This window comes from Triticum aestivum, chromosome 7D, assembly GCF_018294505.1.
Source record: "Triticum aestivum cultivar Chinese Spring chromosome 7D, IWGSC CS RefSeq v2.1, whole genome shotgun sequence".
In the NCBI taxonomy this organism is placed as follows: Eukaryota; Viridiplantae; Streptophyta; class Magnoliopsida; order Poales; family Poaceae; genus Triticum; species Triticum aestivum.
The window spans coordinates 402,637,494-402,709,582 of record NC_057814.1 but is presented as its reverse complement, the minus strand read 5'-3'; positions in this window follow the sequence as shown (position 1 = coordinate 402,709,582).

Below are 72,089 nucleotides of genomic sequence, written 5' to 3'. Positions count from 1 at the left end.
GGGAGCAATCAATCAGATCGAGGTCGGGTGGCAGGAGGGTGGGCAAGCCACCACCCCCGAATGATTAGGGTTTGGTGGAGGCCCTACCCCGGGGCTCCGTCCAGAGAGGGGAGGGAAGAGAAGGGGGGGAGCAGGAAGGAGGAGACGACACGAGTGGGGGTGGGGTGGGGGAGGTGTGAGTGGTGGATTTAGTCGTGAAGGTTACTGAGGCAGTGGGAATGGACGTGTGCGGGTGCTGGGTGCGGTGCGGCGTGCAGCGGTACCTGTTTTGATTAGCGCTTTCACAATTGCAGTTGCTAAACAGGTGTTTTAATCAAACACGTATTAGTGAGCGATCTGGACCGTATAAAGATCAATAGACGCGTAAGATGCTGTTTTGGATCTCCGCACTTCGTCCTTTTATAGTTGTAGTAGATTCGGGATATCAAAGATGTTGCTAATTTTAATAAAACTATCATAATTTCAAAACAAATACTCATGATTACAGAAAAATGGTTTGGAATTCAAAAAATGTTCACGAATTTGTAAAAAAATGTTCACAAAACTAAAAATGTTCATAATTTTTAAAATAACTCACGATTTAGAAAAATGTCCGCTAATTCCAAAAAATGTTCACAAATTTAGAAAAAATGTTCACGACTCAAAAATATGTTCGCTAATTCAAAAAATGTTCACGAGCAAAAATATTCACGATTCGAAAAAATGTTCACTAATTCTAAAAATATTCACGAATTTGAAAAAAAGTTCATGATTTAGAAACAAAGTCTTTAATTTTAAAATGTTCATTATTTCAACAAAAATGTCGATGAGTTGAAAAACATGTTCATAACTTAAGGGAATGTTCACAAATTTCTAAAAAAAAATCACAAATGTAAGAAAATGTTCACGATTTCGGAAAAATGTTCGTGAGTTTTAAAAAATGTTCACAGTTTCAAAAAAATGTTCATGATTTAAGAGTAACGAATTAGTAAAAATAAAACCATGATTTTGGAAAAAATGTTCATCATTCCAAAAAGAGATTTTAAAAACAAAATCGCAAATTAATAGATTTTTGGAAATTAAAAAACAAGAATCAAAATGAAAACATAAAAGTAAAGATGAAAAGAAAACAGAAAAGGAAAAAACGAAAAGAAAAAAAAGAAAAATGAAAGAAAAAAAGAAAAACCCGGATCGGAGATGGTTCTAGAACCTTCCCAAAACAGGTTGGGGGTGAATCCCCGAAATGGGCCGGACCATAGAAACAGCAGCGAGCGAGGGGGGAGGGGGTACGCGCTACCTCGCTCGCCGGCGCGGTATGCGCTATATATGAACCCGCGGAAACAACCACATGGCTAGAGCTCTGCCTAGAGCTCTCCTGGCGCCCGCAGGCGACGTTAGCAGGCCGGCACAGCAACATCCTCCAAAAACGAGAGGCGAGAAGAGAAACACGGGAGAGCTGGGATTCAAGAAATGTCCTATTCGCCGCTCGTTGCGGCGAATTGTCGAGCAATCGCATAGAGCAGCGCAGTGAGCTACAGACATGGGCCAGCCCACTTATACATAGTGCGTCCAACCGGTTTTGGTAACCATCTAGAAGGTTCCTTGAACCGGTTCTTTTTGGCTTTCTATTTTCTTTATTTCTCTTTTTCTTTTTTCCCTTTTCTGTTTCTTTTATTTTTTAGTTTATTTTTCTTTTCTTTATGTTTTTTTTAATTTCACAACTTTGCAAAATTTGTTCGCATATTTAAGAAAAATGTTCATGTATTCAATTTTTGTTCGTGAGTTTCAATAAATGTTCCTATTTTCAAAATTTGTTCGCAATTTTCAAAAAACAAACCGTGTTTGAAATTTTTGTTCGTGAGTTTCGTAAAATGTTCCCATTTCAAAAATTTGTTCACACATTTCAAATTTTGTTCGGGATTGTAAAAAAGTTCATAATATTTTAAACAATGTTTTTGTTTTCAAAAATATTTCATGAGATTTAAAAATGTTCAACTTTTGTTCGGAGTTTTCAAAAAATGTTTTCAATATTTTAAACAATATTTGTGTTTTCAATTTTACGGGGAGGTTAAAAAATCTTCTTGTTTCCTAAAATTGTTTGCATTGTTCGAAATATTTCAGTATTTTCAAATTTTGTTCACAATTTTTAAAAGTGTTCATGGTTTCATAGAACATTAGGGTTTTTTCAAAATTGTTTTGAGATCAAAATTTAGAAAATGTTCAGATCTGCACTTGGTTTGGTTCTTAAGTTTCTGCGCAGCTTAGTGCACAATATAGCCCGCTAGCTCAACTGGTAAACACCACTTTGCCTGAATTACCTGCACTGCTCGCTAGCCTCCTGGGCCGGCCCAGTCAGGAAGCCGCCTATGCGTAGGGTCGATGTTCTGCCGCAGAGAGTGGCCCATAGGATCTCCCGGGATTCGAACCAGCATGGCACTGCTCGTCGGCCAAAGTCTCTGTGAAACAACCACTCCACCAAGAACTATTTCGATCCTTACCTGCTCTCTAGTTCGACCTTATCGAGCGAGCCTTTTTTTCGAGCGTTACAGTTTTCCGCTCTGCACTGCTTGCTAGCCTCCTGGGCCGGCCTAGTCAGGAAGCCGCCTATGCGTAGGGTCGACGTTCTACCGCAGAGAGCGGCACATAGGATCTCCCGGGATTCGAACCAGCATGGCACTGCTCGTCGGCCAAAGTCTCTGCGAAACAACCACTCCACCAAGAACTATTTGTTGTCTACAATACGCGAACATATGTATTTAATACATATTTAAGTACAACATTAATATACACATATAAACCACTTGAAAAAAGAAATCGTTTTTTTAAACATTATAGATTTGCAAATTTTTTTTGAAAGAATGGTAAAAAAAGTTTGAAATTTTGAAGAAGTTCATTGAATTATACAAAAGTTCATCAAATTTTGAAAAAAAATCAAGAATTTGGGAAAAAGTTCATAAATTTTATAAATGTTCAATGATTTTAAAAAAAGTTCATCGATTTTCAAAAAGTTCACGGATTTGACAAATAGTTCATCGATTTTGAAAAAAAGGTTCATTGATTTTGGAAAGAAGTTCATTGATTTTGAAAAAAGTTCATGCATTTTTAGAAAAGCTTCTAAATTTGAAAAGAGTAAACAAATTCCAATTTTTTTAAAGTTCACAATTATGAAAAGAGTTAATCGGTTTTTAAAAAAAGTTCACAGATTTGAAAAATAGTTCATTGATTTTTAAAAATAAATAACAAAATTGAAGAAGCTCACGCGCTTATCAAAAGAGTAAGAAAGAAAGAATAAAAAGTAAAAGGGAAGAAAAGGAAAAAAAGAACAAAGCCGTTCGAAAAAAACAATAAATAATTAAACGAAAGAAGTTGGCTGGGTGGTTATGTCGTCTTTGTTGGAACCAGAAAGTCTTTGGTTCAAATCCCACTAGCGCATACTGTTTTTGGCGATTTTACCGATCAGAGAAAAAAATAGATGGGTCGGCCAAGTCGCGGGAGGCGCTGCAGGCGCCAAATAGGGAATGCCGCTATATCTCACCTATGCCGATCCCTATTCGGCGTGTTTAGCCGCGGTGCTCTCGCGCGACAGGGTGCGCACCCCCACCTCAATCAATTCTCTGTGGGGTGGCCCAGTTCAAGGCACTCGAGTGGAGTTCGGTCACTGGTTTTGCCAAGCTTCCCGAAGATACCAGGCTGGTTTGGGAAGATTCTAAAAGTTCCAGCCGGTTTTCTTTTTCCCATTTTTTTTGGGACCAGTTTTGTTCGGTTTTCCAGTTTTTTTTCTGTTTGTTAAATATTTCCATTTTTTTCAAATTTGAAAATTTTCTTCAAATTTGTGAACTTTTTATCAAATTTTCGAAATAATTTTGATTTTTTGTGAACATTCTTCCTTAAATTTGTTACCTATTTTCATATTTGTTACATTTTCCATCAAATATGTGAACTTTTCAAAATCTCAGATTTGGTATGAATACACAATTTTTTTCTAAATGAATGATTTTTTAATTCCATGAGCTTTTTCCCAGATTTTATGATTTTTTAATATTAGTGAATTTTGTATTTCAAAAAGAATTTCAGATTCGTGATTTTTCTATTTTTTGTGAATTTTTTCTTGAATTTGTGAACTTTTTCCAGAATTATTAATTTTTCTAGTTTGGGAATTTTTTTAATTGCATTCAATTTTTTCAAATTCATGAACTTTATTATATACATGATTTTTTTATTTTTCTGAAATTTTCTAAAAAGTCAACGGTCAACCTGGCCCTGGTCAATGGTCAACAATGGCTGGTAACCTAGGAACCGACCAAACCGAGTGAACTAGGGAAATAAAAAACAAAGCGAACCAGGAACCTTTTTTTGAGTGAGCGACCTCAATCGAGCCAACGCCCGTAACGTTTATTGGGCCCGCCATGAGCAGGAGGTGTATGACTGCCAGTTCCCTAATTTTCGCATACGACGCCAATTAGGAGCTCTCCTCACGTATTGCGACATGTTATTGCAAGATGTTGTAACTATGGTTCGCCTCTAGAGTCTGCAGGTATGGGCCCATCCATTGACGTATTTTCTCGCTCGGTCGCTGGTTTCCTCGCTCATTGTTAATTCGCCCACTCGCTCGTTATTGTAGATTTTTCTTCTTCTTTCCTGTACATTGCTGGACTGATCCAGGTTTTTCTTTCTTTATTTTGTCTTTTTTTCCTTTGGTTTTTTCTCTTTTTTTTCATTGGTTTTCAAAGTGTTTCACCATTTTCCATTGATTTTTCTTATTTTTCTCTTTTTTAAATTTCTTACATTTTTTGTTTTTTCTTGGTTTTCATCTATTTTTATTCATTTTCTTTGTTTTTTGTATTTAGTTTCATTTTCCTTTTTTCTATTGTTTTCTTTGTTTCTTTTTTGGTTCTTATCAGGTTTTACCCTTCTTTTATTTATTTTCTTCAGCGGATGTCTACTTTTTTCATACACATTTTTACATTTTTGTATACAAGAGGAAATTTTTTGTACAAGATTTTTCTTTTTCCTTTTTCCCAGCACATGTCTACTTTTTTCACATACAATGTTCATTTTTCTGTATACATAAAATATATTTTTATTTATGTTTAACATTTATGAACACATGATTAATATTTTTATATATTATATATTCTGATGCCTACTTTTTTCATATATGTACAACATTTTTTTATACATATGCAACATTTCTATTAGACATGTTTAACATTTTAAAATACACAATTAATTTCTAAAAATATATGTTTTTTATGTTTACATTTTTGTATACATAAGAATATTTTTATATATGTTTATTAATTTTTAAATACAAGATTAAAATAAAGTTTTTTTAAATACATGTTTTCATGTCTACCTTTTTGTACACATTACCGTTTTTAGTATACATTGGGAACAATTTTTCCATACACATTTAACATTTTCTAAATACATTTTAATGCTTTTCAAACATATGTTTTGGTGCATACTTTTTTACATGTACATTTGTCATATACATTAGGAACTATTTTTGTACAATTTTAACATGTTTTATAATATCACATAGAGTTATCGAAATACGTGAATATTTTTTGTTACAACCACTGTAAGTGCATCTAGTGTCACCCCTAGTTGGTTTTGGAGTATTGACGACAAACTTAGTTGAGGGACTAATGTGTTTGTGAGAATTGCAGGATAACACAGCTGGTAGTCTCTCATTGATTCGGTTTACCTACCAGAGATGACCCATAAAAATGTATGAAGACATTGAAAACAATGGTGGTTCGTCAAGACATTCACGACGAAGATAATGACCTGTGAAGACATTCACTTGAAGACTATGGAGTGCGAATACATACTTCTTTCGTAGTTTCCTTTTCTTCTTTATTGAGTCATAGGAACCACCGTACTATTAAGTGGGGTCCAAGTGAACAAAGTCAGATGACTGATGTGAGGCTCAACCAAAATCCTATGTCTTCGAGCGAAGACAAAGAGAGCAAATCTTATCCAAAGTTGGATGAGTCAGCTTTGCTTGTAGCCCAAGACAAGTTGTCGCATGTGTTTGAAATCCGACTGTTGGACACGTGTCGGTTCTTTAGTGACCCAGGGTCATTTCGGACATATCATGTCGGGTTGCCTCCAGGCTATAAATAGCCCACCCCCTACACCATAAATTCGTGGCTGCTCAGAGTTAGTGCATGGATTTTGTCGTTTGAGAGCAACCGACCTCCGAAGTCTTTGAGAGAGGAGATCCTTGCGAGGACAAAGCCCAAAACACCCAGAGCCAAAGACTGTTAGGCATCACTGAAGTCTTTCTGTCCGCGTGACCTGAAGACTTGTTACGCTTGAGGACTGTGAATCCTCCAGCCGGTTAGGTGTCGCGTTCTTAGCATCCAAGAGCCATTGTGGATCGCCAGTGAACGAAGTCTGTGAAGGTTTGGAAGTCTACCTTGAAGACTTATCAAAGTGACTGGGCGAGGACTGGGTGTCCTTAGCTCAAGGGGAATAAGGTGAAGACGCGGTCTTCTGAGTTCAATCTCAGCCTCCCTAACCAGACGTATAGTTGTCACAGCAACTGGAACTGGTCTACCAAATCCTTGTCTTCACCAAGCATCTGGTTCTATCCCCTACTTCCTTTACTTTTCAGTTTGTCTCCGAGAAGTCATTGCCTGCTTGTCTGATCTGATTGACTTCACTGTGTGAAGACTATTACCTGTTTGGCTTCATACTGTCTTCATTCCGATCCACACTACCTAGCTGTTGATAGTTTTCGTACTTTCACAATACTACTTACTTGACTATGGCTTGTCTAGTGTAGTCTATCTTCCGCTGCATATCAATAGATTCATTTCATCTGTTTGTCTTCAAAGACCTCGTGTTTTGAAGACTTTCATAAAAATCGCCTGTTCACCCCCCTTCAAGTCGATAACTAGCACTTTCAATTGGTATCAGAGCAAGGTGCTCCCTTGTTCTGTGTGATTTGGTTTAACCACCTGGAGTTTTAGCTATGTCGACTGTAGGGATAATCAAGGTCTCCGTTGAGTCCCCAGTCTTTGATGGCATTGATTACCCCTACTGGAAGAATAAGATGCGCACGCATCTTGAAGCCATTGACGTAGACCTCTGGTATGTTGTCAAGACAGGTGTTCCCAAGGTCGGTGAAGGTGTCACCGCTGCTGATGTCAAGAGGTTCGCTCAACTGGACTCAACCGCCAAGAACATCATCTGTGGTCATCTGACCAAAGGACGGTATGGCCGTGTGAGTGCACTGGAAACTGTGAAGCTAGTCTGGGACTGGCTGTCCAAGGTCAACGAAGGCGTCTCAACTCAGAGAGACTCAAGGATTTATGTTCTTCGCAATCTCTTCATCCGCTTCAAGAGAAACGACAATGAGAATGTCCAGCTCACATTTGATCGCCTCACTGATATCACAAATGAGCTTCGTGTTCTTGGCGCCAGTGAGATCACCAAGCACGAAATCATGAAGAAGCTTCTGAGATCACTTGACAGCTCATTTGACACCCTAGCCCCGATGATACAAGAACGTCCCGACTTCAAAGATCTCGATCCGTCTGACATACTTGAGAGACTCAACACACATGAGGTCCAGCTATTTCAAAAGAGAGACATCTATGGCCCCCAACTATGGCCGAACCCGTGCTTTAAAGGCAAAGGCCGTTTCCTCATTTGAAGAAGAATCTGACTGCAGTTCTGAGGACCCTGAAGAAATTGGAAAGGAACTGGCTATGCTTGTGAAGAAGTTTCAGAAGTTCTCCAAAAAGAATCGCTTCGGAAAGTCTTCAAGATCCAGCTCAAGAAATGATGATGCTTCCTCTCGTGACCACAAGAAGATAACATGCCACAAATGCAAGAAGCCAGGCCACTACATCTCTGAGTGTCCTCAATGGGACAAGGAATCTAATAAGAAGAAGAAGAATAAGGGCAAGGAATATGATTCTGACGACAAGAAGAACAAGAAATCCTCAAAGTCTTCTTCAAAGTCTTCAACAAAGTCTTCATCTCACAAGAAGAGCTCATCTAGCAAGGCTCGTGCATTCCTTGGCAAGGAAATGGATTAGGAGGAGTCTGCTTCTGAGGAGGCGGAGGTGGAGTCTGAGGAGGAGTCTGATTCAGGCGTGGCAAGCCTGGCTCTAGCTTCGGCATTCATCGCCAAGTCCATCTTCAACCCTGAAGACAATGGTCACATCGCCGACACTGAAGCCGATGATGAGGACGACTCTGCTCCGACCTACTGCTTCGTGGCACGAGGTGCCAAGGGTACCGCTCTGAAGGCTACTGAATGGATTATGGACAGTGGATGCACTAACCACATGATTGGTGATCGAAGTCTTCTTATGGATTCAACCCTACGTCCGTCTGACAAGAGTCACATCACATTTGCTGACACTGGTAAAAGCAAGGTATTGGGCCTAGGTAGAGTTACAATCTCAAAGGATCAGCACATGGATAAAGTGATGCTTGTTGAATCCCTTGGTTTCAACTTAATGTTTGTCTCAATGCTTTGTGATCTGAACATGATTGTGATATTTGGAAAGTATCGTTGCCTTGTGCTTATGGAATCTGACAAATCTCTAGTCTTCGAAGGGTATCGAAGAGACGATCTGTATATGGTAGATTTCTCCGCAGGACCACAGCTTGCCGTATGTCTTCTAGCAAAAGCTTCAGAGTGCTGGCTCTGGCATCGGAGGCTAGGACACGCGGGCATGAGGAACTTGCACACTCTTGTGAAGAAGAAGCATATCATTGGCATCGAGGGCGTCAAGTTCAAGAAGGATAATTTATGTGGTGCTTGTGAAGCCGGGAAGATGACAAGGGCCAATCATCCCTCGAAGACAATCATGACTACAACAAGACCCTTCGAGCTGCTTCACATGGACTTATTTGGCCCTACTCATTACTCTACTCTTACTACCACTGGATGTCTCTATGGCTTCATCATTGTTGATGATTACTCAAGATACACATGGGTACACATAATTCTCTACAAGACTGAAGTGTAAGATGTCTTCAGACGGTTCACCAATTGTGCCATGACCAACTATGGCATCAAGATCAAGCACATCAGAAGTGACAACAACACAGAATTCAAGAACACCGGCCTCGACACTTATCTTGATACATTGGGCATCACACACGAGTTCTCCGCTCCATACACACCTCAGCAGAATGGCATCGTAGAGCGCAAGAACAAAACCCTCATTGAGATGGCACGTACTATGCTTGATGAGTACAAGACTCCAAGGAAGTTCTGGCCTGAAGCCATCGATACCGCTTGTCACATCATCAACCGTGTTTATCTTCACAAGTTCCTCAAGAAGACATCCTATGAGCTCCTGACTGGTAAGAAGCCAAATGTCAGCTATTTCAAGGTCTTTGGTGCTAGGTGCTTGATCAAGGATCCACATCACACTTCAGAATTTGCACCGAAAGCACATGAAGGTTTTATGCTTGGCTATGGAAAGGATTCGCACTCCTACAGAGTCTTCAACCTCTTTCACTATAAAGTGGTTGAAACTGTGGATGTGCGGTTCGATGAGACTAATGGCTCGCAAAGAGAGCACCTGCCAAATGTGCTAGATGAAGCTTCACCAAGTGAATCAATCAAGCTAATGGGTACTAGAGAAATCATACCTATAGAGGAACGGGCTGAAGAGGAAATCATCATTTCTGCACCTAACCAGCATGAAGACAATGCTCAGCCTGAAGCCAATGCTCAAGATGAAGACAATGATCAGCAAGGGCAAAATCTTAATCCAGTACATCCTCGGGTTGCAAATGAAGTCCAGATTAAGAAGATAATTGATAGTATCAATGCACCTATCCACTCACTCGTTCAAGAGCAACACAACTAGTAAACTTTTGTGGGCACTTTGCATTTGTGTCCATATCCGAACCCAAGAAAGTTGATGAAGCCTTCATGGAACCTGAATAGATTCAAGCTATGCAAGAAGAGCTTCAACAGTTTGAGCTGAATGATGTATGGGAGCTAGTAAAGCGTCCTGATTCTTGCAAGCACAATATCATCGGCACAAAATAGATCTATGGCAACAAACAAGATGAGCATGGTCAAGTTGTCAGAAACAAGGCTCGTCTCATTGCTCAAGGTTACACACAAGTGGAAGGGATTGACTTCGATGAAACCTTTACTCCTGTGTCTAGGCTTGAAGCCATTCGCATACTGCTAGCTTACGGCAACCATAACAACATTCTTATGTACCAAATGGATGTAAAGAGTGCCTTCCTCAATGGCAAAATTGAAGAAGAAGTGTATGTTGCACAACCACCTGGCTTTGAAGACCCAAAGTGTCCTGACATGGTGTACAAGCTCAACAAGGCACTGTATGGCCTCAAACAAGCACCTTGCGCTTGGTATGACACACTCAAAGACTTCCTGAAGAGCAAAGGCTTCAAACCTGGTTCTCTAGATACCACTCTCTTCACGAAGACATATGATGGTGAACTGTTTGTATGTCAAATCTATGTGGATGACATTATCTTCGGCTGCAGTGACAAGAGATACAGTGATGAATTTGGGCATATGATGCAAGAGCAATATCAAATGTCCATGATGGGTGAGCTGAAGTTCTTCCTTGGTCTTCAAATTCGTCAGCAAAGAAATGGCATCTTCATATCACAAGAGAAGTACCTCAAAGATTGCCTGAAGAAGTTTGGAATGCAAGACTGCAAAGGGTACACGACGCCAATGCCAACCAAAGGCCAATTGGGCCCCGACGACAATGGTAAAGAGTTCGATCAAAAGGTATACCGCTCCATGATTGGTTCTTTACTTTACTTATGTGCATCTAGGCCTGATATAATGCTTAGCGTTTGCATGTGTGCCCGATTCCAAGAGGCACCAAAGCAATCACATCACCTAGCAGTGAAGCGAATTCTTCGATATTTGGCTCACACCCCAACACTAGGATTATGGTATCCAAAGGGCTCAGAGTTTGATCTAGTTGGATTCTCAGATGCTGATTATGCTGGTGACAAGGTTGATCGCAAGTCCACATCAGGCACATGTCACTTTCTTGGACGATCTCTTGTCTGTTGGTCTTCAAAGAAGCAGAACTGTGTATCACTCTCCACTGCTGAATATGAATACATTGCTGTTGGATCTTGCTACACGCAGCTTCTCTGGATGAAGCAAACTCTCAAGTACTATGGCATCAACATGAAGCATGTGCCACTCTACTGCGACAATGGGAGCACCATCAGGATTGCTCACAATCCAGTTCAACACTTGAAGACAAAGCACATTCCAATCCGTCATCATTTTCTCAGGGATCATGTATTGAAGGAAGAAATTGATATTATTCACGTCAACACTGAAGAGCAATTGGCAGATATCTTCACAAAGCCCTTGGATTAGAAAAGGTTTTGCAAGCTGCGGTGTGAGCTAAACATCTTAGAATCCTCAAATGTCCTATAAATGGACACACATCCTAACGCTTATGCATATTGAGGACTTAGATGTGCAACACACGAAGTAACATATATCTTCAATTCATGAAGACTTACCCTATGAGTGTGAATACATTAATGTGGCATTTGACTTCAGAGCGCCACGATAATTGTGCGCCGTGTCTGGGTCTAATACTTCCTATACGGTGGGTAACACCACCAACAAACTTTCTCGAAGATTTTCGTTTGGCGTCATGATTGCATTATCTTCATATTTGGTTTGTCTTCAACATTGATTTGACTTCAAAATTTATCTTCACAATGTTGATTTGGTCCTTTATGATATATCTATATATATGTGTGTGTTCTGTCCTCTACAACATTCACTTATAGCTATGTCTTCAAACTTTCCATTTTCTAAATTAAGTGAATGTGATCAGACCCTAACCCCTTCTGTGCTTCTTCCTCAAATTCTTTCTGTCTAGTCATATGCATTCTGTTGACACATGTCGAATGTCTTCACTGTGTCCTTGTCAGCTAAAGATACAGACACACACATTTAAACTGTCTTTAACGCCTTATCTCTTTTGCCTAAAAACCGGAGAAGCCGGAACGACCACCCGACAAACCAGGCATGCGTGGGAACATGGCTCAACTCTCAATAAGTTGCATGCACGCCATGTGTCCACCAGATGTGAACCGCCAGGGGCACCCGCGTAATTGCGCTGCGCAGCCCTTCACCTTATAAATACTCACCCGCGCGGTCATTATCTCCTCTCCCACCTCGCCATCTCTCTCAAACCTTAGCACCACCGCTAGCTCCAGTCGACGCCGGAGACGAAGCGCTTAGCTGCCGCGACCTCTTCGACGCTGTCTTCACGCCGGCCGCGGACCTCGTCTTCTCCGCCGCCGCTGTAGGTGTCTTCCGCCACCAAGTTAGGGCGCGGGAGATCGGAATGCTCGGCCTCCGTTCCGCCCCGTCTAGCAATTCCTCGTGCGGTAAATAAACTTGCTTTTTACCGCTTTTTCGATCTATTGAATCCGTCCACTTCACCCAAAAGTGGTTTCTAAACTTCCAAATCAAAATCTTTCTATTTTCTGCATCTCATAACTTGCAAGTATATTCACTTATGCCTCACAACTAGTTAGATTCCTCACTTGTACTTTTTCATGGATTCGTACAAATCTGGAGCCAACTCACTTCAAATAAGTGAATGTCTTCACACTATGAGGTCAATGCCTTCAAACTGATTTATCTTCAAAATCTTCTGAGAATGCATATGACCTCTTCCCCTTCCCTCCCATATCTAATGCTGTCACAGGTACATGTCCGTGGGAGAATCCCTTGGTTCTCATAGTCTGCATTCATTTTTGCAGAATACTTACAGCATCACATTGAATCTCCTGAAGCTACTTCTTGTTTGACCAGTCGTCGGAAGCCATTCACTGTGTTGAAGCCTTTCCGTCTGAATATAATGGCAACTGACAAATCTGCAAGGAAGGGTGGCAGGCACCACCGTGGAAATACTGCTTTGGATCTGCCTCCAGATCCAAACAATACAAGTCTGATCCAGAGGAGACCTATGGAGAACGCAAGACTCGAGTCCAATGGATTTGTAGGTATTGGGTTGAGCAATGGTTTCTGTATAACTTCGTCACAGATGAATATGCAAAGAAGAATGTAGTAAGGCCACCCTGGGCCGATATTGTCTACAGGAAATTGCACCCCAAGACAAAGGCTGAAGCCATAGCTCAGGGATTCTATCCACGCATGGTCAGAGGACCTCAGCCTGCAGATGCCGACCCATCCAGTCTTAGATGGTGTCGCGATGATGACTTGTTTGAGCAGAATCTTCAGTTTGTTAGGGCTTCAGCTGTGCAGAACAAGAAGGAACTAGGGGTTAACTTCAATCCTGGCCCAGCAGCTCCAAGGCCGGATGGCAGCCGTGAAGCCAATCAAAATATAATTGGCCCCTTTGACAACTTCGATGGGCTTCTCTCCCACATTGCTACCCAATGGGCTACTGTTGATGAGGCTGCTGATGAAGAGGAACTTACTGAAGTACCAGAGCCTCCGAAGCCTGAGAAGTCAAAAGCTTCAAAGCCCTCTACTGTTTCAAAAGCTTCTAGAGTGAAGCCATTGAAAACTGCACCTCCTGAATCCAGTGTGCAGTCTGAAGATCACTCTCGCGTCTCCAAGAAGACCAAGAAAATTTCTGAGCATGACCTTACTCCTGCTGCCATTCTGCGCAATGAGCACAACACCATTGATCTGTCAAGTTATGAAGATCTCGCAGATGATGCTCTGGAGATGCTCATCAAGAGCAAACAGGAGGCTGAAATCTTCAAAGATTTGCCTCTATTTGATGCTGATATACTCAATAACTTCATAGATGAATGGTTTGAAGACCAAAGCTCAACATTGATGATCTACAGCTGCCCGTAGACACCAGCGTCACGTTTCAAGGAGCCATAGCCAACGAGCTTGCCATTGCACAAAAAATTGTTGAGCTGAAGAACAAGATCGACTATGAGAAGGCTCGGTTCAAGAAGCACGTGGCCAAGCTCAGTGTTGCTGATGTGCAAAACTTCAAGCAAATGATGAATGATCTCAAGGCCCAGTTCAACAAGAAGCGTGAAGAAGCCAAAGCTCACGTGAGCGCATGAAGTATTATGCGCAAAAGTGTGTGCAAGCACACAATGAGGCTGAGAAGAGAAAGACACCTGGGTGTCTTCGCATCGACCCCAAGCATGCTGCCACGAAGAGCAAGAAGTCTACTAAAGTTGTACCATAAGCTTCAAGACAGGACCAACCAAGCATAGTCTTCCCTGCTAGCATGACTGGCTCGAAGCCAAAGGTCTCGTCAGCAGCTTCAGAGCAGAAAAAGACTAGGCAAGCTGAGGCTGAAGCCCGAAAGAGGAAGCTCCATGATGCCCCTGATGCTGCTCCCTCCAAGAAAAAGCTGAAGACTAAGGCTTCAAAGTCTTCACGAAGAGAGTGTGTTGTTGCCCAAGAACCCCTGAATGTTGAACCCATCTCAGTTGCACTTCCTGCCTCCACCAACTGCGATTGCCGTATTGTTGTCCATGAACCTGCTCCCACAGAGGCTCTAGAAACTGAAGAGATTCCAGCTACTGACTCCAACATAGCCGAAGACATTGGTCATGAGGACCATGTTGAAGATGATGTAGTCCTTCCTCAGCTTGAACCCAATCTGGTATCATCGTCTGCTCCCACGAGCAGTGAACTCATAAGCATTGGCGGTCCCATGACGCCAATTGCTCAAGATGAATTTTGGGAAGATCAACACCCAAACACCCCCCCTTCATGAAGTTATTCCTCGTACTCCACCAGCTCAAGTCACCACTCCGGTGCTTGATGATGATTACATGGAACAGACCACTCCCTCACCGAAGGCGTCGCCCGTATTTCACAGTCTTCACAAAGGCCTTAGGCCCCAGGTCTCCATGTCGAGCATTCCAGAAGAGGATGTGCAACAAACCAGCTCAGTAGCATGTCAAGTGTTCCCTGAAGCCATCCCTTCTGCGTCTGCTCATGAGTCTGAAGCCAAAGTTGCTGAAGACAATCCGGCTGCATCAGCCGATGAAGAAAAAGAAGAAGAAAGAGAAGTCATTCCCCCTACCAGTGATCCAGTAATGCAAGAAGAGAATGTGATCGTGCCAGATCCTCCAGTCGTTGAAGCTATGGAGGTTGAATCCTATGTGGCTGCCACCACCATCACCACTGAAGCCAATGACGCTGTCATGGCTGAAGACAATGTGGAGCCCGAAGTCAATGCTGCCTCTGAAGATACTGTGCAGCCAATCACTTCGGATGTAGCCGTTCCTCCACCAATGCCACACACTATGGAACGTGCTTACAGTCATGGTGAGTTGGTGACTGTCAAATGGCCCATTATGGTACCGCCCACTGCTCTAGGCCCTCAATATGATTATCATGTGGAGCAAAGGCCTCAAACTCAGAAGCCAAGATTGCCAAGGCTTCCCAGTGCTGCAACTACCCAAGGCTCCTTCAGTGTGCTCAGCTTCCGAGAGCACAACACATTCTTCGACAGCGCCAAAAACCCATACAAGAAGCCCAAGATCTCCTCTGACAGGTTTTGGAGCCATCAGCAATGAAGCTACTACTCATGCATTATATACAGCCAAGACCGGATTTTTCCTCATAAGCGTCTGGATAGTGATGCTATTGCTGGGCTGCCACGCCTTGAAGAGGCTCTTGATTGCTTCAGAGATGTTGGACTGCTTCCATTTGTGACTGATAAGGAGCATTGGAACGAAGAGCTTCTACTACAGTTTTATGCCACACTTCACATCTGAGGCTACAACAGGGATCCGAAGACTTGGATCCTTGAGTGGATGACAGGCGATGTACATCACGAAGACAAAGCTCAAGACATCATCGAGCTTACTTCCTTGCCCACTCCTGGTGAGTTGTTTGAACTAGGTTGTCAGCTTCATCAAAATGAATTGCACAACATCTTTCATAAGCCAGAGCCCAATATGAGCCAGATGCTGAGTATGATGAAGCCTTTGCACCATGACGCTGAATATCCAAAGGAGTTCTTTGTCAAGGACCTCGAGTACTTGCCCCGCACAGTCTATCACATTCTAAGGCGTACTCTGATACGTCCATTTTTCATCATGTTTTCCTACTATTTTTTATGATGTTTTTATCCATAATAATGATTTTTGGAGTAATTCTAATGTCTTTTCTCTCATAATATGCAAGGTACACACAAAGAGGGAGAATTCCGGCAGCTGGAAATCTGGACCTGAAAAAGCCACGTCAGGCTACCTATTCTGCACAACTCCAAACAAGCTGAAACTTCACGGAGAATTTTCATCAAATATATGTTGAATATTGGAGCAAATAACTACCAAAGGGGGCCCACCAGGTGGGCACAACCCACCTGGGCGCGCCAGGCAGCCTAGGCGCGCCCTGGTGGGTTCTGCTCACCTAGGCCCACCTCCGGTGCCCATCTTCTGGTATATAGGTCATTTTGACCTAGAAAAAAATAAGGAGAGGACTTTCGGGACAGAGTGCCGCCGTCTCGAGGTGGAACTTGGGCAGGAGCACTTTTGCCCTCCGGCGGAGCGATTCCGTCGGTGGAACTTCCCTCCCTCAGGGGGAAATCATCGTCATCATCATCATCAACAACTCTCCCATCTTGGGGAGGGCAGTCTCCATCAACATCTTCAACAACACCATCTCATCTCAAACCCTAGTTCATCTCTTGTGTTCAATCTTGTTACCGGAACTATAGATTGGTGCTTGTGGGTGACTAGTAGTGTTGATCACATCTTGTAGTTGATTACTATATGGTTTATTTGGTGGAAGATTATATGTTCAGATCCAATATGCTATTTAATACCCCTCTGATCTTGAGCATGATTATCATTTGTGAGTAGTTACTTTTGTTATTAAGGTCACGGGAGAAATCGTGTTGCAAGTAATCATGTGAACTTGATGTGTGTTCGATATTTTGATAGTATGTATGTTGTGATTCCCTTAGCGGTGCCATGTGAACGTCGACTACATGACACTTCACCATATTTGGGTCTAAGGGAATGCATTGTGGAGTAGCAATTAGATGATGGGCTGCGAGAGTGATAGAAGCTTAAACCCCAGTTTATGCGCTATTCCGTAAGGGACCGATTGGATCCAAAAGTTTAATGCTATGGTTAGAATTTATTCTTAATACTTTTCTCATAGTTGAGGATGCTTGCGGGATGGTTAATCATAAGTAGGAGGTTTGTTCAAGTAAGAACAACACCTAAGCACCAGTCCACCCACATATCAAATTATCAAAGTAGCGAATACAAATCGAATCAACATGGTGAAAGTGACTAGATGAAAATCCTGTGTACCCTCAAGAATGCTTTGCCTATCAAAAGAGACCGTTTTGGCCTGTCCTTTTGATACGTCCATTTTGCATCATGTTTCCTTACTTTTATTTATGATGTTTTTATGCATAATAATGCTTTTTGGAGTAATTCTAATGCCTTTTCTCTCATAATTTACAAGGTACACTCAAAGGGAGAGAATTCTGGCAGCTGGAAATCTGGACCTGGAAAAGCTACGTCAGGCCACCTATTCTGCACAACTCCAAACAAGTTGAAACCTCACGGAGATTTTTTTATCAAATATTTGCAGAATATTGGAGCAAATAACTACCAGAGGGGGCCCACTATCGGTGTCAAAACCGGCAGATCTCGGGTAGGGGGTCCCACACTATGCATCTAAGGATCGAAGGTAACAGGAGGCAGGGACATGATGTTTACCCAGGTTCGGGCCCTCTTGATGGAGGTAATACCCTACTTCCTTCTTGATTATCTTGGATGAATATGGGGTTACAAGAATTGATCTACCTCGAGATCGTAATGGCTAAACCCTAGCTGTCTAGCCTATATGGTTATGATTGTCCTCTCTACGGACTAAACCCTCCGGTTTATATAGACACCGGAGGGACCTAGGGTTGTACAAAGTCGGTTTACAGAGAAAGGGATCTTCATATCCGAACGCCAACCTTGCCTTCCATGCAAAGGAGAGTCCCATCCGAACATGGGGGGAAGTCTTCTGTCTTGTATCTTCACGGCCCATCAGTCCGGCCCACGTCACATAGCCCGGACGCCCGAGGACCCCTTAATCCAGGAATCCCTCGGTAGCCCTTGAACCAGGCTTCAATGACGATGTGTCCGGCGCGTAGATTGTCTTCGGCATTGCAAGGCGGGTTCCTCCTCCGAATACCCCAAAGCAGTCCTCGAACACAGAAAACGTGTCCGGCTCTGCAAAACAAGTACCACACACAACCGCAGAGAGTATAATATTTCACAAGTCCCATCTACTGACAACTTTTGTAGCGAGACATTACGTCCCTGCCCGGTCATTATTTCGAACCGTTTTTTAGCCTCCCGCTCCATGTTTCGAGATGCGGTTTTCATTGGCACGTCTTGTCGAAGCAGAGATCGTGTCCCCTTATTGCGGGATTCTCATCAATACAGGCGTGGGTAATCCAACCGCGCCGTCTGCACGACCCTTGGGGAATAGGCGAGTTTTAAGGCGAATGGAAAGACGCTTGATATTCACTGCCTTTATAAAGAAATAAGGATTCACCCTTTCACCCATGCCTTCTTTCTCTCTGCTCATCCATTCTCGAGCTCCAGCGCCCAAGCTTCCATCCTTTCCGCCTCAAAAAAGCACTCCAACCATGTCCGGATCTAGAGCGCAGGGCAAGTGGATGGCCTCCTCCGTCACAGAGGAGAACATCACAGAGCTCCGGGAGGCGGGGTACTTGGCCCAGGAAATCGCCCACTAGCTTCCGGCCAAGGGGCAGATCGTCCCCACCCCGGAGCCCCACGAGAGGGTGGTATTCATCCCCCACTTCATCCGCGGGTTAGGTTTCCTCTCCACCCCTTCGTCCGCGGACTCATGTTCTACTATGGGCTAGATTTCCATGATCTAGCCCCAAACTCTTTCCTCAACATCTCGGCATTCATTGTCGTGTGCGAGGCCTTCCTCCGCATCCCCCCACTTTGGATTATGGTTGAAGATCTTCAATCTGAAGCCGAAGGTGGTGGATGGTCAGCACGCAGAGTGCGAAGGCGCTATGGTGAGCAAACTGTCCAACGTCACATGGCCCAAAGGCACGTTTGTGGAGACCGTCAAAGGGTGGCAACATCAGTGGTTCTACGTCACAGAGCCCCGCGACACCACCTGGGCCGCGGCTCCCGAATTCAAGTCCGGGCCCCCGATGCAGCTCACCTCCTGGCTAAAGAAGGGCCTGGACTAGGCTTCGTCGGACGAGGTGACAGCGCTGCAGATGCGCATCAAGAGCATCGTGGACAAGAACATTAATCTCGTCAACGTGATCCAGGTGATGCTTTTTCGTCGGATCCTTCCTTGCCAAAGATGGACTTGCAATTTGTGGGAGTTCGATCCGGCCAAGCACCAGACCTTGCAACAGTTCTTCGGCTCCACGCACGAAGGCATGTGGAAGGTGCTTTTCAAGGCCAATGAGACGTGGCCGAAGACGACCGAGGACCGTGGGTATAACCTGACCCATCCCGCCAGTCCGGTAAGTTTTTCGTATTTCCAGGTGTATACTCTACTTGTGCATTCAAGGAAGATGTCTAAGCTTCTCCATTTATCTTTTCAGGGTTGGACAAAGAAGGCGGAGCGGATCCAGTGTCCGGCTCCACTGCCTGAAAACCCAGCAATCCCACTTCTGATGAAGATGCTGGTTCCGGCGCCCTAACAGGCGCCGGAGAAGAAGGCCAAGAAGAAGGGCCAGGTGGCAAGAAGCGGCCTTTGCCGTAAAGGTACTTCGGACACAATGTCTGAAGACGCCAAAACCCACTCCTCCCCTGCCAAAGACGACGACAAGGAGGAGGAAAGCAATTCTCCCCCTGAGGGGGGAAGGAAGAAAAGGGCGGCCTCCACGGATCTAGAGGTAGAGGCGTCCAAGAAGGGAAGGGTCTCCCTCGTGGATAACTCCACGTTGGACACTGATTGCAGCTCCGAGTGGCGCCCCAGGGAGAAGCCCCTGGCCGAATTGTAAGTACTCAAAGGCACTTATACACATATATATTTAGCTTCTTTACTTCGTGGTTTTAATATATTGAATCATGCGCTGCAGTCTGGCTCATTCCCACCTCCCGCAGTCCTCATCTTCGGGGAATTCGCTGGATCCAAAGGTGATGGACAGTGGGTCGCCTCCTCCGGCCTCCTCCCCCAAGGCTATGGACGACACCGAGGTGTTGTCCCGAAGGACCTTCCTAGGCCGGGGAGAGGTACATGAGGCAGTCAGAGTGGGGCCAGAGGGTGATACCTCAGTCGCCGGACACATGGGGGAGCAGATCCCCCTGGAAACTGGCGATGGGGGTCATACTCAATTCGGCCCCTAGCCGAATACTATTCCGGAGGCCCATACGGCTCCGGAATCAGGTAAGCAGCCTCCTTCGAAAGAAGGAGGTGCACCTATTCCGCCGGTGACCTCTGTCCATCCAGAGGTACCGGATACTCTACTGGAAGCGCTGCGAGGTGCTTCCATTGTGGAGGAACACCGTATCCTTATGGGTACGGTGGTTGAGAGGGTTCAGTCTGCCAAGAGCGGACTGACCGAAGCCTGTGCCAGCCTTCTAACAGGCTTTGAGGTATGTGATGTAATTATGCAAAAACAATGCTGTGGTATAGGCAGTAGCCTCTGAGACTTTGTCCGGTGTTCGAAAAGAAAGGCCGGACAGAGGATCGAATAATTTTTGTAGGAGACTAATCATATGTGTTGAGGATATAGACCTTAGAGTCACCCTCCAGAAGAGGCCGGGTTACTCTGATGGTCATCGCCAGAAGCCCGACGACAAGCTTGAAGATGGTGGGCCAAAGATGGGCTTAAGACCCGGATATGGCTTAAGGCCCGTAGTTACAACCGTCATTGTAGTAAAACTTGTAGTGTAAGGCAAGAATAGTCGAGAGTCCGAGCCGGACACTCTTATGAGCCCGCCGGGACTCTGAGAGCTGCTGGGCGTCGGCCTCCCTATATAAGGGGACGACCCGGCAGCGGTTTAGGGACAAGAACAATCTCATCGAGAGCCGGGCATAGCGGTTTAGCTCCCTGGTTATCGAAACCCTAATCAATACCACCTCAAACTGGACATAGGCTTTTACCTTCACCGTAAGGGGCCGAACCAGTATAATCCCTCGTATTCCTTGTCCCGCTTAACCCCTTTAAGCTTCCTAGCTGCGATGGCTCCACGACTAAGTCCTAGCTCGAGGACATCTACCGTGACAATTCCACGACAGTTGGCGCCCACCGTGGGGCCAGTGCACGGTGGATTTGAGTTCTTGAAGGGCAGCTTCGAAGGGCTCAAGGGAGACGTTGTGGGCCGGATGACCAAGAGTCGTCGCGGCAAGCTCTACATCGACGATGCAAACTGGGGCCCCGACGCCGGCTCAATTGAGTACGGGTACCGGGTCCCCTTCGGTGGAATTCATGTTTTCATTGGCAAGATTGGTGAGCCGGGCCCTGAGCCGGATCTCTGCGCCGATCTCATCGAGACGGCCCAGCGTGCACGACCCGCCCGGGCCCGGCCTGCCTTAAGGCATGCTTTTGTGGGGTGTATCCATGGAGGACTCTCTGATCGATCTGGATCTGGTGATGAGATGGCCGCCGGCTCTGACGGCGAGTCGGCCACCGATGAGTCAAACTCGTTGTATCAACTTCAAGATAGCAGGCTCATGGGTTGTTCCGATGGGGACAGTATCCCGGACCTATTTGAGCCGCCAAGCCGGGTTGGAATCTTTATGGCCGGTGCGCAGCCTGTTCAGAACCCCGCTGCTGGAACGGGAAACCCGGTGCCTTCTTCGGCTCAGGTACTGATGGATCTCACGGACAAGATGACGGCCCTGTTAACCGCCACGGTTGACCCGGCAGATCAAGCTCAGCACGATGCGGAGGTGGCACAGTTAAAATTGGATCTAGTGAAAGCTAAGGAGGATCTTGCGGCGGAAGGGGTCAGGATGGCTGCGGAGAGGGCGGCTCTCGATGCCCAAACTCAGTTGATCCAGGCGCAGTCCTTCCAGCTCACAATGGATTAGAACGCGTCCAATGAGGTCATGAGAAGGAGGCATCAAAAGACCCAATCTCGACTCCCTCCGGTTTACGATCCACGCAACCTCTTCGACACGCCAGGTGCAGGGTCTAGTAACCCGCTAGGGGTCATAGTGCCCGGGTCCGGGACCCCTATTCAGCCACGAGTGATGGGGCCTCCCCAGGTGCCCCCTGCCCCGCCTCGGTACGTGCCAATACCCCCGGGTCATTATAATAACCCGCTGGAGAACATGGTCGCTGCGACAGCACGGCTGGCGGCTCTCCCAGTTGACGGCGACTCTTCGACGGCTATTGAAACCCGCCGGGTCAGGGAACTCCTTCAGACAGCACTGGCGCAGCAAGAGGCGTACTCCTACAGCCGGGACAGGATCCACTCGACCCCTCGTCCAGGACGGAGCCCGAGTTACAGCAGACACATGGTTTCAGCAACCGGCTCAAGTAACGTCTGACGCCATGACCCGCCTCCTGGCCATGGCCCGGCTCATAATGGAGCCTTTCACACAGCAGACCAGGACAGAGCGTGGCAAGAGGCGGAGCAAGTGCCTCAATTGACGGCTTACCAGACCCCCCGGCTTATCCGACGACCTCCGTCGACGTGGGTATCTCTACCAGAACTGGAGGTGTCCCTTGTTTAGTGCCAGCTATCCGTAATGAACGTCTACCCAAGGACTTCAAAGGCCCTAGGAAGGTGCCAAATTACACGGCCGACTTACAACCCGCAGCCTGGATCGAGAGTTACGAGATGGCCATGGAACTGCTGGAGGTCAGTGAGGCGGCAATGGCTAAGTACTTCACCATGATGTTAGACGGGACTGCCCGTACTTGGTTGAAAGGGCTACCACCGAATTCCATCGGGTCTTGGGCTGAGCTGAAAGCCCGGTTCATCCAAAACTTCAAAGATACCTGTAGGCAGTCTATGTCAATTGTGGATTTGACTAACTGTAAACAGCAGGAGGGTGAGTCTATGACACATTGGGTTCGCCGGGTCAAGGAAATAATACATTCATCTGATAAAATGGATGCCGGCTCTGCAGTCTTAATGTTGGAGCAGAATTGTCGCTTCGTGCCCCTGAAGATGAAACTCGGGCGGCTTAAGCGCGACTGCAATGATATGGGTACACTGATGGCGGCTCTCGTCAAATACGCCGATTCTGATGGTACCAAGGACCCCGCTTCAGATGATGAAAGGACAGGGAAGGGAAAGAAGAACGGCAATGGCAAGAGTCATCAACCTAACCCGGGGAACCAAGGTGGTGGCAAGCGTAAGGCGGATGGCAACCTAGAGTTCGTGGCCAACACCAGCTCACAAGGTAATAACCAGCGACGCAAAGGGAGGCCCCCTCCCCGAGGCGGCGGGTCAGGCCCGACGCTGGAGCAACTGTTGAATGAGCCTTGTCCAAGGCATGGCTCTAGAGAGAAGCCAGCGACTCATCTATGGAAGGACTGTGCAATCATGAAGGCCTTTAAGAATTACAATGGCCCGGGCGGCGGCTCAGGCGCCGGCGGTTTTCATGGCCCGGGCGGCGGCTCAAATTCTAATCCTCAGAACGGTCAAGGTGGCTTTAATCAACAGTCTGGCCAGGGTCACCAACATCAGCAGGGGGGTTATCAGACCAATCCAAAGCAGCTTAGCGGTGGACAGTATCATGTGTTTACCACCAGCCTGTGTAAGCGAGATCAGAAGCTTCATAAGAGGGCTGTGAATGCTATTGAGCCGGCGGTTCCACGCTACTTGCGGTGGTCTGAGCAGCCTATAGTGTGGAGTAGGGAGGATCACCCTCCCCGGGTGGATAACCCGGGCCACTTGGCCTTAGTGGTGGCTCCTCAAGTGGGAGGATATAAGTTCACTAAGGTGCTCATGGATGGAGGCAGCAGCATCAACATCCTCTATTATGAGACGTTCCGTCGTATGGGGTTGATTGATAAGAACCTCAGCCAGTCCAACACTATTTTCCACGGTGTGGTACCTGGTAAGTCGGCTTATCCAGTCGGCAGATCGAGTTGGAAGTGGCCTTTGGAGATGAGAACAACTACAGGGTGGAGAAATTGACCTTTGAGGTGGTTAAGATAAGAAGTCCGTACCATGCTATATTTGGGCGGCCGGCTTACGCCAAGTTCATGGCTCGGCCGTGTTATGTGTACTTACAACTCAAGATGCCGGGTCACAATGGGACCATTATGGTTCACGGCAGCCGGAAAGTGGCCCTGGAGTGTGAGGAAGGCGATGCAGCTTATGCAGAATCTGTTTGTGCAACAGAGGAGTTGAAGTTTTACAAGGACAATGTTGACCCAACTGATATGACCTCTCTGAAAAAGCCGACTACGGAGCATGAGCCAGCAATGAAATTTAAGTCAGCTGATGATACCAAACTTGTTGATTTCGTTCCAGGAGACTCATCTCAGCAATTTAGCATCAGTGCCAATCTGGATCCAAAATAGGAAGGCGCGCTCGTCGAGTTCATCCGTGAGAATAGGGACATCTTCGCATGGAAACCTTCTGACATGCCAGGTGTACCTAGAGAACTCGCTGAGCACACTCTCAATGTTGATCCGAAATTTAAGCCGGTCAGGCAGTTCCTTAGGCGGTTTAATGAAGAGAGGCGGAAAGCTATTGGCGAAGAGGTGGCCCGGCTTTTGGCGGCCGGGTTTATTGTTGAAGTCTTCCACCCGGAGTGGTTAGCTAACCCGGTGCTCGTACTCAAGAAGAACGGCACCTGGCGGATGTGTGTGGACTACACGGACTTGAATAAGGCGTGTCCGGCTGATCCTTTTGCCCTTCCCCGTATTGATCAAATTATTGATGCTACGGCCGGTTGTGCGCGCTTAAGTTTCCTGGATGCTTATTCCGGATATCATCAGATTAAAATGGCAGTTAAGGACCAGGAGAAGATGCCGTTCATCACTCCCTTTGGAGCCTTCTGCTATGTATCCATGCCCTTTGGACTCAAGTGTGCACAGGCGACTTATCAGCGTTGCGTGCAGAATTGTCTTCATAAACAGATTGGGCGTAATGTTCATGCTTATGTGGACGACATTGTGGTTAAATCCATAAAGGAGGAAACCCTGATAGATGATTTGAGAGAAACCTTTGATAATCTCCGGGTCTACAAGATGATGCTTAACCCAGCCAAGTGCATCTTTGGTGTTCCTGCAGGCAAACTCTTGGGTTTTTTGGTTTCTGACAGAGGCATTGAAGCTAACCCGGAGAAGATCAAGGCCATCACCTCCCTGGCTAAGCTGGCGTGTATAAATGACGTTCAGCGCTTGGCGGGTCGCATCGCTGCTTTAAGCCGGTTTATAAGCCGTTTGGGTGAGAAGGCCATGCCATTATATCAGTTGATGAAGAAAACTGATAACTTTGTCTGGAATGATGCAGCTAATACTGCCTTTGAGGATTTGAAGAAGCAGCTGACAGAGCCTCCAGTCCTTGCTGCTCCGGTTGATAAGGAGCCCTTATTATTATATGTGGCGGCGAACACACGAGCCGTCAGTGTGGTTGTGGTGGTGGAGCGCAAGGAGGAGGGTAAGGAGCATCCGGTTCAGCGGCCGGTTTATTATGTCAGCGAAGTGCTCATTGAGTCCAAGCAGCGGTATCCGCATTGGCAGAAGCTTGTTTATGGTGTGTTCATGGCGAGCCGGAAACTTAAGCATTATTTCCAGGGTCATCCCATCACTGTGGTCAGTTCTGCCCCTCTGGGTGATATCATTCAAAACAGAGAGGCCACAGGGAGAGTAGCTAAGTGGGCTATAGAGCTTGGACCTCATGGTCTCAAGTACGTGCCACGCACTGCTGTTAAATCTCAGGCCTTGGTGGATTTCATCAATGACTGGACAGAGTCACAAGTGCCCGAGCAGAAGCCGGATAACACATATTGGACTATCCACTTTGATGGGTCCAGGCAGTTGGAGGGCTCGGGGGCTGGAGTCGTGTTGGCTTCCCCTAAAGGTGACAAGTTCCATTATGTGCTACAGTTGCTGTTTCCTTGCACTAACAACGCGGCTGAGTACGAGGCCTTGCTCCATGGTCTTCGGATGGCTAAAGAGATGAGCTTAAGCCGGGTAAGGTGCTTCGGCGACTCAGACTTGGTGGCTCAACAAGTTTCAGGAAAGTGGGATTCCAAGGACCCTCTCATGGCGGCTTATCGCCGCGAGGTTGATGCCATTGCTGGGCACTTTCAGGGTTACCAAGTGGAACACATTGATCGCAGGAAGAACGAGGCGGCTGATGCTTTAAGCCGGCTGGGCTCTCAGCGAAAACCGGTGCCGCCTAACACTTTCCTGGACGTCCTGTATAGCCCTTCTGTTAAGTTGCCTACAGAGGAAGACTTGGCTGTCCCTGACCCGGAGGCACGACTGGTGGCGGCTCTCCATATCATACCAGACTGGACAATGCCATATCTGGCTTACATGACCCGGGGCGAGTTGCCTGAGGATGAAACTTTGGCCAGGCAAATAACCCGGCGGGCTAAGTCAATGATTGTTATCAATGGGGAGTTGCATCACCGCAGTGTTACGGGGGCGTTTCAGCGTTGTGTTTCCCCTGAGGAAGGTCAAGAGATCTTGCGTGAGATCCATGAAGGGGATTGTGGCCATCACGCCGGCTCCAAGTCTCTTGTGGCCAAGGCTTTTCGTCATGGTTTTTATTGGTTGACGGCTCATGCTGATGCAGAGGACTTGGTCAGTAAGTGTGATGGTTGCCAAAGGTTCTCGCGACGGGCTCATGTACCGGCTCAAGAGCTGAGGATGATCCCAATTACTTGGCCCTTTGCGGTCTGGGGGCTTGATATGGTTGGGCCTTTCAAAAGGTCCAAGGATAAGAAGACCCACCTTTTGGTGGCAGTTGACAAGTTTACCAAGTGGGTTGAAGCGGAGCCAGTTAGCAAGTGTGATGCAGCCACGGCGGTTCAGTTTATGAAAAAGGTGATCTTTCGCTTTGGTTTTCCGCACAGCATTATCACTGACAATGGCACCAATCTCTCCAAAGGCGCCATGGAAGAGTTTTGTCAACGAGAGCATATCCGACTTGATGTTTCCTCAGTGGCTCATCCTCAATCCAATGGTCAAGCTGAGAGAGCTAATCAGGAGATTCTGAAGGGCATCAAGCCCCGGCTTTTGGTCCCTTTGCAACGGACGCCGGGTTGTTGGGTGGAGGAGTTGCCCTCCGTGTTATGGAGCATCAACACTACTCCTAACAGGTCTACGGGTTTTACGCCTTTCTTCATGGTTTATGGGGCAGAAGCAGTCCTCCCCAGTGACATCCGTCATGACTCACCTCGAGTGGCGGCTTACGTTGAGGCGGATAATGAACAGGCGCGCCAAGATGCTCTTGACTTGTTGGACGAACAGCGTGATGTGGCAGCAGCCCGTTCAGCGATTTACCAACAAGACCTGCGCCGTTATCATAGCCGCCGGGTTAAATCCCGGGTCTTCCAGGAAGGCGATCTCGTGCTCCGGCTCATCCAGGATCAAACAGATGCACACAAGCTATCCCCGCCTTGGGAAGGGCCCTTTGTGGTCAGCAAGAATTTGCACAACGGGTCATATTACCTCATTGACATTCGGGAGCATAAAGATTCACGTAAGTCGGAGGAAGAGACCCGTCGGCCGTGGAACATAGTCAGCTTCGGCCGTACTACACTTGAGCCACCGGCTCTCATGATGTACATATTCCTCTAAGCCATGTATATATTATGATAAGCAATAAAGCAGGACCTCTTTTTTCTCCTCCAAATATGCACGTGTTGTTTTCATTGCAAGATTACATGCTAACTTGAAGGAGGATCCAGCTTATGATCGTATTCGAATCTAGCTGTAAGCAATAAGGTCACTTGGGGGCTTCCTGTTCAAACATGGGTCGTATTCGAACCAAAGAGAGCATAGCTGTCGATACCCATTTGATTGGCAAAGTGCCGAGCTCATTGGGAGGTTTTTCTTTGATCATATTTGAATCTTAGTTTAACCCCTTTGAGAACCGACGTGGGTCGTATTCGAATCAGCGTCGTAAAACAATTCTTAAAATCACTTGGGGGCTTCCTGTTCAAACATGGGTCGTATTCGAACCAAAGAGAACATAGCTGTCGGTACCCTCTTGATTGGCATCGCCACACCCGCTGGGGGCTATATGATCGCATTCGAATCCTAGCATAACCCCTTTGGGCCGGGTCTCTGGTCGTATTCGAACCGGAAGCTCCGAAGTTTTTCTGCTTTATAGTATGTTTTTTCTGGTTATGTCAAAGTGTGTACAGCCGGGTCTCACTTTGCCGATTTAAAACTTTGTTAGCAGTGTTAGTTGAACACAATGGGTATAATTAAGACAGGTACACCGGGGTTGAGGTACCAACCTTATTACCCGGGTTATCTAAACCGGAAATGTGCTTGCAGGCCGCTAAGTGTGTTATCACAACTATATTAAGGATATGACTGAGGGTCAATCTTTTTTGATTCATGTCCGGGTTATGTATCTCAAACCAATGAGTCTCAGTGCGGTAAGCCGCCTAAAGACTTGTGAGTTGTCCTTTATGCAGGATAGTTCAAGGCCACTATTTGAGACCAAGGAGAATGAATGACCCGGAGAAATATCAAAGAGACGACTTCAATAGACTTCAGCATTCAATACGTGCACGATGGCACGGCAAAGATAAAGTGTTGGACCTACTCTATTACAAGACTCATTGAGTCCAAAAGGGTGGAGCATTGTTTGGTAAGCCGCCTACAAAGTTACGACGCCTGCCGGGTTGGAGTCTCCGGTTCATTTCTCTCCTCTCCTCCGGCTGTTCCCAAGGCTTGGAAAGTCGACGACTTCCAGTCGATGCCGCTCAGAGCTTCGAATTGAGCCTCCTCGTCAATTAATCCCGCCGGGTCAATCTCCGGGGCGAAGGTGTGCTGACGAGCCGGCGGGATTAAGCTGAGGGCTTCATAGCGCGGGGTCGGGATCCTCTGATTTTCTGCGTTGTAACCCGGCTGATACTTGGTTAGATCTGTGTCGTCACCAATAAGGGTGGCTACCGGGCGTACAGCCTTCACGCACGCCATGAAGTCCTTCTGGTCAAAAGCGGTGCCATCTTCCTTCAGACTGGGATAGCCCAGAGCGATGTCCACCGGGTCTAGCTCTGGAAGGAACGCCTTAGCCCGGCTTAATGCTGATATGGCTCCGGATCTCGCAGAGGCCCGTCGCAGCTCTTGGATACGTTGAGGCAGCACGGCGAGCCGGCGAAGGACTTCCGCCAGGTGAGTCGGCACCTCATTGGATAGGGCTACCACAGCCAAGGCGCGCTGTGACCCGGTGTAGAGTTGCTCCACCAGGGTGTACACGGCCTTCAGTTTGGTTACCACGCTTTGATTGAGGTTGGCGCTTCTGGGACCTGCATAACAGATTAAGCTGGGCCGCCGGCAATGATGGATTATGAGACAGTAAAATTTTAAGCTGGATGAAAGCTGGTGGATGATTTACCGAAGATCACAGCAACCATCTGGGACACTTGGCGCTTTAAGCCGGCAAGCTCGGCTGTCTTCTCTGACAAGGCCTTCTCCGTCTGCTCGGCCCGGTTCACTAGAGCGGCCTTCTCTTCGGCCCAGGCTTTTCGCTCAGCATCAAATTCCGTCTTCAGCTTTTCTTGAGCGGCAATGCTGGACACGAATTTGGCATTGGCCTTCCGGGTCTCCACTTCTTGTGTCTTCAGCCGGGTCTTCAGATCGGCGATGTCAGTTTCAAATTTTTTGCAAGCAGCCTGCATAATTTCCGGGTTAGAGGATGAACAGTTATCATATAATTTTTAAAGTCCCAAGCATTTTCCAAGCAAAGACACTTGGCACTTGGGGGCTAATGCATATTGAACGTTTCTATCTACAAATTGCCGGTTCAACTGAGTAAGCCGGAACCTAAGTCTACAACATACTTAATCATAAGTCATCGACTTGGGGGCTAGCATGGTAAAGAGGACAGAAGAATAATACCTCAGATTTCTGCTGGATCTGGTTCACCACGGCAATTTCTGCGTCCCGGCTCTTGTGCACTTGGCTGACATAGCCAGAGACGAGCTCTCCGATGCTCAGGTTGGCGTAGTTGGTGAGCTCCCGATCAACCTGTCGGGGCTGTAGCAACTCCCCCTTGGCAGAACACTTGGCCAGCGGAGTAGGTCTCCCCGGTTCAACGAATTCCGTCCGGGTGATTACCACCTCCGGGTCATCTACTGGCTCAGCCGAGCCGGAGGCCTCCGGATTAGCAGAAGTTTCTACAGGTGCCTTGTCGGTTGGAATGGTGGCTTCGGGGGCGGAGGCAGCTGGCGGTTCTTGAGCCGTCACCTCCGGTTCAGGTAAATCCGGCTCTCCGGCTGACTTGGTCTTCTTTGCTCTCTTGGTGAGCTTTGCCTGGGCACTGAAAGGACAGAAATGTTAAGCACAAAAAGGGTAAGTAAAGACAAGTATAATATGAGATGGTTGTCATTACCCGGGCGCGGTCTTGAAAGCCGGAAGATTCGACTGCATAGAGTCGCCCGGAGAGCGGGAGGTCTCCTGATAATTTGAGTCAGAAGAATTGAGTGGCTGACGGATAACACCCGCCAACGGATGAAAAGGGTACAAGTGGGAAATAACCTCAGTTCGGCGCTTCCTCGATGTGTCAGGTAGCCCGGAGGAGAGGTCAGTGTCCTTGTTGGTCCGGGTGTGACGCCGGCTCTCATGAACCTGTCGCTTCAAAATAAATTGAGGATCCTGATAAGCTAAAGGATGTGAAAAGCTTACTTTCCGGGTTACCCTTCGGACTTTCAGCCTAGGCAAGGGCTCCGAGTCGGAGGAAAGTGACATTACCTCTTCAACCACCGGGTTACTGGCTCCGGTGTCATCCTGTTGATGAACAAGTGTTGGTAAGGCGGACAGAAATAGACAATAAAACATAACAAAGAGTTTACAGGTTCAGGGGTTACCTCTGACTCGGAGCTGTCGCTTAGTTGCATCAGCTCCGAAGCAGTTGGCCTACTCCCCTTCTTACGGGGAGCGGCTTTCTTGGCGGCTTTCTTCGCCTTTTTGGCCTTCTTGGCCGCTTCGTGGTCGTATTTGACCCGCCAGAACTTGTCATCATCCTGAAAGAATACAATGAGGTTTTCTTAAAAATGATTCAGATGAAAGTTATGTACAGATAAGACGCTCAGATCAGCGGCTTACCGCTGGGGCTGGGTTGGTCTTGCAGAAGGGGGCTAACCCGGTCCTTCCGTAGTCTGCCAGGCTCTCGTTCAAGAGAGCCTTGGTCATCTCCTCTGCAACGTCTTCAGGAAGATCATTGCGGCTGTGTCTCTGAGGGTCGTCCTTTCGGCCCGTGTACTCACACATTAAGCCGGGGCGGCGGCTCAATGGGATCACCCGCCACGAGATCCAGACCCGGACCAGATCGATTCCATTCAGACCATTGCCCAGGAGAGCCTTGATCTTGTTGATAGTGGGGAGCAGAGGTTGGCGCTCCGCTTGAGTCAGCTTGTCTGACAGTGGGTGAGTCGGCTCCAGGCGTGAGGGGCGAAAGCCGGGTAACGGACTTTCATCAGCCGGCGACGTGTCTTGGCAGTAAAACCACGTCAGATTCCAGTCCTTGGGGTGGCTGGGCGGATCTGCGTAAGGGAAAAGGCAGTCCCTCCGCCGCTGGATGGAGATGCCGCCTAGCTCCAAACTTGGCCCGTTGGCACACTCGTTCTGGCGGTTTAAATAGAAAAGTTCTCTGAAGAGCAGCAGACTGGGCTCCTCTCCAAGGTAGACCTCGCAAAATACTTGGAAGTTGCAGATATTGGACACTGAGTTGGGTCCTATGTCTTGAGGCCGCAGATCGAAGAAATTCAGCACGTCTCTAAAAAACTTTGAGCCGGGCGGTGCGAAGCCCCGGCTCATGTGATCCGTAAAAATGACCACCTCCCCGTCCCTTGGCTGTGGTCTCTCTTCTGACGGGTCAGGGGCACGGTAGGACATGACATCTTTCTTCGGCAGGTGGCCTGACTTTACAAAGTCCGCTAGTGTCTTGTTGGTGACATTGGACCTCATCCAATTGCAAGTGATGGGAGCTTTAGGAGCTTTGGGAGGCATGGTGAAAGTCGGCAGCCTATGATAAAAGGAAAACGTCCAGTTTAATTATAAGCCGGAGGAAATCCACAGTTCAATGTTAAGATGGCGGCTTATCAAGGGGCCTAATGATATATATCTAAGTGCACCAGGTTATTTAAGCCGCCCAAGGTATTGAGAGTAATTCGATTGTCTACGGCCTTATCACAGATGAGCCGGAAAATTCTATGGCGCATGGTTTCCTTTGAGTCGGAAGGTTCTACGGGGTGTGGTTTCTTTAAGCCGGAACTGTAAACCGCCATAACTCAATGAGTGCAGTTTTTTACTAAGTGTGGTGAAAACAGGTTTCACACATTGCGGTAAATATTTTGGATCAAAATGGTCAGTAAAAAGGAAAATTTCTAGACCTAAAAACAGCCGCGGGGAAGTTCTTGGGCTTGAATGAGGCTCCTATGCAGTAAAAAGAGATCTACTTACATTTGAAATGAGTGCTAAACCGCCGCCGCATTAGTTCTATGCTATCCTAAGATCAGAAGGAGGCAGTAAAAAGGAAAACTACCAAGAACTCGCGGGTGGCGGCGAAGAACACGGATGAACTGCTCGAACCCTACTGCATATCTGTTCTATAGGGTAACCGGGACTTACAGGAGCTGGGGAGTCGCGGAGGTCGTCGCGTTTCTCTGGTCAAATCAGGGTGATGCAGCAGCCTGAGCTGGTGACGACGAGAAGACCCGCGGCGGCGACGACGGCGGAACTCGAGCAGAGGAACAGTGGCGCGAGGAGGAAGAAGAGTAGCTGAAGGCCCGTCGGGCCGGCCTATTTATAAGGGCGAGCTCATGAGTGGGCGCGAGAAACGAGGAGACCACGGCGTGGTTATCTCCCCATGAAACGCCTCGATTTTCGGGATGATAGTAAAGATAAGATCCGTTGCGGATCTGGCGGAGTGAAAAACGGGCTTAATGGAAGATGACGTCACGCCGGATTACCCGGAGTCCAGAGGATGACGTCACGTCGGGTTATGGCCTTCACACAATTGTAAGCCGGAGGTATTCTGTCGAAGGAATGGAAGATTGACATGAGCCGGCTCAAATCAATCTGGGGCCTAATGTTGAGGATATAGACCTTAGAGTCACCCGCCAAAAGAGGCCGGGTTACTCTGATGGTCATCGCCAGAAGCCCGACGACAAGCTTGAAGATGGTGGGCCAAAGATGGGCTTAAGACCCGGATATGGCTTAAGGCCCGTAGTTACAACCGTCATTGTAGTAAAACTTGTAGTGTAAGGCAAGAATAGTCGAGAGTCCGAGCCGGACACTCTTATGAGCCGGCCGGGACTCTGAGAGCTGCTGGGCGTCGGCCTCCCTATATATGGGGACGACCCGGCAGCGGTTTAGGGACAAGAACAATCTCATCGAGAGCCGGGCATAGCGGTTTAGCTCCCTGGTTATCGAAACCCTAATCAATACCACCTCAAACTGGACGTAGGCTTTTACCTTCACCGTAAGGGGCCGAACAAGTATAATCCCTCGTATTCCTTGTCCCGCTTAACCCCTTTAAGCTTCCTAGCTGCGATGGCTCCACGACTAAGTCCTAGCTCGAGGACATCTGCCGTGACAATTCCACGACAATATGTGTCTATGTGAATAAGCAGGCGTCGATGCTGGCTGCGACCTCCCATGCTGCCGAAGTCTCCAAACTGAAGCAGAGTCTGGAGCAGGCCAATGAAGAGCTCGGCCGTGTTAAAAGACAACTAGAGGGCAAGCAAGGTATGCAACATCCTATTCAGATCTAAAATGATATGAATTGTTTGTGTTGATCATGTTATTATGATGTTTCACAGGAGCTGCTGCCGAGGTGGAGTCCCTCAAGAATGCGTTGGCCGAGGCCCGGAATAAGGTGGAGAAGGAACCGGCCGCCCGCAAGAAGCATGAGTCAAGGGTCGGGGAGGTTCAGCAGGAGCTCAAGGACGCCATAAAGAAATGCGAGTCCTTGAAGCGCAAGATTGCGGACCAAGAGTCCAAACTTGGTAAGGCCCGCCAAAGCGCACAAGATGCCCGGGTTGAAGCCCAGGGCACCCTCCTGGAAATCCAGGAGGCCAAGCAGATTGCGGTGGGTAAGGCCTTTATTATGCAGAGCAAATTTTTGAAGAAAAGGTACCTCTTACTAACCCAGATTTGGAGTTCTCCAGGAGCGTTTGCGGATTTGCCGCGCAGTGTTGCTGATGCTGCGGAGTTCTTCCGAGCCGAAGAGGGGAGCTCAACAAAGAAGCTATTCTGGTCGCAATACCTTGCGCCAGAGCATCCGGTGCCCTTTAGCGATCAGCTGAAACAGCTGACCGAACTGCAGAGGGTGGCCGAATTGGCCATGAAGGATTTGATAATCTGTTTATGGCCTACCGAAGCCATGCCCAGCAGCTACTTCGGGCTCGTGAAGCGGCTGGTCAATGCCTGCCCCCGGCTTGATGCCATAAAGCGGTCGGTCTGCATCGAAGGTGCGCGGATGGCCTTCGCCCGTGTCAAGGTACAGTGGGCGAAGATGAACGTCGTCAAGCTCACGACCGAGGGACCGCCTGCGGGCAAGGAGCACCGCAAGCCCGAGCTGTATTTTGATGATGTCCTGGAAGGATCCCGCATTGTAGCAGGCCAATGTGCGAAGGACATTATATTTGAATGAATACATTCATGTTATCCAGTCCTGTATTATGAAACCAAGCCTATATGTAATATATTGCTGCTTGTTGTTGAAAAAATTTCCTCCTGTGCGGCTGTTTATTAAACCTGAGAGTTGGCCAGTCGTCGGCTTCAGCCCCCACGTAGGTAGCACAGGGGTGTTCGGGTTGGAACCTAAACACACTTGACCCAAGAGTTTGGTCCTTGAAGGAGGTGTTTAGCGCAGCGAACCAGGCAATCGGACTATGTGGCTTTATCACCCTCACTTAGCAATAGGAGTTTGACAATAGGAGTGTAGGCGCAACCCCTAGTTAGTATTTGTTTATCCGGACTAGGGTGCTGTAGATACCTGATCGGGTGAAGGCCGATCCGTCGCATAATGCGGAAAAAATCGCAAGAGTTTATGTTTTAGCCACCGAATAGCTGACCAGCTCTCGTCGCATCATGACAGTCAGTTTTTGGCTTTCTCTACTGAGGTGTTTATCCGGATAAACCAGAAACACAAACACAGTAGTTCTCCCTTTACTACCCTAGCCGATAAGACGAAACGTAAGGTAGCAAGCACAGGAGCCGGGCAACCCAACTATTGACCAAAGACATGATTTGGAGCCGATGCATATAATGCTATATTCGGGGCGCCGAACTATACTGTAAAAAGTGTTTGGACTTGTTGCCAACGTATGGAGCGCGATGGAGCCCCTGGAAAATTAAGTCGTACCGAAGTGTACGGGTGCCATCGATAAGAATAGCGAAATATAGTGAAGGAGTAAGCCAGTGCCACATATGTTGGGCCGGAAACTGTTTCCATTATAATTTGAATCATACGTCAAAGCGTATTTGTACAAATAATGCGATAAGCAACAGGGCTATTTAACATGCCGAGACCAAGGGGAAGCTGCGTGCGGGTCCTGGTAACAGGCAAAGTGATCGTCAAGAAGATCATCTGGATATACGGCCACATGTCTATGCTGCTTGCCGCCTTGGTATGTTCATCCTTCGAAAGGATCGATGATCAGGACGCCGTGAGGGGCCTGTGGAAAAGAAACCTGAAAAAAAGGAAAAGTATGTGTGCCCAGGTAAGGTCGAGCCGTATTGTGGACCACGATCGAGTTATGCCTCTGTCTTTGCCCATGGTATTTTGAGTGCGTAGTTATGTACGCGCGGTACGTACGCCGCCATTCGGTCGAGACTAAGACGGAGGCCGAATTGCTAGTCGAACTCCTGACGAGCTAGACTGTCATGCCACGGAGTAGTCCGGACTCGTTTAATAGTGTCCGGGGGCTTGGCCGCTGAATTGATGTTCTGCTTGATCAGGCCGCCGTGTACTTCCGCTGCCAGGGCCGCGGTGTGCTCCTCAGTACGAAGGGAGCGTTCCATGTTTCCGTTAACTGTTATTACACCGCGTGGTCCGGGCATCTTGAGTTTGAGATAGGCATAGTGCGGCACCGCATTGAAGCGAGAAAATGCGGTTCGTCCGAGCAGTGCGTGATAACCACTGCGGAAGGGGACGATGTCGAATATCAAGTCTTTGCTTCGGAAGTTGTCCGGCGATCCGAAGACGACTTCCAATGTGATTGAGCCTGTGCAACGGGCCTCTACACCTGGCATTACTCCTTTCAAGGTAGTTTTTGTGGGCTTGATCCTTGACGGATCGATGCCCATCTTGCGGACCGTGTCCTGATAGAGCAGGTTAAGGCTGCTGCCATCGTCCATGAGGACTCGCGTGAGGTGGAATCCATCAATGATTGGGTTGAGGACCAGTGCGGCCGAGCCGCCGTGATGAATACTGGTCGGATGGTCCCTGCGATCGAAAGTGATCGGGCAAGATGACCATGGGTTGAACTTTGGGGCGACTGGCTCTATTGCATAGACGTCCCTGAGCGTGCGTTTGCGCTCCCTCTTGGGGATATGAGTAACGTATATCATGTTCATTGTTTTGACTTGGGGGGGGGGGACTTCTCCTGTCCCCCTATGTTCGGTGGACGGGGCTCCTCGTCATCGTCCTTGCTTGGCGATCCCTTCTCCTTGTTCTCGGTATTTAACTTTCCGGCCTGTTTAAAGACCCAACAGCTTCTGTTGGTATGATTGGCCAGTTTATCGGGGGTGTCGTGGATCTGACATGGACGGTCGAGTATTCGGTCCAAGCTGGATGAGCCCTAATTACTTCTTTTAAATGGCTTCTTCCGCTGACCGGGTTGGAGCCACTAAATCCGGCTTTGACCGCCGTGTCATCGGTATTGTCACCGTTGCTTCGACGCTTGTGTCTGTTGCATCGGGGCTTGCCATTCCTATTTCTGGCTTCGGAGGTGCGAGGTTCGCTTGCATTGTTATTGCTACAGGCTAGCCAACTATCTTCTCCCGCGCAAAAGCGGGTCATAAGTATCGTGAGGGCTGCCATGGACTTCGGCTTCTCTTGGCCGAGGTGTCGGGCGAGCCATTCGTCGCGGATGCTATGCTTAAAGGCCGCTAGGGCTTCGGCATCCGGACAGTCGACGATCTGGTTCTTTTTAGTTAGGAACCTAGTCTAGAATTTCCTGGCCGACTCTCCGGGCTGTTGAACTATGTGACTTAAGTCATCGGCATCCGGAGGTCGACGTATATACCCTGGAAGTTGTCGCGAAAGGCGTCTTCCAAGTACTCCCAGCTGCCAATGGAGTTTTCTGGCAGGCTATTTAACTAGTGCCGAGCTGGTCCTTTGAGCTTTAGCGGGAGGTATTTGATGGCATGAAGATCATCGCCGCGAGCCATATGAATATGGAGAAGAAAGTCCTCAATCCATACTGCGGGATCTGTTGTTCCATCGTATGATTCGATATTCACGGGTTTAAACCCTTCTGGGAATTCGTGCTCCATTACTTCGTCAGTGAAGCAGAGAGGGTGTGCGGCGCCTCTATATCGGGCCAAGTCGCGATGCAGTTCGGATGGAGTCCGTCTGTGGTTTTCGGCCGGAATGTGGTTGTGTTTGTCGCGCCCGACTAGATAGCCGTCCTCGCGCGTCGGGGCATGCCCCCGCGATCCGTAGATCGATCTGGTTTGACATTCTCTATTTTCTAGGTCCTGCCGTAGGTCGTACGTATATCCCCGAGCTGTTGTGTCTCTACCTTTACGGCGAGGTAGTGCGGGCTGGTGTTCGGCTTGAGCTGTCGCCTTGTCACGACCACGTGGTGGTCGGTCTGCCACGTTACGCGCTGATGGTACGGGCTCCAGCGCCTCGTCGTCGAGTTGAGGTAGCAGCTTACGCTTTGAGTAACTCTTGGTTGGGCGCCCGAGGCCGTATTCCTCGGCTGCCAGGACATTAGTCCATCTGTCGTTGAGCAGATCTTGGTCGGCTTGAAGCTGTTGCTGTTTCTTTTTCAGGCTCCTTCCAGTGGCTATTAGCCGGCGCTTAAAGCGCTCCTGCTCAAGGGGTTCCTCAGGCACGATAAAGTCTTCGTCGCCGAGGCTCACCTCATCTTCGGAGAGTGAAAGGTAATTACTGTCCTCCGAGCCTTCGCTTGCAGCCTGTTCATCAGGGCTAATTTGCCCATCTGCCCTCGTCCTGTTCGGAGGTTGGCTTGACGGGGTTATCTTGGTCTTCGGCGTCGTCCGGAGTATTGTTGTCTTCGGTGCCGGTATTGCTCTCTCTTTGACGGCGTGATTTAGAGCGGCGCCGCTGATGTTGGTGTTTTGGTTGTATCTCAGGGGGTGTATCCTCAACTGGATTTTTATCGTTATCACCATTATCTTCTTTGGGTGTATCCACCATGTACACGTCATACGAAGAGGTGGCCGTCCAACGTCCGGTAAACGGCGGGTTTTGGGCCTGCTGTTCTCCGGCATCGTCGTCCATACCGCTGATGTCTTCGGAGCCATAATCGAGCATATCGGTTAAGTCCTCGACAGTGGCTATGAAGTGGGTGGTGGGTGGGATGTAAAATTCCCCGCTCTCAGCCCCCAGTCCGGGCTGGGCGTAGTTCGGACGTTGCCCCTCTGTAATGACGAGGGATCGTATTAAGTCCAGAGCCTCGCTTAAAGGCGAGGTTTGGCCAGGGAGGAGAGGTTCGTGGAGTACGATAGGAAGGAAACTCCTTGGTCGAACTCACACAATGCTGACTCCGAGGGTCCGGAGCCAGTGTTCGGAGAAGAGTCCGACTTTATGATGATGGCCGGTGACACTACTTCCTCCAACTCTCCCGGGCTCAATAGCCGCTGAGAGTCCGGCGAGCTCAGGAATCCCGTCTTCGGACCTGGTGATGCGCTCCGGATCTAAGGCCAGAGCGAGGGTTGGGGTCGCGGACCCTCGGAAGATCAAGTCTCCTCGGATGTCCGCAACATAATCCAGATTTCCAAAACTAATCTGGTGACCTGGGGCGTAGCTGTCGATCTGCTCTAGATGGCCAAGCGAGTTGGCCCGCAGTGCGAAGCCGCCGAACACAAAGATCTTGCCGGGGAAAAAGATCTCCCTCAGGGCAGCATTGTTGTTGATGACTGATGGAGCCATCGAACCTTCTGACGACGACACAACGAAACTCTCAATGAAAGCACCAATGTCGGTGTCAAAATCGGCGGATCTTTGGTAGAGGGTCCCGAACTGTGCGTCTAAGGATCGAAGGTAACAGGAGACAGGGACACGATGTTTACCCAGGTTCGGGCCCTCTTGATGGAGGTAATACCCTACTTCCTACTTGATTATCTTGGATGAATATGGGGTTACAAGAGTTGATCTACCTCGAGATCGTAATGGCTAAACCCTAGCTGTCTAGCCTGTATGGTTATGATTCTGATTATGATTGTCCTCTCTACGGACTAAACCCTCCGGTTTATATAGACACCGGAGGGACCTAGGGTTGTACAGAGTCGGTTTACAGAGAAAGGAATCTTCATATCCGAACGCCAACCTTGCCTTCCACGCAAAGGAGAGTCCCATCCGAACACGGGCGGAAGTCTTCTGTCTTGTATCTTCACGGTCCATCAGATCGGCCCACGTCACATATTCCGGACGCCCGAGAACCCCTTAATCCAGGACTCCCTCACCCATTAGGTGGGCACAACCCACCTGGGCGCGCTAGGGAGCCCAGGCGCCCTAGAGGGTTGTGATCACCCAGGCCCACCTACGGTGCCCATCTTCTGGTATATAGGTCATTTTGACATAGAAAAAATAAGGAGAGGACTTTCGGGATGGAGCGCCGCCGTCTCGAGGCAGAACTTGGGCAGGAGCACTTTTGCCATCTGGCGGAGCGATTCCGCCGGGGGAACTTCCCTCCCGGAGGCGGAACTTATCGTCATCATCATCACCAACAACTCTCCCATCTTGCGGAGGGCAATCTCCATCAACATCTTCAACAACAGCATCTCATCTCAAACCCTAGTTCATCTCTTGTGTTCAATCTTGTTACCGGAACTATAGATTGCTGCTTGTGGATGACTAGTAGTGTTGATTACATCTTGTAGTTGATTACTATATGGTTTATTTGGTGGAAGAATATATGTTCAGATCCAATATGCTAATTAATACCCCTATGATCTTGAGCATGATTATTATTTGTGAGTAGTTACTTTTGTTCTTGAGGTCACGGGAGAAATCATGTTGCAAGTAATCATGTGAACTTGATATGTGTTCGATATTTTGATAGTATGTATGTTGTGATTCCCTTAGAGGTGTCATGTGAACGTCGACTACATGACACTTCACTATATTTGGGCCTAAGGGAATGCATTGTGGAGTAGCAATTAGATGATGGGTTGCGAGAGTGATAGAAGCTTAAACCCCAGTTTATGCGCTATTCCGTAAGGGACCGATTGGATCCAAAAGTTTAATGCTATGGTTAGAATTTATTCTTAATACTTTTCTCGTAGTTCCGGATGCTTGCGGGAGGGTTAATCATAAGTAGGAGGTTTGTTCAAGTAATAACAACACCTAAGCACCAGTCCACCCACATATCAAATTATCAAAGTAGCGAACACAAATCAAACCAACATGGTGAAACTGACTAGATGAAAATCCCGTGTACCCTCAAAAATGCTTTGCTTATCATAAGAGACCGTTTTGGCCCGTCCTTTGCCTCAAAAGGATTGGGCTACCTTGCTGCACTTTTGTTACTACTATCGTTACTTGCTCGTTAAAAATTATCTTGCTATCAAACTACCCTGCTACTTACAATTTCAGCACTTGCACACACGACCTTGCTGAAAACCACTTGTCATTTCCTTCTGCTCCTCGTTGGGTTCGACACTCTTACTTATCGAAAAGAGTTAAAATTGACCCCCTATACTTGTGGGTCATCACCTTTGCCTCAAAAGGATTGGGCTACCTTGCTGCACTTTTGCTACTATTATCGTTACTTGCTCGTTACAAATTATCTTGCTATCAAACTACTTTGTTACTTACAATTTTAGCACTTGCAGACAATACCTTGCTGAAAACCACTTGTCATTTCCTTCTACTCCTCATTGGGTTCGACACTCTTACTTATCAAAAAGAGCTACAATTGATCCCCTATACTTGTGAGTCATCAAGGCTATTTTCTAGCGCCGTTGCCGGGGACTGAAGCGCCTTTGGTAAGTGGAATTTGGTAAGGAAACATTTATATAGTGTGCTGAAATCTACTGTCACTTGATACTATGGAAAACAATCCTTTGAGGGGTTTGTTCGGGGTATCTTCACCCCACAATTAGCTACCCCTCAACCTATTTCACCTACTGAAAATGTTGAATATGAAATTCCTTCGGGTATGATAGAACAACTGCTAGCTAATCCTTATGCAGGAGACGAAACCGAACATCCTGATATGCACTTGATATATGTAGAACAAATTTGTGGATTGTTCAAGCTTGCAGGTTTACCTGGAGATGAAGTTATGAAGAAGGTTTTCCCTTTATCTTTGAAGGGAAAAGCATTGTCATGGTATAGGCTATGCGATGATATTGGATCTTGGAATTGGAATCGTCTGAAATTGGAGTTCCACCAAAAAATTTATCCTTGCATCTAGTTCATCGTGATCGGAATTATATATAATTTTTGGCCTCGTGAAGGAGAAAGTATCGCTCTAGCTTGGGGGAGGCTTAAGCCAATGTTATATTCATGCCCCAGTCATGAGCTCTCAAGAGAAGTTATTATCCAGAACTTTTATTCTCGGCTTTCTCGTAATTATCAAACCATGCTTGATACTTCTTGTGATGGTTCTTTTATGAAGAAGACTATTGAATTCCGGTGGGATCTTTTGGAAAGAATTAAACGTAACTCTGGAGATCGGGAACTCGACGAAGGTAAAGAGTCAGGTATTAAGCTTAAGTATGATTGTGTTTAATCTTTTATGGATACCGATGCTTTTCAAAAGTTTAGCACTAAATATGGACTTGACTCTGAGATGGTAGCTTCCTTCTGTGAATCGTTTGCTACTCATGTTGATCTCCCTAAAGAGAAGTGGTTTAAATATCACCCACCTATTAAAGAAGTAAAAAAAAAACCGGTACCAGTTAAAGAAGAAACTATACTTTACAATGTTGATCCATGTGTTCCTTCTGCTTATATTAAAAAACCACCTTTCCCTGTTAGGATAAAGGAACATGCTAAAGTTTCAACTGTGGTTAACAAAAGCTACATTAGAACACCTAAACCTGATGAACAAATCAAAGTAGAACCTAGTATTGCTATGGTTAAAGATCTCTTGGAAGAATATATGGATGTGCATGTTATTTACTTCTATGAAGAAGCTGCTAGAATTGCCAAACCTGATAAAAAGATAAACATAGACCTGATGTTGGCATGCCTGTTATCTCAGTTAAAATAGGAGATCATTATTATCATGGTTTATGTGACATAGGTGCTAGTGTGAGTGCTATTCCTTACACCTTATATCAAGAAATTATGATTGACATAGCACCCGCAGAGATCGAAGACATAGATGTTACTATTAAACTTGCTAATAGAGACACTATATCACCAATTGGGACTGTTAGAGATGTTGAAGTCTTGTGTGGGAAAATAAAATACCCTACTGATTTTCTTGTTCTTGGTTCCCCACAAGATGACTTTTGTCCCATTATCTTTGGTAGACCTTTCTTGAACACCGTTAATGCTAAAATAGATTGTGAGAAACAAACTGTCGGTGTTAGTTTTGGTGATGAGTCTCATGAGTTTGATTTTTCCAAGTTTAGTAGAAAACTTCATGAAAAAGAATTGCCTAGTAAAGATGAATTAATTGGTCTTGCTTCTATTGATGTGCCTCCTACTGATCCACTAGAACAATATTTGCTAGACCATGAAAATGATTTACATATGCATGAAAGAAATGAAATAGATAAGATTTTATTTGAACAACATCCTCTGCTTAAAAACAATTTGCCTATTGAAACTCTAGGAGGTCCTCCTCCACCTAAAGGTGATCCTGTGTTTGAATTAAAACAATTGTCAGACACTTTGAAATATGCTTATCTTGATGAAAAGAAGATATACCCTGTTATTATTAGTGCTAACCTTTCTGAACATGAAGAAGAAAGATTATTGAAAGTTCTAAGGAAGCACCGAGCTGCTATTGGATGTACTCTTGATGATCTAAAGGGCGTTAGTCCCACTCTATGTCAGCACAAAATTAATATGGAACCTGATGCTAAACCCGTTGTTGATCACCAACGTCGGTTAAATCCGAAGATGAAAGAAGTGGAAAGAATAGAAATATTAAAACTTCTGGGAGCGGGTATAATCTATCCTATAGCTGATAGTAGATGGGTAAGTCCAGTTCATTGTGTCCCTAAGAAAGGAGGTATAACTGTTGTTCCTAATGATAAGAATGAACTTATTCCACAGAGAATTGTTACAGGCTATAGAATGGTAATTGATTTTAGAAAATTAAACAAAGCAACTAGAAAAGATCATTGCCCTCTGCCTTTTGTTGATCAAATGCTAGAGAAGATTTTCTAAGCACACACATTTCTGCTTCCTTGATGGATATTCTGGTTTTTCACAAATACCTGTTTCTCAACCTGATCAAGAAAAGACCACTTTTACTTGTCCCTTTGGAACTTATGCTTATAGACGTATGCCTTTCGGTTTATGTAATGCACCTGCTACCTTTCAAGGATGTATGACTGCTATTTTCTCTTACTTTTGTGAAAATATTGTTGAGGTTTTCATGGACGATTTCTCTGTTTATGGGAAGTCTTTTGATGATTGTTTAAGAAATCTTGATCGAGTTTTGCAGAGATGTGAACAAACAAATCTTGTCTTGAATTGGGAGAAGTGCCACTTTATGGTTAATGAAGGCGTTGTCTTGGGTCATAAAATTTCTGAAAGAGATATTGAAGTGGACAAAGCTAAGGTTGATGCAATTGAGAAAATGCCATGTCCTAAAGATATAAAAGTTATTCGTAGTTTCTTAGGTCATGCTGGTTTCTATAGGAGATTTATCAAAGACTTTTCTAAAATTTCTAGGCCTCTTACAAATCTTTTGCAAAAGGATATTCCTTTTTTCGATGATGACTGTTTAGAAGCCTTTGAAACACTCAAGAAAGCCTTAATTTCTACACCTATTGTTCAACCACCTGATTGGAACTTGCCTTTTGAAATTATGTGTGATGCTAGTGATTATGCTGTTGGTGTTGTCCTAGGACAAAGAGTTGATAAGAAATTGAATGTTATTCATTATGCTAGTAAAACTCTAGACAGTGCTCAACGAAACTATGCTACTACTGAAAAAGAATTCTTAGCAGTGGTGTTTGCTTGTGATAAATTTAGACCTTATATTGTCGATTCAAAAGTAATTGTTCACACCGATCATGCTGCTATTAAATATCTTATGAAAAGAAAAGATGCTAAACCTAGACTTATTCGATGGGTTCTCTTATTACAAGAATTCGATTTACATATCATTGATAGAAAAGGAGCTGAGAACCCAGTAGCTGATAATTTATCTAGGCTTGAAAATTTGCCTGATGACCCACTACCTATTGATGATAGTTTTCCTGATGAGCAGTTAGTTGCAATAAATGTTGCTCATAGTACTCCTTGGTATGCTGACTATGCTAATTACATTGTTGCTAAATATTTACCACCTAGCTTTACTTACCAAAAAAGGAAAAAAAATTCTTCTATGATTTAAGACATTACTTTCGGGATGACCCACATCTTTATAAAGAAGGAGTGGACGGTATTATTAGACGTTGTGTACCTGAGCATGAACAGGGACAAATCCTATTGAAATGTCACTCTGAAGCTTATGGAGGGCATCATGCTGGAGATAGAACTGCTCACAAGGTATTGCAATCTGTATTTTATTGGCCTACTCTCTTCAAGGATGCCCGTAAGTTTGTCTTATCTTGTGATGAATGTCAAAGAATAGGTAATATCGGTAAGCGTCAAGAAATGCCTATGAACTATTCACTTGCTGTTGAACCATTTGATGTTTGGGGATTTGATTACATGGGACCTTTTCCTTCCTCTAATGGGTATACACATATTTTGGTTGTTGTCGATTATGTTACTAAATGGGTAGAAGCTATTCCAACTAGTAGTGCTGATCACAACACCTCTATTAAAAGGCTTAAGGAAGTTATTTTCCCAAGGCTTGGAGTCCCTAGATATATAATGACTGATGGTGGTTCACACTTTATTCATGGTGCTTTCCGTAAAATGCTTGCCAAGTATGATGTTAACCATAGAATTGCATCACCTTATCATCCTCAGTCTAGTGGTCAAGTTGAACTTAGCAATAGAGAAATAAAATTAATCTTGCAAAAGACTGTCAATAGGTCCAGGAAGAATTGGTCTAAGAAATTAGATGATGCACTTTGGGCTTATAGAACAACATATAAAAATCCAATGGGTATGTCTCCTTATAAAATGGTTTATGGAAAAGCTTGTCATTTGCCTCTTGAGTTAGAACATAAAGCATATTGGGCTATCAAAGAGCTCAACTATGATTTCAAACTTGCTGGTGAAAAGAGGTTGTTTGATATTAACTCATTAGATGAATGGAGAACCCAAGCTTATGAAAATGCAAAATTATTCAAAGAAAAAGTTAAAAGATGGCATGACAAAAGAATCCAAAAGCATGAGTTTAAAGTCGGAGAATACGTTCTTTTGTACAACTCTCGTTTTAGATTCTTTGCAGGAAAAATCCTCTCAAACTGGGAAGGCCCCTATGTTATCGACGAGGTTTATCAGTCTGGAGCCATCAAAATAAATAATGATGAAGGTACTAACCCGAAGGTTGTTAATGGGCAACGAATAAAACATTATATCTTAGGTACGCCCATTAATGATGAAAGTAATATTATCCAAACTTTGACACCGGAAGAACACATAAAAGAGTCCTTCCGGAACACTCCAGAATCGTGAAAATAAGGAGGTACGTGATACAGTAAGTAAACAGACTCCGAAAAATCCGCAAAAATATTTTTTGTCAGTTTTGGAATATTTAGAAAAATAAGAAACTTCCAGGAAGCGTACCCTGGTGGGCACAAGACACCACGGCGCGCCAGGCTAGCGTGCCCAGGTGGGTTGTGCCCACCTGGGACACCTTCCGGACTCCTTTTTCTACAGCTTGCTTGTTTCCCAAGATAAAAAAAATCTATATATACTCCCCGAACCTGTTAACCACCGTATCACGGAAAATCCTCTGTTCCATTTTCTTGCTGTTTTCGGTCAGATCAAACCAGGCATCATGTCTTCCTCCTCCTCCAACAACATGGAAGAAGATGCTTGGTTGATGAAGATCGAGCTAAAGAGGGAGGAGCCCACGGACACCGTCAAGGGAGACAAGGGCAAGAAGGCTACCGTAGATCCACCCTCGGTGGCAGAACAAGCACTGCAGGCAGAGGAGGAAGAAGAAGATATACTTAAGCCTTACCTTACTCAGCTTACTCCTGCTGAGATTGAAGCCTTTCGCATCATTGAAATAGTTCGCATACAAGATAAATATCTTACTCACAAAAATATTCTGCATCAAGAGCATATCATCCATCTCTGGAGCGTCATCCGTCGATTGGAGAATCTCCTGATCCTTAAGGACAAGATCTCTTCATCACCACCATCATTTTCTTCACCACCAAAGGAGAATTGAGTATCGGGTATGGGCACTCCCCTTGGCTTCCGCCTAGCTTGGGGGAGTGATAACCCACAAGTATAGGGGATCGCAACAGTTTTCGAGGGTAGAGTATTCAACCCAAATTTATTGATTCGACACAAGGGGAGCCAAAGAATATTCTCAAGTATTAGCAACTGAGTTGTCAATTCAGCCACACCTGGATAACTTAATATCTGCAGAAAAGTATTTAGTAGCAAAGTAGTATGATAGTAACGGTAGTAGTATTGTAGTGATGGTAACAGTAGCAACGGAAAAGTAAATAAGCGAAGAACAATATGTGAAAAGCTCGTAGGCATTGGATAGGTGATGGAGAATTATGCCGGATGCGATTATTCATGCAACAGTTATAACATAGGGTGACACAGAACTAGCTCCAATTCATCAATGCAATGTAGGCATGTATTCCGAATATAGTCATACGTGCTTATGGAAAAGAACTTGCATGACATCTTTTGTCCTACCCTCCCGTGGCAGCGGGTTCCTAGTGGAAACTAAGGGATATTAAGGCCTCCTTTTAATAGAGTACCGGACCAAAGCATTAACACATAGTGAATACATGAACTCCTCAAACTATGGTCATCACCGGGAGTGGTCCCGATTATTGTCACTTCGGGGTTGCCGGATCATAACACACAGTAGGTGACTATAGACTTGCAAGATAGGATCAAGAACTCACATATATTCATGAAAACATAATAGGTTTAGATCTGAAATCATGGCACTCGGACCCCAGTGACAAGCATTAAGCATAGCAAAGTCATAGCAACATCAATCTCAGAACATAGTGGATACTAAGGATCAAACCCTAACAAAACTAACTCGATTACATGATAAATCTCATCCAACCCGTCACCGTCCAGCAAGCCTACGATGAAATTACTCATGCACGACGGTGAGCATCATGAAATTGGTGATGGAGGATGGTTGATGATGACGATGGCGACGGATTCCCCTCTCCAGAGCCCCGAACGGACTCCAGATCAGCCCTCCCGAGAGAGATTAGGGCTTGGCGGCGGCTCCATATCGTAAAACGCGATGAATCCTTCTCTCTGATTTTTTTCTCCCCGAACGTGAATATATAGAGTTGGAGTTGAGGTCGGTGGAGCACCAGGGGGCCCACGAGGTAGGGGGCGCGCCCAGGGGGGCAGGCGCGCCTCCCACCCTCATGGACAGGGTGTGGCCCCCCTGGCCTTGATTCTTTCGCCAGTATTTTTATTATTTCCAAAAATAATCTCCGTGAAGTTTCAGGTCATTCCGAGAACTTTAGTTTCTGCACAAAAATAACACCATGGCAATTCTGCTGAAAACAGCATCAGTCCAGGTTAGTTCCATTCAAATCATGCAAGTTAGAGTCCAAAACAAGGGCAAAAGTGTTTGGAAAAGTAGATACGACGGAGACGTATCAACTCCCCCAAGCTTAACCTTTGCTTGTCCTCAAGCAATTCAGTTGATAAACTGAAAGTGATAAAGAAAAACTTTTACAAACTCTGTTTGCTCTTGTTGTTGTAAATATGTAAAGCCAGCATTCAAGTTTTCAGCAAAGATTATGAACTAACCATATTCACAATAACATTTAGGTCTCATGTTTACTCATATAAATGGCATAATCAACTAGCGAGCAATAATAATGAATCTGAGATGACAACACTTCCTCAAAACAATCATGATATGATATAACAAGATGGTATCTCGCTAGCCCTTTCTAAGACCGCAAAACATAAATGCAGAGCACCTTTAAAGATCAAGGACTGACTAAACATTGTAATTCATGGTAAAAGAGATCCAGTCGTAGTCATACCCAATATAAACTAATAGTAATGGATGAAAATGACAGCGGTGCTCTCCAGCTGGTGCTTTTTAATAAGAGGGTGATGATTCGACATAAAAGTAAATAGATAGGCCCTTCGCAGAGGGAAGCAGGGATTTGTAGAGGTGCCAGAGCTCGATTTTTGAAATAGAGATAAATAATATTTTGAGCGATATACTTTGATTGTCAACATAACAACCAAGAGATGGTGATATCTTCCATGCTACACACATTATAGGCGGTTCCCAAACAGAATGGTAAAGTTTATACTCCCCCTCCACCAACAAGCATCAATCCATGGCTTGCTCGAAACAACGAGTGCGTCCAACTAACAAGAGTCCCGGGGGAGTTTTGTTTGCAATTATTTTTATTTGATTTGCTTAAAGCATGGGACTAGGCATCCCGGTGACCAGCCATTTTCCCGTGAGTGAGGAGCGGAGTCCACCCCTCTTGAGAATAACCCGCCTAACATGGAAGATACAGACAACCCTAGTTGATACATGAGCTATTCGAGCATACAAAACAGAATTTCATTTGAAGGATTAGAGTTTGGCACATACAAATTTACTTGGAACGACAGGTAGATACCGCATATAGGAAGGTATGGTGGAATCATATGGAATAACTTTGGGGTTTAAGGGATTGGATGCACAAGCAGTATTCCCGCTTAGTACAAGTGAAGGATAGCAAAAGACTGGGAAGCGACCAACTAGAGAGCGACAACAGTCATGAACATGCATTAAAATTAATAAACATTGAGTGCAAGCATGAGTAGGATATAATCCACCATGAACATAAATATTGTGAAGGCTATGTTGATTTTGTTTCAACTACATGTGTGAACATGTGCCAAGTCAAGTCAGTTAAATCATTTAAATGAGGATACCACCCCATCATACCACATCACAACCATTTTAATAGCATGTTGGCACGCAAGGTAAACCATTATAAACTCCTAGCTAATTAAGCATGGCATAAGTAACTATAATCTCTAATTGTCATTGCAAACATGTTTATTCATAATAGGCTGAATCAGGAATGATGAACTAATCATATTTACAAAAACAAGAGAGGTGGAGTTCATACCAGCTTTTCTTATCTCAATTAGTCCATCATATATCGTCATAATTGCCTTTCACTTGCACGACTGAACGATGTGGATAATAATAATAGTGCACGTGCATTGGACTAAGCTGGAATCTGCGAGCATTCAACAGGAGAAGACCAGGCATTATGGGCTCTTGGTTAAATCAACAATAATGCATATAAGAGCCACTTTAACATTTTCATTATGGTCTTCTCCTATCGACCCCCAAAGGAAAGAAAAGAAATAAAACTATTTACATGGGAAAGCTCCCAACAAGCAAAAGAAGAACAGGAAATCTTTTTGGGTTTTCTTTTAATTATTGCTACTACAAGCATGGAAAGTAAACTAGCTAAAAGCTACAACTAATTTTTTTGTTTTTCTTAAGGTTTATCAAACACACAAGAAGAAAGCGAGAAAAAGAAAAATAAACTAACATGGATATTACAGTGAAAAAGTATGAACACCGACAACTAGCATGAGTGTGTGAATATGAATGTAATGTCGGTGAGAAATACGTACTCCCCCAAGCTTAGGCTTTTGGCCTAAGTTGGTCTATGCCATGGCTGACCTGGCGGATATCCAAAGTTGTAGTTGGGGTCGTACTGAGATGCAGCGGCTATTGCATCGTGGGCTGCAACTTGGAGGCGAACTGCCGTCGTCCTCCTCTTGTACTCGTTCGCCTCCTCCCTGGTTATGATATATCTCCCCTTTGCCTGAAAGTCAAAGAAAGTAGGAGCAGGGAGAGCGACGTGATAGGTGCGTCGTATGTCAAAGATTAGTTGGTACTGGAGGAACTGATCGTTCCTCTCAACAAACTGATGACGAACCATAGCCTCATAATCTAAATAAACAGGAGGCAACTCAATATCATACTCGCGTATGGGTATATCAAGAAAATTAGCTAAACGGGTTGCATAAATTCCACCAAAGAAATCTCCATTAAATCTATTATTATGCAACCTACGTGCAACAATGGCTCCCAAATTATAATGTTTATCTCCTAACACAGCACTCCTGAGAATACTGAGGTCAGGGACACGCATGTGACAGGCTTCATCCTTACCATTTATGCACCTACCTATGAAGAGAGCAAAATAATGTATAGCAGGAAAATGAATGCTCCCTATGGTAGCTTGCGTTATATCTCTAGACTCCCCCACAGTTATACTAGCAAGAAAATCTCTAAATTCAGATTTGCGAGGCTCACTAGTGCTACCCCATTGTGGAAGTTTGCAAGAAGTATTAAAATCCTCCAAGTCCATAGTATAAGAATTTTCATAAAGATCAAATAGGATAGTTTGAGAATTGTGTGATGATGAAAATTCAAACCTTCTCACAAAGGAATCAGTGAGATAGTGGTACTGGCGGCTCTTATCTGCCTCGAAGCTCTCAAGATCAGCGTTACGCATGTATGCGTTCAATTCCTCCTTGATTTCTGCTCGAACCATAAAGTCCTCTGACGGCCATTCACAAGCCCGCACTTGAGCTTCCCTCGGTGGTTCATCGTCCGCATCGCGTATTGCGAGCCTGGGTCCTTGCTTCCTTGAAGGACCACCTTGGTACATTTTCCTAAACATATTTCTTCCTCTAAAAAATTTCTGAAAATTTTAGTAACTTCAAAATAAAAGTGAACCAAGCTCAACAAAATTGGTAGCAACTACTCCCACATGTGCCTAGAGACTACATGATGCATTAGAACTACTTGGGACCAAATAAATTTGACATGCAAGCTCAAGACATGGTTATCTAGGCAGCAAAAATTTGCAATGAATAAAGCACTAGAACAAAAACTAATTGGACCATTGGAGGAGTCACATACCGAAGAACAATCTCCCAAAGCAGTTTTGTGAGAGGTGCTTTGAGCAAGGAGATCGAAAATGGCAGCAAGATGAGCAAGAACTCGTGCTTGAGCTGGTTGGTGATTTTTTTGGGAGGAAGAAGGAGTGTGTGGTTGCTAGAATAAATGGAGGGGAGCCACCATGGGCCCACGAGGCAGGGGGCACGCCCAGGGGGGTGGGCGCGCCCTGGAACCTCGTGGCTAGGTGCTTGCTCCCCTGCTGTGTTCTTAGTGCCAGATATTCTCAAATATTCCAGAAAAAATCATATTTCATTTTCGGGGCATTTGGAGAACTTTTGTTTTCGAGGTATTTTTTATTGCACGGATAATTCAGAAAACAGACAGAAAATACTATTTTTGCTTTATTTAATCTAAATAACAGAAAGTAAAAGGAGGGTACAGAGAGTTGTGCTTTCTAACTTCATCCATCCCATGCTCATCAAAAGGAATCCACTAACAAGGTTGATCAAGTCTTGTTAACAAACTCATTCCGAATTGCATGAAACCGGAGAATTTTCAAATAGCACTAGGTTACCTCAACGGGGATATGCATGTCCCCAATAATAAGAATATCATATCTCTTTTTTGACAGTAGGAAGAGGAAATTCAAAACCTCCAATAATAATCGATGGAATTTTTCCAATAGAGTTTATACTATGAACTTGAGGTTGTTTCCTCGGAAAGTGTACCGTATGCTCATTGCCATTAACATGAAAAGTGACATTGCCTTTGTTGCAATCAATAACAGCCCCTGCAGTGTTCAAAAAGGGTCTTCCAAGAATAATAGACATACTATCGTCCTCGGGAATATCAAGAATAACAAAGTCCGTTAAAATAGTAACATTTGCAACCACAACAGGCACGTCCCCACAAATACCGACAGGTATAGCAGTTGATTTATCAGCCATTTGCAAAGATATTTCAGTAGGTGTCAATTTAGTCTATGATATAAAGAGAGAGGCATAACACTAACACCGGCTCCAAGATCACATAAAGCAGTTCTAACATAATTTCTTTTAATGGAGCATGGTATAGTTGGTACCCCTGGATCTCCTAACTTCTTTGGTATTCCACCCTTAAAATTTTAATTAGCAAGCATGGTGGAAATTTCAGCTTCCGGTATCTTTCTCTTATTAGTAACAATTTCTTTCATATACTTAGCATAAGGATTCATTTTGAGCATATCAGTCAAACGCATACGCAAAAAGATAGGTCTAATCATTTCAGCAAAGCACTCAAAATCCTCATCATCCTTCTTCTTGGACGGTTTGGGAGGAAAAGGCATGGTTTTCTAAACCCATGGCTCTCTTTCTTTACCGTGCTTCCTAGCAACAAAGTCTCTCTTATCATAACGTTGATTCTTTGATAGTGGGTTATCAAGATCAACAGTAGGTTCAATTTCTACATCATTGTTATTACTAGGTTGAGCATCAACATGAACATCATCATTAACATTATCACTAGGTTCATGTTCATTACCAGATTGTGTTTCAGCATCAGAGAAGAAATATCATTGGGATTCTCAGGTGTGTCAGCAACAGGTTCACTAGAAGCATGCAAAGTCCTATCATTCTTCTTTTTCTTCCTTTTAGAAGGACTAGGTGCATCAACATTATTTATCTGAGAATCCTGCTCAATTCTCTTAGGGTGGCCCGCAGGATACAAAGGTTCCTGAGTCACTTTACCCCCTCTAGTTGCACTCTAACAGCAAAGTCATTATTCTTACTATTCAATTCATTGAGCAAATCATTTTGAGCTTTAAGTACTTGTTCTACTTGAGTGGTGACCATAGAAGCATGTTTACTAATAAGTTTAAGTTCACCTTTAACTCTAGACATATAATCACTCAAGTGTTCAATCATATAAGCATTGCATTTTAATTCTCTACCAAAATAAGCATTGAAGTCTTCTTACTTAACCATAAAATTATCAAACTCATCCAAACATTGGCTAGCAAACTTAGTAGGAGGGATTTCAGCTTTATCATATCTATAGAGAGAATTTACCTTTACTACGTGTGTCGAGTTATCAAGACCATGTATTTCTTCGATAGGTGGTAAATTAAGGCCATGTATTTCTTCAACAGGAGGTAAATTCTTAACATCTTCAGGACTGAGAAATAGAACACCCCTTTTCTTCAGAGTTGGCTTAGGAGTTGGTTCAGGAAGTGTCCAATTATTTTCACTTGTCAACATATTGTTCAATAGAATTTCAGCCTCATCAACAGTTCTTTCCCTGAAAACACAACCAGCACAACTATTCAGGTGGTCTCTGGAAGCATCGGTTAGTCCATTATAAAAGATATCAAGGATTTCATTTTTCTTGAGAGGATGATCAGGCAAAGCATTAAGTAATTGGAGAAGCCTCCCCCAAGCTTGTGGGAGATTCTCTTCTTCAATTTGCACAAAATTATATATTTCCCTTAAAGCAGCTTGTTTCTTATGAGCAGGGAAATATTTAGCAGAGAAGTAATAAATCATATCCTGGGGACTACGCACACAACCAGGATCAAGAGAATTAAACCATATCTTAGCATCACCCTTTAATGAGAATGGAAATAATTTAAGGATATAATAGTAGCGAGTTTTCTCATCATTAGTGAACAGGGTGGCTATATCATTTAATTTAGTAAGATGTGCCACAACAGTTTCAGATTCATAGCCATAGAAAGGATCAGAATCAACCAAAGTAATTATATCAGGATCAACAGAGAAATCATAATCCTTATCAGTAACAAAGATAGGTGAAGTAGCATAAGCAGGGTCATATTTCATTCTAGCATTCAGAGATTTTTCTTTCAGCTTAACTAATAATTTCTTAAGATCACTTCTATCATTGCAAGCAAGAAAGTCTCTAGCAGTTTCTTCATCCATAACATAACCCTCAGGCACAACAGGCAATTCATATCTAGGGGGAGAATCTTCATCATCACTTTCATCAATATTATCAGTTTCAATAATTTCATTCTCTCTAGCCCTAGCAAGTTGTTCATCAAGAAATTCACCAAGTGGCACAGTAGTATCAAGCATAGAAGTAGTTTCATCATAAGTATCATGCATAGCAGAAGTGGCATCATCAATAACATGCTACATATCAGACTTAATAGCAGAAGCAGGCTTAGGTGTCGCAAGTTTACTCAAAACAGAAGGTGAATCAAGTGCAGAGCTAGATGGCAGTTCCTTACCTCCCCTCGTAGTTGAGGGATAAATTTTAGTTTTCTCGTCTTTCAAGTTCCTCATAGTGACCAGCAGATATAAATCCCAAGTGACTCAAAGAATAGAGCTATGCTCCCCGGCAACGGCGCCAGAAAATAGTCTTGATAACCCACAAGTATAGGGGATCGCAACAGTTTTCGAGGGTAGAGTATTCAACCCAAATTTATTGATTTGACACAAGGGGAGCCAAAGAATATTATCAAGTATTAGCAACTGAGTTGTCAATTCAGCCACACCTGGATAACTTAATATCTGCAGCAAAGTATTTAGTAGCAAAGTAGTATGATAGTAACGGTAGTAGTATTGTAGTGATGGTAACAGTAGCAACGGAAAAGTAAATAAGCGAAGAACAATATGTGAAAAGCTCGTAGGCATTGGATCAGTGATGGAGAATTATGCCGGATGCGATTATTCATGCAATAGTTATAACATAGGGCGACACAGAACTAGCTCCAATTCATCAATGTAATGTAGGCATGTATTCCGAATATAGTCATACGTGCTTATGGAAAAGAACTTGCATGACATCTTTTGTCCTACCCTCCCGTGGCAGCGGGTTCCTAGTGGAAACTAAGGGATATTAAGGCCTCCTTTTAATAGAGTACCGGACCAAAGCATTAACACATAGTGAATACATGAACTCCTCAAACTATGGTCATCACCGGGAGTGGTCCCGATTATTGTCACTTCGGGGTTGCCGGATCATAACACATAGTAGGTGACTATAGACTTGCAAGATAGGATCAAGAACTCACATATATTCATGAAAACATAATAGGTTCAGATCTGAAATCATGGCACTCGGGCCCTAGTGACAAGCATTAAGCATAGCAAAGTCATAGCAACATCAATCTCAGAACATAGTGGATACTAGGGATCAAACCCTAACAAAACTAACTCGATTACATGATAAATCTCATCCAACCCATCACCGTCCAGCAAGCCTACGATGAAATTACTCACGCATGGCGGTGAGCATCATGAAATTGGTGATGGAGGATGGTTGATGATGACGATGGCGACGGATTCCCCTCTCCGGAGACCCGAACGGACTCCAGATCAGCCCTCTCGAGAGAGATTAGGGCTTGGCGGCGGCTCCGTATCGTAAAACATGATGAATCCTTCTCTCTGATTTTTTTCTCCCCGAACGTGAATATATAGAGTTGGAGTTGAGGTCGGTGGAGCACCAGGGGGCCCACGAGGCAAGGAGCGCGCCCAGGGGGGCAGGCGCGCCTCCCACCCTCGTGGACAGGGTGTGGGCCCCCTAGCCTTGATTCTTTTGCCAGTATTTTTATTATTTCCAAAAATAATCTCCGTGAAGTTTCAGGTCATTCCGAGAACTTTTGTTTCTGCACAAAAATAACATCGTGGCAATTCTGCTGAAAACAACGTCAGTCCGGTTAGTTCCATTCAAATCATGCAAGTTAGAGTCCAAAACAAGGGCAAAAGTGTTTGGAAAAGTAGATACGACGGAGACGTATCAAGTCCCCCAATCTTAAACCTTTGCTTGTCCTCAAGCAATTCAGTTGATAAACTGAAAGTGATAAAGAAAAACTTTTACAAACTCTGTTTGCTCTTGTTGTTGTAAATATGTAAAGCCAGCATTCAAGTTTTCAGCAAAGATTATGAACTAACCATATTCACAGTAACATTTAGGTCTCATGTTTACTCATATCAATGGCATAATCAACTAGCGAGCAATAATAATGAATCTGAGATGACAACACTTTCCCAAAACAATCATGATATGATATAACAAGATGGTATCTCGCTAGCCCTTTCTGAGACCGCAAAACATAAATGCAGAGCACCTTTAAAGATCAAGGACTGACTAAACATTGTAATTCATGGTAAAAGAGATCCAGTCATAGTCATACCCAATATAAACTAATAGTAATGGATGCAAATGACAGCGGTGCTCTCCAGCTGGTGCTTTTTAATAAGAGGGTGATGATTCGACATAAAAGTAAATAGATAGGCCCTTCGTAGAGGGAAGGGGGATTTGTAGAGGTGCCCGAGAGAGATTTGGGCTTGGCGGCAGCTCCGTATCGTAAAATGCGATGAATCCTTCTCTCTGATTTTTTTCTCCCCGAACGTGAATATATAGAGTTGGAGTTGAGGTCGATGGAGCACCAGGGGGCCCAGGGGGGCAGGCGCGCCTCCCACCCTCATGGACAGGGTGTGGGCCCCTGGCCTTGATTCTTTCGCCAGTATTTTTAATATTTCCAAAAATAATCTCCGTGAAGTTTCAGGTCAACTTTTGTTTCTGCACAAAAATAACACCATGGCAGTTCTGCTAAAAACAGCGTCAGTCCGGGTTAGTTCCATTCAAATCATGCAAGTTAGAGTCCAAAACAAGGGCAAAAGTGTTTGGAAAAGTAGATACAACGGAGACGTATCAGGGAGGTGCCCCGGTATTGCATCATCGCACTATCTTCTTGCCTTTACTTATTTTAGTTCGATCTTTTGCTTTAGATGAACAAAAGTTTAGTTTGATCCTTTCTTCTTTGAGAGTTTGCTTAGTGATCTATAATCAAGTTTAGTTTGAGTTTTTTCTTTCTTTACTTTCATGTTGCAAGTAAAAGAAAGGAAATAAGGAAGAAAAAGAGAAAGGAAATAAATAAAAGGAAAGAACTAATCAAGAAGATCATATACTAATCTTATGGTAGGTGATGATACCACATAAGGAAAAGTATAAGTAGAAAATTTTATTAGAGATTAACAAACATAGCATTAGTCAATAATGCAACTCATGAAAGAATTAATAAGGGAAGAGAGGATTCACATATAAATACACTATCCTAGAAATCTTTTGTGATTGTGAGGCCTCATCAAAATATTATATGCCAAAATTGTTGAGGTTGGACAAGGAAGACAACTTAATGATTTATGTTTGTTTATATTCACACAGAAGTCATATTGTCATGGATCCTTTAACATGTGGTGCTTGCCCCCTATCTTTGCTAGCCAAAAATTCCGCACTAAGTAGAGATACTACGTGTGCATCCAAAAACCCTTAAACCCAAATCTTATTTTCGAGTGTCCACCATACCTACCTAGGGATTGAGGAAGATCCCTCAAGTAAGTTGTCATCGGTGCAAAAAGGCAATAAAAATTGCTTCTAAATATGTGAGATCATTTAGTGTAAGAGAAAATTGAGCGTTGCACGAACTTGTGATGGTGAAGAATAAAAGCGACAGACTACATAATAAAGGTCGCTATCACAAGGGGCAATGCAACATGACATTCTTTTGCACTAAGGGGTTGAGCATACAAACAATTAAGCGCATGGCAAGCTTCCCTTTGCGAAGGGCCTATATTTTACTTTATGTATTTACTTTTATGCAAAGAGCAAAGTTTTCCCTCTATTCCTTTTTATTTTTCTCCTTTGGCAAGCATCATGTGGTGAGGAAAGATCTAGGCACATATGTCCAGTTGAATATAGATAGCATGAGTTATTATTGTTGACATCACCCTTGAGGTGAATACGTTGGGAGGCGAAACTATAAGCCCCTATCTTTCTATGTGTCCGGCTGAAACGTTTTGCTCATGTGTATGCGGTGAGTGTTAGAAATCATAGAAGACTATATGATGGTTGAGTATGTGGAATTGCCTAAAGGCTTCGATACGTGACCCTTCCTGAAAAGATGATCAATTGTAGTTGCAAAGTTGACTGAGAACATAGTTTGTTGGTTTTTAATAGAGTTTTTGCTTTATACTTCAATAGTGTGATGAATTGTCACTTATTCATGAGAAGTCTATGATAAGAGCTTTATGATAAGAGTCTTACGTTTAAGTTTGTTGTTGTTATAATATTGAACATGATGCTTCGATATCCGTATTTTGTTTTTATCGACACCTCTCTCTGTAAGCATGTGGGCATGTTTTTTGATTTCGGTTTTCGCTTGAGGACAAGCGAGGTCTAAGCTTGGGGGAGTTGATACGTCCATTTTGCATCATGTTTCCTTCCTGTTATTTATGATGTTCCTATGCATAATAATGCTTTTTGGAGTAATTCTAATGCCTTTTCTCTCATAATTTACAAGGTACACTCAAAGGGGGAGAATTCTGGCAGCTGGAAATCTTGACCTGGAAAAGCTACGTCAGGCCACCTATTCTGCACAACTCCAAACAAGCTTAAACTTCACTGTCGGTGTCAAAACCGGCGGATCTCGGGTAGGGGGTCCCAAACTGTGCATCTAAGGTCGATGGTAACAGGAGACAGGGGAAACGATGTTTTACCCAGGTTCGGGCCCTCTCTGTGGAGGTAGTACCCTACTTCCTGCTTGATTGATCTTGATGAATATGAGTGTTACAAGAGTTGATCTACCATGAGATCGTAATGGCTAAACCCTAGAAGTCTAGCCTGTATGACTATAGTAATGAGTATCCCTCTATCCGGACTAAGCTCTCTGGTTTATATAGATACCGGAGAGATCTAGGGTTACACGAGGTCGGTTACAGAGGGAGGAATCTTCATAATCGGTCGCCAAGCTTGCCTTCCACGCCAAGGAGAGTCCTATCCGGACACGAGTGCAGTCTTCGGTCTTCACAGCCCATCAGTCCGGCCCATGGTTAACAGGCCGGACGCCCCGAGGACCCCTTAGTCCAGGACTCCCTCAGTAGCCCCTGAACCTGGCTTCAATGACGAGGAGTCTGGCGCGCAGATTTGTCTTCGGCATTGCAAGGCGGGTTCCCCTTTCCGAACTCCAAGATTGTCTTCGGACGTAATGATTGTATCTGAACCTGTAACACACACCACACACAACCACAGAGAAATAATATAATACTCCACGAGTCCAATCTGCAGACAACTGTTTACAACATGACATCACGTCTGCCCGGTCATAATTTTGAACCGTTTTTCGTCTGTCGCTCCACGTTTCGAGATGCGGTTGCCATTGGCATGTCCTGTCAAGGCAGAGATCATGTCCCCTTATAGCGGGATTCCTTATCGACACGGACGTGGGTAACCCAACCGTCCTTTGGGTACAACTCCTTGGGAATAGTCAAGTTTTAAGGCCCAGGAGGAGGCGTTTGATATTCACAACCTTTATAAAGGGGTACAGACCCGTCTTTCTTCTCCACGCCTGCTTCTTCCTCAACCCCCGCTACCTCGAGTTCCAACGCCCAGGTTTCAATCGCCGCAAGCCGCAGACATGTCTGGATCCTGCCGTCGAGGCCGGTGGGTGGCTTCTTCTGTCACAGAGGAGGATATCGCGAAGCTTCGGGCGGCAAGATATCTGACCGTAGAAATCCTCCATCGGCTTCCCACGGAAGGGCAGGTTATCCCCACCCCCAGAACCAGCGAGAGGGTCATGTTTGTTTCCCACTTCCTCCGAGGATTAGGGTTTGCCCTTAATCCCTTCGTCCGGGGGCTCATGTTCTATTATGGGCTAGATTTTCACGATCTCGCCCCGGACTCTGTCCTTCTCATCTCGGCGTTTATCGTCACGTGTGAAGCTTTCCTTCGAACTCCTCCACACTTTGGCTTGTGGCTCAAGACCTTCAATGTGAAGCCACAAGTGATAGAGGAGGAGCAGGCGGAGTGCGATGGTGCCGCAGTGAGCAAGCTTACCAGCGCAGTTTGGCTAAAAGGATCCTTCACAGAATCTTCCGACTTATGGCAGCAGAAGTGGTTCTACATCACCAAGCCCCGTGGTTCCAAGTGGGCAGCTGCGCCTGCGTTTTGATCCGGCCCCCAATTCAGCTTGCATCCTGGATTAACAAAGGGTTGGACTGGGGATCAATTGACGAAGTGAGAACTCTGCAGAGCCGCATCCGAAGCCTTATCGAGAAGGACATTGATCTTGTCAACATTATTCAGGTAATGCTAGTCCGCCGGACCCTGCTGTGCCAGCGACGGCCTCTCCGCATGTGGGAGTTTAATCCAGAAGGGCCACGGACTCTTCAACACTTCCTCGGTACTACGCATGAGGGAATGTGGAAATTATTTTTCGGGAAACGAAAGCAATGGCTGAACATCACCAAAGATATTGGTCTTGACTGCAACCATCCGGACACCTCGGTAAGCATTCAATTTCCGAACACCTTTTAGTCAAACGTACCGTAATTGGGCACTGAGCAAACCGTCTTTTTCCAGGGCTGGATAAAGAAAGTGGAACGAATCAGGTGTCCGGCCCCTCTTCCAGAAGACTCAGCGGACGCCGTGCTAACGAGGATGCTGGCCCCGATACCATACCAGGTGCCAATGAAGGAGGGCAAGAACAGGGAGACTAGAGGTGACCCTTGTTCTGGAGATGAATTAAACATTGTGTCCGAGGAAATCAAAGTTTCTTCGCCCAAAGACAAAGGTACAGGAGGAGCAAACACCCCCTCTCCCCATGGCAAGAAAAGGGCTGCCTCCGAAGATCGGGAGGGGAGGTCTCCCAAGAGAGGCAAAATGCCATCGTCGGGCAGCTCAGGCTTGGCAAGCGAGATTATCGCGCAGTTCCGTTATGAGGACAAGCCTCCAGCCAAATCATAAGTGAAGCAGGGTGCTTTAAACATATCCTGCTCCTTTCTTGTTACCGAAGTAGCATCCAATATATATATATATATATCTTCGCAGTTCGGCGCATAGTTGTCCTCAGCAATCTTCTTCCTCGGGAGACCTTCTCCCGGAGATGATGGAGAGCGATATGCCTCCCCCGACCTCTTTGCCCAACAGGGCGGACGACTTCGAGGTGTCGTCACGAAGGGTTTCTCCCAACCGGCAAGCGGTGTGGGGCGCGAAGAGAACCTTACCCGAAGGTGGTCCATCTGTTGCTCGGGGTTCGGGGGCCAACAATGAAGTTCCCGGGCTATCCGGTTTACAGCCAGAGATGATTCTGGAAACAAGTGAACGGGTTCCTTCAAAGGGGCCGTACTCCTGCGGCGGCTTCCGAAGATCCCGAAGCGCCGGATATGTTGACGAGCCTACTACGACAAGCATCTGTCTCGGAGGAACGCCGTGTCCTGATGGGTACGGTGATCGAGAGGGTTTGTCCGCGAAGAGCGGATTGAATGAAGCCTTTACGAGCCTGCTAAGAGGCTTTGAGGTTTGTGATATAATTTTTCCAACTGTACCTTAAGCGCAAAATGCACCTGTTTATAGATAGTAGCCCCTGAGACTCGGATTGCCTTCTGAAGGGAGGCGATCGGAGGATCAAAAAGATATGCTCAGGTAACAATCTGATGTAATTGGAACACAGGCCGTTTCCCCCCTGGCGACTGTCTGGACTACAGAGGTAGCCGAGCTGCAGCGGAAGCTGGATGTGGCAGCGGATGACATTGCGTTAATCAATATGCGTCTTGACGAGTCGCAAGGTATGTATTCTGAGCAGCCTATACACATACATATTTGTAATATAAGCATGACGCTGAAAGTTGCATACTGGGATATGCATGGCTGCAGATGGTGCCGCCGCCGTTGAGATTCTTCGGGCGGAGCTGGCCCGAGCCAAGGAGCAGGCCCGGTTTAGTAATGCGGCTGCCGAAAAGGCATCGGCTGAGTGAAAGGCCGAACAAGCTGCTCGGCGCCAAGACGAGGATAAAATGTCCATGATGGCGCTCGAACTAAAAAATGCTACGAGCCGCTGTGAATTCCTTGAGAAGGAGAATGAAGCCAAAATGGTTGAACTTGACCAGGCCTTACGAGAGGTGAGAGAAGTGCGGTCTGAATCTAGAGCAGCGCGTGAGGAGATCCGGCAAGCTGGGGAGATTGTGGCCGGTAAGCCCTTTTTGCTGCAGACTAAGTTCGGCGATCCGAACTATGCTCAGCTTAACCAGTTGTGGAGTTCTCCGAACGAGTTTTTAGACTTGCCGAAGAGTTCTTCCGATGCGGCACAGTTTTACCAAGCGCGAGAGGGGTATGCAACGGAGAGGCTTTTCTGGTCACAATTTGGCGCGTCAAAGCGCCCTCTGTTGCTAAATGAACATATGTCCCAATGGGCCAAGCTTCATAGGATATCCGGCGCTGCCATGAAGAACGTCATAATCCGGTTGTGGCCGACTGAGCCTATTCTGAATAGCTACTTCGGCTTGGTGCAGCAACTTGTTGATGCGGTGCCACGAATCGACGCTGTAAGGCGGTCGGCGTGCATTGAGGGTGCACGGATGGCCTTTGCCCGTGTCAAGACATACTGGGGGAAGAAGAAGGCCATCGATATTGCAGCGAAGAGTCCACCCAAGGGCAAGGACCAACACGCACCGGAGCATTATTTTTAAGACGTCTTAGAGGTTGCCCGCTTGATAGAGGTTCAATGCTCGAAAGACATAGTATTCGAGTGAGGTGTAAGGGAATTGTAAAAGACAATTTTATATTTAATCCATTTTTATGTTTTGCTCGAAAGCTTTTTGTTCCTCCTGTGCGGCCGTTTTTATATAACCTGAAAGTTTTCCAGTCGGCGGCTTCAGCCCCCTCGTAGGAAGTACGGGGGTGTTCGAAAAAGCATTTGATCACTCTTGACCCAACGTCTTGGTCCATGAAGGAGGTGACAATGCGGCGAACCAGGCAATCAGACTATAGGGCATTAACACTTTCACTTAGCCATAGGAGTTTTATGGTGGGTCTACGATATAGCCCCTGGTATGTACGCGGCTTATTTTTAGTACGATGCGTTGTACAGGTGATCTGAAAAAGATCCTTCGTATAACACGGAGAGAATCGCTAAAGATTCCAATAAGTCGTCGAGCAGTTGACCAGCTCTCGCCGCATCATGACAGTCAGTTTTTGGCTTTCTCTACTGAGGTGCTTGACCGGATGAACCGGAAGCACAATCGCAGTAGTTCTCCCTTTACTACCCTAGCCGATAGAGCGGAACGTAGGGTAGCAAGCACAGGAGCCGGGCAACCCAACTATTGACCCAAGACATGATTCGGAGCTGATGCATATAAGGCCAAACTCGTGACGCCGAAGTACGCTATAAAGCTGTTCGTACTTGCCAGCAACTCATTTGTTCCCATACCGAGCCCCTGGCGAGTTATGCTGAGGTGTGTGTGTAAAACAACCACAGGAGCAAAAATTCGGATCAACTAGGAAAAAGTCAATACTGGACACTAGTTACATTTACTGGGAGCTGAGTGATATGCCAATTATTATATAGATAACAAAGCCGCAACCCTGGCTATTTGACATGCCAGGGGTCGAAGGCTGAGGAAAAAGGCACTTAAAGGCTCGGAATAGAGAGTTCGGTCTACAAAAAGTTATTTTGGACCTCCTGTCGCATGTCTGCGCCGCCTGTCCTTGGTTAAGGGATTCCTTGACAGGAATAACCCTTGGATGATTGTACGAACCCAAAATCTGGTAGAGTCCTCGGGGTGACCGGCCCTTGAGCTACCTGTGGAGGGGATAATAAAAAGGGAAAAAGGGGCGGTTAAAAAAGTAGGGGGGGGGTTGCAAGCACACCCGTATTGTGCTTCCGCCGGTGCCCAGGGTATTTCAAGTGCATAATTATGTATGCGCGGTACCCACTTCGAAGGCATATTAGGCGAACAGCAGAAGCCGAATTGCTAGTCCAATATGGACTTTGATCGGTCATGCTGAATGGAGACCGACGGCGTGATGGCCGACGTGGTATGCGGCGTGATAAGGCCGTTGTGTAGTTCGGCCGAGGTAGCCGTAGTATGATCTCCTGTACAGAGGGAGTGTTTCGTGCGCTCACCTCTAGGGGTGTGTGTCACGTATACCATGTTTACTGTTTTTGCTTCGGGGGGAAATTGCTTATGACCCCCGGTGTTTGGTTGGTGGATCTCTTCGTCGTTCCTATCGCCGGGCGGCCTCCTCCCCTTTGTTTTTGGCGTTGAGCTTGCCGGCCTGCTTGAAGACCCAACAGCTTCTGTTGGTATGACTAGCTGGTTTATCGGGGTGGCCGTGAATCTGGCAGGGTCGATCCAATATCCTGTCTAGATTGGATGGTCCGCCTCTGTTCGCCTTGAATGGCTTTTTCCGTTGACCAGATTTGGGACTGCTGAATCCGGTGTTGACCGCTGTGTCGCATGATCTTTCATTATCATTGCGACTTTTGTGTTTGCTGTGTCGTGGCTTGCCATTGCCGTCTCGGATTTCAGAAGTGCCCGGGTCGCAGGCGTTGTTGCTTCTACGAGCAAGCCAGCTGTCTTCTCCCGCTGTGTTTGAAGGCCGCAAGGGCTTCCGCCTCCGGACAGTCGACGATTTGGTTCTTTTTAACTAAGAACCTAGTCCAGAGCTTCCTGGCTAACTCTCCGGGCTACTGGACAATGTGGCTTAAGTCATCGGCATCCGGTGGCCAGACATATGTTCCTTGGAAGTTGTCACGAAAGGCGTCTTCCAAATCTTCCCAGCTGCCAATAGAATTTTCCGACAGGCTGTTTAACCAGTACCAAGCTGGTCCTTTGAGTTTTAGTGGTAGGTATTTTATGGCATGAAGGTCATCTCCGCGGGCCATGTGGATATGGAGGAGGAAGTCCTCGATCCATACCGCGGGATCCGTTGTTCCGTCGTATGATTCGATATTCATGGGTTTAAACCCATCTGGGAATTCATGCTCCATTACTTTGTCTATGAAGCAAAGAGGGTGTGCGGTGCCTCTGTACTGGGCCACACTGCGACGTACCTCCGATGGAGTGTGTTTGCAGTTTTCGGCCCGGGCGTGGCTAGGTTTGTCACGCCCGAATAGGTAGCCGTCGTCGCGTGTCGAGGCACGTCCTCGCGATCCATAGATTGATCTTGTGTGTCCTGCTCTACTGTCCAAGTCCTGTCGATGATCGTCTGCACAACCCCGAGCTGTTTTATTCTTGCCTTTATAGCGAGGTGGGACGGTCCGGTGGTCGGCTTGAGTTGCCGCTTTATCCTGACCGCATGGCGGTCGGTCGGCCGCGTTGTGCGATGATGGTACGGGCTCCAGCCCTCGTCATCGAACTGAGGTAACAAGTTGCGCTTTGGGTAATTTTTGGCTGGGCCGTTGAGGCCGTATTCTTGGGCGGCCAGGACTTCGGTCCATCTATCATTGAGCAGATCTTGATCAGCTTGAAGCTGCAGCTGCTTCTTTTTTAGGCTCCTTGCAGTGGCTATTAGCCGGCGTCTAAAGCGCTCCTGCTTGAGAGGTTCTTCAGGCACGATGAATTCCTCGTTGCCAAGGCTCTCCTCCTCCTCGGAGAGCAGAAGATAATTGCTATCCTCCGAGTCTTCATGTATGGCCTATTCATCAGGGCTAACGTGCCCGTCCTCCCGTTCATCCTATCCGGAGATTGCCTCGACAGGGTCTTCGTTGTCTTCGGCTTCTTCTGGAGTATTATTTACTCTGGTGCCGGTGTTGTTGTCTTTTGTACGACATGACTTTGACCGGCGCCGCTGACACCGGTGCCGGGGATGTGTCTCAGGAGGTTTGTCCTTAACTGGATCCTCTTTGTCGTCGTTGTTAGGTTCTTTAGGTGTATCCACCATGTATACGTCATATGAAGAAGTGGTCGTCCAGCGTCCGGTAAGTGGTGGGTTTTGGTCGTGCTCCTCGTCGGCCTCGTCGTCCATACCGTCGATGTCGTCGGAGCTGTAATCAAGCACGTCGGTTAAGTCTTCGACAGTGGCTATGAAGTGGGTGGCGGGTGGGAAGCTGAATTCTCCCCCATCATCGGCCTCCAGTTCAAACTGGACATAATTCGGCTGTGAGTCCCCCGCCATGGACAAATTCTTTAATGAGTTTAGCACATCACCAAAGGGCGAGTGTTGGAAGATGTCTGCGGCGCTAAACTCAAAGATCGATAAGCGATCAAGTTCGGTGTCCGCGGATGCACATGGCTCGGTATTTATGACCGGAGACAAGTCCGGAGTTCCGGTGACAAAGACCTCGTGTGACTTTAGGTCTGTGTTCGGCTCCAACGCCGTGGAATCTATTGCCTCCGCGGTGGGGTTGAGCCTCCCGTCCTTGGATGGCGCAATATGCTCCGGATCTACGACTAGAGCAGTTATAGGAGAAATCTCCTGGATGTGGTCCGATGACAAGTTTAGGTCATGTTCATCGGGGTGACCAGGAGCGATCGCCGCGGTCTCAAATCCAGCGAAGATCAAGTCTCCACGGACGTCCGCGACGTAGTTCAAGCTCTCGAATCTGACCTGATGGCCAGGGGCATAACTGTCGATCTGCTCCAGACGGCCAAGCGAGTTGGCCCGCAGTGTGAAGCCGATGAATACGAAGATCTGTCCGGGGAGGAAGGTTTCTCCTTGGACAGTGATACGTCTCCATCGTATCTATAATTTTTGATTGTTCCATGCCAATATTATACAACTTTCATATACTTTTGGCAACTTTTTATACTATTTTTGGGACTAACATATTGATCCAGTGCCTAGTGCCAGTTCCTCTTTGTTGCATGTTTTATGTTTCGTAGAAACCCCATATCAAACGGAATCCAAACGGAATAAAAACGGACGGAGAATATTTTTGGAATATTTGGGAAATATGGGAGGAAGAATCAACGCGAGACGGTGCCCGAGGTGGCCACGAGGCAGGGGGCGCGCCCCTGACCCTCGTGGGCCCCTCGTAAGGCGGTTGCTGCTCTTCTTTGACCGGAAGAAAGCTAATTTTTGGATAGAAAAATCTGGGCAAAGGTTTCAATCCAATCGGAGTTACGGATCTCCGGATATATAAGAAACGACAAAAGGGCAGAATACCAAAGCGCAGAAACAGAGAGAGATAGAGAGACAGATCCAATCTCGGAGGGGCTCTCGCCCCTCCCATGCCATGGAGGCCAAGGACCAGAGGGGAAACCCTTCTCCCATCTAGGGAGGAGGTCAAGGAAGAAGAATAAGAAGGGGGCCCCTCTCCCCCTCTCTTCCGGTGGCGCCGGAACGCTGCCGTGGCCACCATCATCATCACCGCGATCTTCACCAACACCTCCGCCATCTTCACCAACATCTCCATCACCTCCCCCCCTCTATCTACAGCGGTCCACTCTCCCGCAACCCACTATACCCTCTACTTGAACATGGTGCTTTATGCTTCATATTATTATCCAATGATGTGTTGCCATCCTATGATGTCTGAGTAGATTTTCGTTGTCCTATCGGTGATTGATGAATTGCTATGATTGATTTAATTTGCTTGTGGTTATGTTGCTATCCTTTGGTGCCCATCATATGAGCGCGCGCGTGGATCACTCCATAGGGTTAGTTGTATGTTGATAGGACTATGTATTGGAGGGCAAGAGTGACAGAAGCTTCAACCTAGCATAGAATGATGCATACGGGATTGAAGGGGGACCAATATATCTTAATTCTATGGTTGGGTTTTACCTTAATGAACGTTAGTAGTTGCGGATGCTTGCTAATAGTTCCAATCATATGTGCATAGAATTCCAAGTCAGGGATGACATGCTAGCAGTGGCCTCTCCCACATAAAACTTGCTATCGGTCTAGTAAAGTAGTCAATTGCTTAGGGACAATTTCGCAACTCCTACCACCACTTTTCCACACTCGCTATACTAACTTTATTGTGTCTTCATCTAAACAGCCCCTACTTTTTATTTACGTGCTCTTTATATTCTTTCAAACCTATCCAACAACACCTACAAAGTACTTCTAGTTTCATACTTGTTCTAGGTAAAGCTAACGCTAAGCGTGCGTAGAGTTGCGTCAGTGGTCGATAGAACTTGAGGGAATATTTGTTCTACCTTTAGCTCCTCGTTGGGTTCGACACTCTTACTTATCGAAAGAGGCTACAATTGATCCCCTATACTTGTGGGTTATCAAGACCTTTTTCTGGCGCCGTTGCCGGGGAGCCATAGCGTGGGGTGAATATTCTCGTGTGTGTGCTTGTTTGCTTTATCACTAAGTAGTTTTTATTTGCTATTCTTAGTTGTTCTCTATCTTTAGTTATGGATATGGAACACGAAATACCAAAAAAATTAGGTTTACTTGCTACTCATGGAAATGGGGAACCTCCTAAAACCCTCGATGATCATTATGTGAAAAATATTATGTACTACTGTGATAATCCTGAGAAAACCTCATTCAATTATGTAATGGGAGACACGTTGGATCAACGTGAATACTTTAGGGATTATCGCTTCACTCAAAAAGGGAAACTATTATGGGATCAAATTTATATGTTGAAGTGGTATGATAGGCAACTATGCTTGAGATATGATTATACTTGTTGCTCTAGGATGAAGTCTCCACACCTTCCCTTTTCATGCAAATTTAATGATAATGAAACCTTGGATTCTTATGCTAGAGGTATATATGATTACTATGATGTGGAACAAATAGAAGAATTTGTTGCTTTTATGGGTGCTTATGAAATAGAATCTTTGTTCAAAGAGTGTGAAAATCTTTATGATGCTGTTTATAGACCTGAAAATTTAGCTATCCTTAAATATTGCTATGAGAATTATGATTACAATGCCGATATTGATGCATTTATTGAGAAAGTCTCCGCTGTCCAAGAAGAGACTAATATTTTGCAGGAGTCTATGGAAGAAGAAATTGATGAAACTGTGAGCTCATTGGATGAAAAAGATGAGGAGGAGAGTGAAGAACAAAAGGAGGAAGAGCGGATTAGCTACCCATGCCCACCTTCTAATGAGAGTAACTCTTCAACTCATACATTGTTTAATTTCCCTTCGTGCTTACCGAAGGATGATTGCTATGATGATTGTTATGATCCCGTTGATTCTCTTGAAATATCCCTTTTTGATTATGCTTGCTATGCTTGTGGCCAAGATGCCAATATGAATTATGCTTATGGAGATGAACTTGCTATAGTTCCTTATGTTAAACATGAAATTGTTGCTATTGCACCCACACATGATAGTCCTATTATCTTTTTGAATTCTCCCGACTACACTATATCGGAGAAGTTTGCCTTTATTTAGGATTATATTGATGGGTTGCGTTTTACTATTACACATGATGATTTTTATAGATATAATATGCATGTGCTTGCTGCTCCTACTTGCAATTATTATGAGAGAGGAACTACATCTCCGCCTCTTTATGTTTCCAACACGAAAAAATTGCAAGAAACTGCCTATACTATGCATTGGCCTTTACTATGTGTGCATTAATTGTTCTTTTATGACATGCCGATGCATAGTAAGAGAGTTAGACTTCGTCATTGCTTGATATATGTTGCTTTGTGCTCACTACTAAATGCCAAATCATTGCTAATTAAAATTGGCTTTGATATACCTTGGGATCCGGGTGGATTCACTACTTGAGCACTATATGCCTAGCTTAATGGCTTTAAAGAAAGCGCTGCCAGGGAGACAACCCGGAAGTTTTAGAGAGTCATTTATTTCTGTTGAGTGCTTTCATATAGTTTAAAAACAACAAAAATAAAGAGGGGAACCTAAAACTTTTTCAAAAAGAAAAGCGAAAGTGAGAAAGACGAGCATTGTTAAAGTGGGAGCTAGCCTTGAACTTTGTTCATGCTCACGGAAACTTTGTGAATCTTGATTACAGAAAATTTTCAACAAAAATAATTATCCCCTTGTACAATTCCATTGTATTATAAAATAATGTGCCAAGGTTTGCCTTTAGGATGTTTACAATGCTTGTTGGTTTGTACGGTGCAGGACAGAAACTTTGGCTGTAGTGCGTGATTTTTAATTTTTTTACTGGAACGTCAAATGGTTATGAAACTTTTTGCACTGTCTTTCTATACAAATTGTTTATTTTTCCTAATTTTGGTAGAATTTTTAAAGTACCATAAGTATGGTTAATATTCAGATTATTACAGACTGTTCTGTTTTAGACAGATTCTGTTTTTGATGCATAGTTTGCTCGTTGTGATGAAACTATCAATTCCTGTCAGTGGATTAAGCCATGAAAAAGTTATATTACAGTATCTACAATGCAAAAGCAAAATATGAATTGGTTTGCAACAGTACTTAGAGTAGTGATTTGCTTTATTATACTAACGGATCTTATCGAGTTTTCTGTTGAAGTTTTGTGTGTATGAAGTGTTCGATGATCGAGGATGTCTCAATGTGAGGAGAAGAAGGAGAGGCAAGAGCTCAAGCTTGGGGATGCCCAAGGCACCCCAAGTAAATATTTAAGGAGACTCAAGAGTCTAAGCTTGGGGATGCCCCGGAAGGCATCCCATCTTTCTTCAACAAGTATCGGTATGTTTTCGGATTCGTTTCGTTCATGCGATATGTGCAAATCTTGGAGCATCTTTTGCATTTAGTTTTGACTTTTCTTTTATGCACCATGCTGGTATGAGATAGTCCATGGTTGATTTATAGAATCCTCTTTGCACTTCACTTATATCTTTTGAGTATGGCTTTATAGAATGCTTCTTGTGCTTCACTTATATCATTTGAAGTTTGGATTGCCTGTTTCTCTTCACATAGAAAACCGCCATTTATAGAATGCTCTTTTGCTTCACTTATATTTGTTAGAGCGTGGGCATATCTTTTGTAGAAAAAATTAAACTCTCTTGCTTCACTTATATCTATTTAGAGAGATGACAGGAATTGGTCATTCACATGGTTAGTCATAAAATCCTACATAAAACTTGTAGATCACTAAATATGATATGTTTGATTCCTTGCAATAGTTTTGCAATATAAAGGTGGTGATATTAGAGTCGTGCTAGTTGAGTAATTGTGAAATTGAGAAATAGTTGTGTTGAGGTTTGCAAGTCCCATAGCATGCACGTATGGTGAACCGTTATGTAACGAAGTTGGAGCATGAGGTGTTCTTTGATTGCTTTCCTTATCAGTGGCGGTCGGGGACGAGCGATGGTCTTTTCCTACCAATCTATCCCCCTAGGGGCATGTGCTACCTCTTGAGCACTGCGTTGGTTTTCCCTTGACGAGGAAAGGGTGATGCAGCAAAGTAGCGTAAGTATTTCCCTCAGTTTTTGAGAACCAAGGTATCAATCCAGTAGGAGGCTACGCACGAGTCCCTCGCACCTACACAAAACAAATAAATCCTCGCAACCAACGCGATAAGGGGTTGTCAATCCCTACACGGTCACTTACGAGAGTCAGATCTGATAGATATGATAGGATAATATTTTTGGTATTTTTGTGATAAAGATGCAAAGTAAAATAAAAGCAAAGTAAAAAAGCAACGGAAATAACTAAGTGTTGGAAGATTAATATGATGAAGATAGACCCGGGGGCCATAGGTTTCACTAGTGGCTTCTCTCAAGAGCATAAGTATTTTACGGTGGGTGAACAAATTACTGTTGAGCAATTGACAGAATTGAGCATAGTTATGAGAATATCTAGGTATGATCATGTATATAGGCATCACGTCCGAGACAAGTAGACCGACTCCTGCCTGCATCTACTACTATTACTCCACACATCGACCGCTATCCAGCATGCATCTAGAGTATTAAGTTCATAAGAACAGGGTAACGCCTTAGGCAAGATGACATGATGTAGAGGGATAA